At 25.4% G+C, this 72,089-nt stretch overlaps 2 protein-coding genes and 1 long non-coding RNA gene across 6 annotated transcripts in view; 1 reads left to right on the forward strand and 2 right to left on the reverse strand.

The window, feature by feature from the left end:
• The window catches only part of LOC149057723 (uncharacterized), a 3,500-nt gene extending 159 nt beyond the window's left edge, over positions 1-3,341 (reverse strand). Inside the window, exons 1-4 of the long non-coding RNA XR_016191056.1 lie at positions 3,195-3,341; positions 2,960-3,111; positions 2,335-2,414; positions 1-316 (exon numbers count right to left, since the gene is read on the reverse strand). The exon at positions 1-316 is cut by the window's left edge and continues 159 nt beyond it. This is a non-coding gene — a long non-coding RNA (uncharacterized LOC149057723). The remainder of the gene's footprint in view (positions 317-2,334; positions 2,415-2,959; positions 3,112-3,194) is intronic.
• An 18,178-nt stretch (positions 3,342-21,519) lies between these two features.
• Positions 21,520-53,458, reverse strand: LOC107164783 (uncharacterized). Of its 4 annotated transcripts, none has more exons than XM_015512750.2 (10): positions 53,268-53,458; positions 44,520-44,609; positions 40,268-40,370; positions 34,791-34,923; positions 34,522-34,652; positions 32,311-32,420; positions 31,900-32,045; positions 26,809-27,025; positions 21,803-21,919; positions 21,520-21,720 (listed from the first exon to the last, which is right to left on the reverse strand). In XM_015512750.2, the coding sequence occupies exons 3-10, from the start codon at positions 40,331-40,333 to the stop codon at positions 21,603-21,605; spliced, it is 1,038 nt and encodes a 345-aa protein (XP_015368236.1). In that variant the 5' UTR covers positions 40,334-40,370; positions 44,520-44,609; positions 53,268-53,458; the 3' UTR covers positions 21,520-21,602. The 4 variants fall into 4 exon arrangements, with proteins under 4 accessions (XP_015368236.1, XP_015368218.1, XP_089080241.1 ...); XM_015512732.2 differs by having other exon boundaries at positions 44,505-44,609; XM_089224115.1 differs by lacking the exon at positions 44,520-44,609.
• On the forward strand, positions 43,012-44,604 carry LOC149057724 (uncharacterized). Its single transcript, XM_089224118.1, has 2 exons — positions 43,012-43,453; positions 43,656-44,604. Exon 2 carries the CDS (start codon positions 43,977-43,979, stop codon positions 44,481-44,483), a length of 507 nt encoding a protein of 168 aa, XP_089080244.1. The 5' UTR covers positions 43,012-43,453; positions 43,656-43,976; the 3' UTR covers positions 44,484-44,604.
• Positions 53,459-72,089: the final 18,631 nt, after the last annotated feature.

Genomic DNA, 72,089 nt, shown 5'->3' on the forward strand with positions numbered 1-72,089 from the left:
CATGTTTTTTATTGTCTTAGCTCATACTCTTATTGTGCCGATTGTGTACAGATTGTGTATTACAAATAAAGAAAAAAAAAAAATTGAAAAATTGACAGAAAAATTCGTATCAGTCGTAATAAAAGCGGTACCAGTCATTTGGGGACACAGATATTGTTGTCATGTTGTCGCCCAAGTTTGTGTTAGATGTAGCCTGGATCCACTTCATCAAAAACAATACAAAGGTTGCTTGAGCTACCAGAAAATTTGCTCTAGTTCCAATGTGCAGCCATACCAACTATAAAAGCTGACAATCTTATAAAAAGTTACAGCTAATCTACAATAAAAAACATAATTTTCATTCAAAACAGATCTAATAAAAAAATTAAAGTTTCCTAAGATCCCAAAAACTTAGGTTGAATGAGCTCATACCCAGCCCAGAGAATGAGAATTTACCAAAAATAATGTCAAACGAAAATTCACAGTAAAAAATGTCTCTACCATATTATCACAATTAATTTCAAACTTAAATTCAATCATAGTCTACTAATTTCCCTCCTCTCTTGTGTTCTAAATGTATTTATCGCTAAAGGTATAATTTCTCACTATAGTCTATCCATGTGCATTATTTCCACTCCCATAATTATCTCAACTATCATCTCTATTCTCTATAATTCCTTCGTTAGTTCAATATTTGTTTTTAATCATTCATTTCAACCACTGCCTACTGCCTATTCATAATACACTTAACTACTATTAATTAAACTCACAATTTATTATATTAGATATAAGCATACAATGCATGGCAAATGCACACACATAAAAGTATAACTTTTAATTTATGACAATTCATCATCTTGTAATTAATTAATTGGTATCGAACAGCTGTTAGAAAAAACACAAGAAAATACAAAACACAATGTCTAAAGCTGTAAACATTACTTATATTAAATATTTTAGAGAAAAAAATAAGTCATTAATAGACAACTTTGAGAGGAAAGCGGCGATCGAGAAAGGTACACAAAAAACACTAGGTAGTGTATTTTACACATGAATTTTAAACTTATAAGTGCAGCAAATAAAGAGGGGTTGATTTGACATCTATATGATAAAGGACAATATAGTTTCTCAATAAACGTAACTCAAATAAAATCTGGCCACGATTAGCCTGATCGTTCAAGTGAAAATGGTGCCGGAAATGGGATCATAGTTATTGTTATGAAGAGGGTAGGTGCACATAATTAGTTAGGTAAATATCGCGTATATTATAATAAGTGAAACTTTCGTTTGACAAGCTTAATTGTGATGAACAATGATATACATTATTTCAGCTTAAAATTAATTTATTACTATAGTTTTAATTTTTTTTTTTTTTTATTGATCTTAAAAAAAACAACTCGGCAGCAAAGGCCATTAGTTCACAATTCTTAATAACAATTTAGATAATATACATAGGGTTCATAGACACAATTATATTTTAATAATTTATTTTATTTAAACTCATAACATGTAATTATGTGACTGAACTATACCAACAACAAATTATTTTAAATAATATGCATTAAAATTTTGATTATTTGTAATCACATTAATATTTTAAGAAATTAAAAGGTTGAAAACACTGAGAATTGGTGTTCTATTGAGATATATATAGATGATAAATTCTGAAAGTTATGAAGAATTAAAGTGTCCGATGTCATAATATTGAAATGAAATGAAAGTGAAATATTAAATTTGAAGAATCATGGTATGAATTAAATAACCGGCCTGAATATAATAGATTTTCAAATAATTCAATTATTATAAAAATTAAAATAAACCATTGTAAAAAACTAAATAATACTAGATCTAAAAGTGGTAGATCTGATAATATTTCTTGTTTTTTCAAAAATCTTGTTCGTGGAAACCTATGCCGTAGAAGTTGGCTTAGTTACACAAAAGTCATAATCAAATATTGCATGATGTTCGTACAACACATCCAAAGTTCATAAAAGTTGTATTATAAGTCTCTTGTAGTTTGATAATTCGTAATCAATTATATTCTAACCAAAAATATTTAATATTTAGCGTAATTCAACACCGGCATGCGCGTATTATGAATGATGAAAAGAAATTGTAATGCAGGTTTTCCCGAAGATCCAATCAATGCTTCTTGGATTTTTCTGCTCACAATAGAACACTGCCAAGATTCGATTCTCACACACATACGCTTTTACTTAAAACAATTACTAATTACTATATCATTATGCACGTGCGGGGTTTTCATGGAAAGTGTCACTTTTTATTTTGAAATCGAATCGAAACGCATATTAACTTACCTAACGTAGTACACTCATATACAAGTACAATACTGACCTGTATGACCGTGTTAAATAACGTTTTCTTTTTCCACCATCACACTGGTTTAACCAGCCACACACCGTATCAGTGAAATGCTAAAAATTAAAAGATTAATATATTAAATACAGGATGTAACAGGAAGACTTGAAAAATGAAAAAATGTTGCTACTTAAACGCATGACAAAAATCGTGAAAATTGTATGGTTAATCAATAATTTAAGAAATATACTTATGTCAGGAAATTCCTAAAAATAATATTTTGAAAAAAGTTATTATGTTTTAAATTAATTTCATAAAAAAATATTGATATTTAAAAAAAACTCTAAGAAATAAACTACTTGACTTAGAAAAATATTTTTCCAATCAAAATCGTTCTTATAGTCTGAATTGTAAATTAGCTGTTTTTAATTTAAAAAAAAAAAAATTAATCAATTTCTAAACTTTTTATTTTTAGTGTTAAGAAATAAAAATATTTGCCGTTGTATTATATGGGTACCGCAAGTGACAACGCAAATTTTGAAATATTTTTGCTTAGAACAAAAGTTATTTCATCTGTCGGTTCTTCTTGTTACACCCTGTATATAGACACTTTTGCGGTCTCGTTTTATATGTTAAGAAGGCGCATTGTTTAAAATCTCACCGTTGACAATTGATTTGCACGCAAAACCCATGACACTTTACGGATCACCGTGATATCCAAATCAAAACGATCGACCGTTGCGACTGTTACCAATTGTTGTCAAACACAGCACTATATGTACAGCGTGTGTGACTTACGAAACGACTTCGTTACTACAGAGTCAATATGAACAATATATTTATAACAATATAGATCAATAGACATAATAGACAAACATTATATAGTAAGCAGGTACCTGCTATGTTTATTCGATGAAATGTGATCAAATTGCCGTATTTCCTGTATAAATGATATTTCTTGATTTTAATGTAGAGATTTTTCTGTGATTGTAAATCTAACAACTATAAAAAATTTTGCGAACAAACCGTCCGAAATGAACGGTTACACATTATAACATTATAATATGTAAATATTATAACATTTAGATATCTGATGTATTATATATTTATGTAATTACTCGAGTTATGATACACTACCTACCTAATATGTATTAAAGTTATTTAATAATATGTATACTAGAATGAATAATACAATTATTAGCATAAAATGCTTTGTATTTATTACTCTGTTACAATATTTAAAACAATTATGTTCTGAACATTATGATATTTGTATTGTTTATCCAACAAGCGGTGTTTCTTTTTTATGTATAATATTTATACCAATGGAATTATGTTTGAATGAAATAAATGAAATTTAATGAAAGAATTTCTTTGTTTGAAAAATTAACTATTGTTTTCGTAATACATTGTCGCCGTATGCACGTGATGTATTCGCTAAATCAAACAAAAAAGTATGACTATAAATATTTCAACAAAACATTATTTTGCGTGCGTTAATTTAAAATTTAATAGTAAATACTTGTAATAGACCGACTTTCCCCCCCCCCATTTTTTTAATCGTAAACTGTGATAGCGGAATTCATAATAACACATCGAGTCTTCTCAGTATGTACATGTTTCGCATCATTAACAAGGTGTCTACCCGGGTCTCGATATGTGTATTGACTGCCAATATTGTCAATATGGCGTTTGTACTGTTTGCTGTCTCACCGGAAGGCGCTTAAAATAAAAAATAAAATCATTTCAAATGTATTGATCCTCTGGAGCTGTATTTGTTAGATAAAAAATTAAAAAGCTAAGTATAAAATATACCAAACACTTAATTCGTGTAAAATCTAATCGATGCTAGACCAATGATGACAAATGAATCATTGATTGAGATCCCGGAGTGAGTGCATAATATAACCAATTCTAAAATAATACAAATATTCAAATTGTATGATTGTATAATATTATATTGTACATTACATTTTGTTTATTATTTGTTGAGAGTAGTATTATCAGACTATATTATCATATTTTCGCATAGTTATTTTACGGTGTATTGTTTTGTGTAGCCATTTAAAATTTTAAAACGTCAATAGGTAATAATAAAATATTTCATTCAAAACGTATTTAGGTAATATTATATTATTACACTGAATAGTCAATCTTAAATAAACACAACAATTACAACATTTTTTTCTTTTATGTAACTTGATCGATTTATTTATTTTTCCTCCGAAAATAGTCGTTCCTTAAATAACAACTTGTAAGTATATATAGAATGTCCCATGAAGATATACCCATTAGCCCTAGAGTGGGACTAAAAACCAGTTTTTCGCCGTTTCGTCTATAAACTAAATAAAATATTAAAAATCATAAGTTTAATGAAAATAAAATGTTGAAAGATCAAAATTTTCAACAAAATTAACTCTATAAAATAGATATCTTTATTTTTTTCAAAAATAAAAAAATATAATATAATATGCAACCTTTGTATGTGTGAGTCTAATAAAAAAACAGATTTATGATATATTTATTATCTTAGGTGATATCACAATGGGTAAATCCTCACGGGACACCATGTTTACGAACGTAACTCATTGAAAATATAGAAAGCCCTCAAATATATTAAACATCATTCAAATTTGTGTTCAAGGTTAGTAGTAGACCATATGATTTAGGCTGTTAGAATTTAAGAACTATCTTTCAACAGCTTTTCCTGAAAATTTAAAGGAAGTGAGATATTGCCTAATTCGTTGCACATTCATCGTATTTTAGGTATATCGTATCTATATATTGTATCCCTAAAATATAATTTTATGCTTTATTAAAATATTATTTGCGCTATCGATAATCTCCGTATGGATATTTCTACATCAGTAAGATTACAATATATACTGCAATTCCAATTTCTAAATAACTATAATAATTTTTTTTTTTTTGGTTAATTACCATGAAAATATTATATTATATTGTATATAACTGATTAAACGGGTATAATTATAATAATGAAGTACATAGTAGCATAGTACCTATACCTATATTTAATTACTCTATTTTATTAAATGCTTTTAGGGCACAATTAATATCTAACTAAGAATTACAGTATCACAAACAAATCACTAATGAAACACAAAACAAACATCTTGGAGGGAGATTTAAGTAATATTTGAACAAAGTTGTATGTTTGAGTATAAATTGAAATCATACATTCAAAATATCACGAACGATGTACAAGCATTATTCAAATATGTTTTTAGCAGTAGTATTGTATATTTATGTAAAATATCCATAGTTCTCTCATTAATGGCTTTTCTTTTTTTAAATGTATTTATTTTAATTCACAATATTATTATTAATACAAATAAAATGAAAAATCATATCAATAGGTATTAAAAATTATTGTAAATAGAATTTGAATAAAATTATTTATAACATCGCATGTATAATTTATACAATGTTCAACTAAACCTATCAAAGTTTTAGCTCTTGTAATTATTAAAGAGCTCACTGTACATATTTTAGGAACTTTAGAATTATTAAATATGATTGACTAACATTTTTCTAAAAACAACAATATTATTTATTGGTATACTCTCATTCTTATTAAAAAAAAAAATGTATTCAAATACTAGAGCCATTGAAGTGAAACATTTTATTCATAGAAAGTTTTTAAATTGCTTTTCTTTGTTTATTTGAATTAAAATTGAACTTTACTCATAATAACTGTCAATAAAATTTCATTTTAACTTTAAAATAACTTTAAATTAAAATTACTTTAAAAAAACTGACTATCCTTTAATACTGAAATATTTCAAAGATTGAAAAACTTTAAGCTATAATAAAAAAATGAAGTAAAGTACTGTAAAATTTTTTCAAAAGCTCTGGTCAAAATAATAATAAAATTATTTACTTTACAAGAGGTATTAAATTAAATAAATTTATGACTAGAAAATATAAGTGTCTGCAATATCGCATGTACGATGAATGGTTGAGGATTTATAGTTACCTATTTCTGAAATTATAATTAGTCCGCAGGACGAAGGGATTAAAAATAAACGTAATATGAATGAATTGGCCCTCTGGTATGCGTACGTTGGTAGTTAATCAAAATGAATGTACGTAGTTACCTACATCTTTTTCCTTAAAATACATAACTGATTTATTTTAAGACATAAAGTGCAATTTCCGTACGATATTAATAAGTAATAATTCCGAACGTATTTATCATTCAAGGCTTTAATCGGATCAGAATAAGGACATTAATGTACAAACTTCCTGTTATGGTTTGATCCATTGATGACCTTAATTACTATTGATGATATCCTTGAATTTAAATCTTCAGTACGATCAAATCCACCGAATCAAAAATTAATACCAATATTATGTATTTGTGGTTTTCCGTTATACCTACGGTTTTTGTTTGTTATATTTAGTTTTATCTATACTATGATAAGAAGTAAGAACCATCAATATTTATATTTTTTTCTATCAAAAATTATAGAATCTGTCGATTTTGAGACATGCAAAGAATGTATTGGGTTTACAATGATAATATTTTTATTTTTTTGGAAAGACTGTTTCGTTTTTATAAAAAAAAAAACCCCGAAAGTTTGAAGTAATTCAATCTATAGATTGAAAATTGCATTTTATTACTGTACTCATTTTTCGAATTCTTCAATACTTTCTTATACCGAAAAATATTGAAGAAATGTAAGTACATTATCTACTCAATATGACAATATATATAAAACACTATTAATCCGAGTTTTGTTCCGAATCATTTTTTACTGCAACAATTCAATATTGATTTCAAATTTAATACAATACGAATGAAAAACAATTGGGATGGTCAATTTTGCTCCACCTAACTCCTTTGTTACACATGTTACTGTTGTATATTACAATATCAAGTTATAAACACAACATTATATAACTTAATTGTATATACCTAATATATATAATACGCATGGATTGTACACTTATTTATTTAAACAAAATATTTAAGTAATTTTTAGTTTGTAAATCTAACTAAATCTTACTTAAAACAATTCCTTTTTAAACCAGGAGCGTTATTTCAGTTTGTCTTATGGCGGGGCAAAATTTTTATCAGTCAATTTTAAGTTGGTAAAATAATTAGTAATTTACGAAGACAACTGCTAGGCTCGAAAAACGAATGGCAAAACAAATATTTTTAACACTCGGATACAAAACAGTAAAAATTCCCCACTCCTAAATTACAACAGTCAATTTCACTCATTAGTACAACGTTGGATATTATTTTACATTTTTATAAATAAAAATATAATAAATGAAACACAACACAATTATATCAGATTTTATTAGAACAGCAAACTTTGGTAATTATTTTCATGTGAAATCCATGACGTGTGGTTATGTTGATATCAGATGTATTATAATTTTTTTTTTTTATACAATTATAATGATATTAAGTTTATTTAATGTTAACAATTTATTTTTGTATATCTATCTAATTGTATTAACTGAAAATTATTTATTTTACGACTACCTAATATATTTTTTTATATACATGACTAGGTACTTAAATTCAACTTACACAAGTAAAGCTATTTAATTAAAAATATGATAATATTCATAACATAAACATCAATATTCTAATAATATTAAAAAGTAGAAAATTACGGTTATTCCTTAAATTTTATATGGAAAAATATCAAAATCGACTTTTATCTCTATGATCATTTTATAATAATATAAGATTATTAAAAAAAGTCTTTAATTTAATTTTTAAAAAAAATTATAACATTTTTAATAGATTTTTCTCTTCGAATAATTGTATGTATATTAAATGATTTATTTAACAATTTCAAGATAGACTACTCACGATAACAATGTTTGTGATTAGTATTAAATATGAAAATAAGATTTATAGTACATAAATATAACGTAAGATACTTACTACTATCTTCTAAAACGTAGTTGACCTTTTTAGATAGTCGTTCCAACACCAAGACATAAATTTAAATTAAATATATACAGAAATAAATTAACTACCTAGATTATGTATAACTTTTAAAGAAAATTCCATTTTCAGCGTTATGAGTGTATTTATAAAGTCTACAATCAGTACAATCACGCATCATAATCATACAAAATCGTTCAAAATTACATGAAAATTAAATATGATTATTAAATTTTATCATAACTCAAAAATAAAAATGTTTATACAATGTTATAGTATAACAATAATGTAACATTACCTAACAATAATGTGCTAATGGCACAGTTATAAATAGTCTTAAATATATGATGATTTATATAATATAGCTAATAACTATTTAACTTCAGTAATGATGAATGATGATAATCATGGTGTGATAATAATAATTTACAGTTAAATTAAATTAATTCTAAGTATTTTGTTTTATTAAGACTATAGTATTTATAATATTAGGAATGGTTCATATTATATGAGTCCTGTATTATCTTCACGTATACATTCTTTTAAAATTATATATTTAAATCATCTATGTGTATCTTCGAAAATAGTTGACTATTTTAAATATTTTGGTGTACATTTTAATAATAAGTTAAAATTTATTGACCCCATATATTTTCAAATAATTAAATTATATGCTACAGATTCTGGTTACTTCAAAATATATTGGATATTAAAATGATCAGTTATATTTTACTAAGCATTAGAACGATTGATTTTTACATTATATGGTGTCTTCGTGTAGGAATTTTCATACTTCCCGCAAGTCAGTGTTTTATCCATAACTATTAATTCGTTAATTAAAATTATTCTTGATAAATCGAAATTGCATTCAACTAATTAAATTTATTCTGATTCAAGAGTTCGATCTTTTAATCTATTTCATCCGAGTTTATACATGCAGATTCTATTAAATATGTTTAGTGTTAATATAAGTCAATACCAATTTTATGATTATACAAGAATAAAAGATAATTTCTCATTTAAGCGTAACATTTAATCAACTAACTTTGGAACTTAAAATCCAATAATTAAAGTCAAATAATTTATTAATTACATTAATGCAATATTATTTGGCAATTTTTATAATTTCAATGAGTATAAAAAAATGCTAATAGTATTTTCTCCTATTTTTAATTTATTTCGTAAATTGTATATTTTGTCATTTCAATAAAAATTGCTATCATAATTATGTTTAATGCGAGTTTTTCATAAACATAAGAGCATTTTGTGAAGATTGAAGAAACATAAAATCCTATACTTCAGGGAATAATGTAGGTAATGCCCTTTAATCTCTTTACCTTGATTAGTTAATTATTTTTAATTCAGGATTGCATATTATTTTATGTCATCCCTATATAAGGTTATTATTCAATAATACAATAATACAATAATACAATTTTTGTAATATAATTAAAAAGAGTTTTATTCTGTTGATCATTCAGTATTAATCTTACTAATCAGAGACATTACTAATTATTTATAATATAATATGATTATATATCAACATAATGTCTTAAAAAATCTTAATTGATAAGTATCAGTAAAAAGTACTTTAAGCAAATATCTTATTTAAATCATGGGATATACCACAGGATATTGTATTGGAGCATCTTATATTTATTGCTTATTAATGATACTTATGTAAAAAAGAAACTGCCATGGATATATTTTTATTTTACTAAAGACACAATAAGTAATTATTGATTAAAAAATATTAAAATTATTGATTAAAATAAAATCATTCAAAACATTTAAAGCCGAGCTAAATCTCACATACACTTCTTTGTTCAATCCTGTTTATAAGATAGTGACTGGGAGTATATGTCAAGTGTAAGAGCACCACACACTTTTAAATTTTTCATCAGTACATTTTTCATCATTTTTTTTAATGTTTTTTTAGAAGTGTGTTTTAAAAAAAATTAATTTTTTTAGTTTTTACTTTTTAGTTAAAAGTAAATTTTTTTATTAAAAGTTTAAAAAATATTTATGAAACAAATTTCTTATATTTAATAAAAAGAATTTTTTAATTTTTAATTTTTAATTTTTTAATCGACGATCAGCGGCGGTAATACAAGCGCGTGATACTTCCTCGGAGATGACTTTGCGCACCCATCATCGCCTACCTGAAGGTCTGTGTACCAAAATTATAACGGATTATTGTATTGTCATCCAAGACCAAGGTCTATACCAATTTTCAGAATTTTTCATCGTCAAAAAGTGCCTCAAATCGAGCGCGCAAGACTTGATTACAGACAAACAGACAAACAGACGTGAAAGTGACCTTAAGAAAAGTGTGTAATAAAAGCTATTTTATTTGTCAAATCTTTATGTTACACCCCGTATATAATCGAATGTGTCCTGACATACTGACAGATCAAAGTAGAGCCTAAGCTATGATAGATAGGAACTTAAACATTTTTATAGTACCTACGTGTCACTATACAGTGGTGAACCAAGAAAGCATTTTCAAAACTTTTTATTTGATAGGTACACAAAAGATAAAATTTCAATTTTCAAGATCGAAATCGATTTATTTTAATAAATGATTTCCATTTGTCACAAATTATAATAGTTATAGTAGAAATTAGTATTTTTTATAAGTTTCCATCGACTACATAGAAGCAAATTTTTGCTACGATTGTGATCGGATTTAATTTATTTAAACCTGTGTTACGTATTTGACACTGGTCATTATATTTTTACTCACATGAATTAAAAACATTACCGTATATTTATTTATTTCTCTAAACAATGAATACTTAAAAAAAAAAGTTATTCATTACTATCCAATAATTTAAAATTAAACAGGTATTTTTTTTTAAATGTTTGAACACCATTACACTTAACATTAAACAACGAATAGAACAAAGTTCGAATAATATGTGTCTGAATTTTTATTACGGCTAATGAAGTGTTCGGAATCAGTTAGTTATACTATATTCTCTATTCTAGCCTGCAACTATGTATATGAAAACAACTTTTATGGCTCGTTCTATATAGTTTTTGGTACTTGGTGCGGTACTATAATAATACAACCTTTATTTAATTTAAATCACAATAAATTCTATAGTAAAAATCTAATTTGGAAAGCAAGTACAATTAATACTATTTTGCTATATATTAATTGTACATTCAAACAATTACATGCAAGATAAGTATTTTAAAATATGTTTTTTAGGTATAGGTACATAGTTAAAATTTAAACACAAGTTTTTTACTGTTACGGCGAAACGAAGTGATATAATCCATGTACCTAATTCCTGAATGTAAACAGAATTAGAAAAACCAAACCCTAAAAATTCTGGCTCTAAATTTGCAATGGTATTAGAATATTAGAAACTGATATTAGTTTATTCACAAACTTTGTATTTTATAAAAAAAAAATTTATTTATTATAAAGTTTGAATTTATTTGAATTTTATTTTGGAATGTACCATTCATAAAGCATTACTCGCCATTTTTTTTATGATTGTTCGATTATTTTAAAATCATTATCTCAAATTAATAAATAGGTATAGTATAATAAGTAGGCAGTTATTAAAAAAACATGTCTCCACAACCAGCATATAGCTATCGAAGACCAACATTATATATTGTTAGTAAATTTTTTATGATATACATTATAATTGTAATATTGATAGTGTTAATGTGATAATATGTAATATTGATATCAATTTATATTGTAATATTTATACATTTGTATATTATTTAATTCATAAAAATAAATTTAATTTAGTTCATAAATAGGTATAGATCACATAACAAAAATAAAAAATAGATATTTAAAATTATCTCCTTATTAAAAATCAATATATATATAAAGACTATTTTGAATATTTTACTGAAATACACACAGTACTTAAAGAGCAAAGGTAGCAAAGACATTTTTCTCTAGCAACTGAATAATTTTTTTCTAATTATAGAGGTTATGATATTTCTGTATTATCGTTATTCCTCCCTATAATTTTTTTTATTGAACAACTTCCTTATTCTAGAAATCATAAAAACATAATCCATAGTAGACTATTATAAATAAATTTCCTTATTATTATATAGTTTAATTAGATAGATATCTTCTAAATAATTATATTGTACACTAGTGGTGCAACCAGAGTTTATTCAAGAAGAAGGGGAAGAAAGGTTAAAAAATATTAATCTGATCAAAATTTTTCCGTTTCTTTCCTGTATATAAATTTTATTGTTTAATATTTGAATTTTTTTTATTAGTTTTCTGTATATACAAATTATAGCTCAATAGTTATAGATAATAACAATCAGACAATAAAAATTACAAAATATTCGGAATTATTCAACACATATATAAGATACGAATAAGTTTTGATTACAATATCAGAGAATCTTTAGAGATAAAAAAAAATTCTAACTGACATTAAGCAAGGGGTATACCTACCTACGGTCCGAAACCAAGTGTGTACCACTATTGTATAACTACGACGTTTAAAATATATTATTCATTTATTTCTAATTACATTTTGCATTTTTTATAACTTAATCCGTCCAATCATTAGCAAGGTCTTCCTTTAAATTTGATTAAAATCTTTTTGGTAAGTAACTTAAAGGTTCATCTATAAATCACAATTTTCTTATCGTGCACTAACCATACACTATTAAAGAAGCAATATATTAGAGTATTGTATTTTGCCATTGGACTAGAAAAATCAGAACTATCAAACGTACATGAACGAAAACCATCGCCATACTATAGCTATACGAGGACAACATTTCTGGCCGACACATAACGGCCCATTTACAAATTAGAATATTATAATTAATTAACTAATTTCACCTACGTGGCTATTGGTGGATTCAAAAGTGGTGACTTAACTAGTCTGGCCATTAAAAAAGATTTATATATTTTAACATATTTTACAACGTTTGAGATAAATTAAAATGTTTTCATATTTCATGGAAATATAAAATCCAGATGGCACCAGCAATGGTTATCTTACTCCACCAAACTTAATCAAATAAAACACAACACAGACAATTGGACATTTCCCATCGAAACACCCAGAAAATTCGAAGTCATCATAACGAGACTGAGAATCGGCCACTCTCAAATTTCGCACAGTTTTTTAATGGCTAAAGAAGATCCTCCAACATGCGCAACATGTGGCGTCCAAATTACCATTAAACACTTACTCACCGAATGCCGCACATACCACAACATCCGATCAAGCCTCAACCTTTCCGAATCACTCTCCGAAATACTTCAAAATCATCCCAAGGCCATAACAGACATCATCCAATTCATCACAACAGCAAACCTTCAATCCAAAATCTAGAATTAAGTTCTCTCATTTATGTTTCTTACTGTGAATATTTAATTTAAGCTATTCATATTTTGTAAGCCCAATGGCCTATGCTGCCGAGGGCTCTTTCCTAATAAAAAAAAAAAAAAAAAATCCAGATGGCCTAACAAATGTTTTAAACAATCGATATACAAAAGAATTTTAATATAACCTTCTGCTTTTTGTCCTCTATAGTTGTTTATAATAATGAATAATTATAAACTTTATTATTATAGACATAATTGTGTTTAGGAGGTTAATTATGTGTATTATTATTTTATACAACTTTAACATCATTCTCTACACATTAATATGACAGCGAAAATATTTTTAATCAATGGTATGCATAAAGTAAACCATTATATTAAAATAATATGTCTATATGAATTGAATTTATAGTATGAATAAAAAAGTAAAAGTGATTTATTTTAAATGATCAATAATAATGTCTATAGAATACAACATATTATTAAAATATTAAAATTATAAATTAACAGATACAATATATTTTATTTATTTTTTACGTTATATAATGACATGGAAATTAACAACTCAATTTAGTTGTAGGTATTTGAATCAATAAAACACATTATTTTGTTTTCAAGAAATAATTAATAATTGTACCTACATAGGTTAGGTTACATTTTCATAATAAATGATGATTTAATTTTTAAATATTTATTACTTGCATTTTATTGTGGATTTACACTACAAAATAATGAAATAAACGTTTTATTTTCTACCAAAAATAGAAGCAGCTTAACTATCAGTTAAAAAATCATATTCGAAGTTAAATATTTTACAAATATTTTATGAAATTCAGGTTTGTAAATATAAAACTAAATTGTTCTCAAACTATGTTATTTAATTGAACATTGTATACTTTAAATTATATTATTTGTTTTCTAAATTAAATTTTGCCCAAGTTATTTTATTTGCTTATATTACTTCATTAAAAATGTATTCAATATTTAGAAATTTATGAGGATATGCAATTTACGTATATTTTTAATTAAAAAATGTTGTGTAATTAATTTTAAAGTTTTTATTAAATAGTTTCCTCTTAAAAACTTTCATTGAATATTTCCTAAAAAATAATTTATTCGTTTGAAGAATTTAATCAATGATTAAATGATTAATATTGCATTCAACATTATCAAAAAATATAAGTCACATAAAATTTTTATTTCATTGAATCAAGATAAATATAGAACATTTTTTACGTTTTAAATTTACAGTTAATAGGAATAAATAATGTATCTATCTCATAATTATAAACAATGCTTGTGTGGTAAATTAAATAAAAGTAACAAATCTTTAAAATAAGTTTTTACGTGAGTACAAATTAAAATACCTATAAAACGTAATAATAACGAATTAATTAACATTAATAATAAGAATAATAATCATAAATTTAAATTAAATATTATAATATCATATACAATAAGGAAGGTAAAATATTATATATTAAATAAACAGAAAAATAGAAACGCAGAACTATTTTATTTACAGTTAATGCGTATAGTATTAATTATTATAATTATAATTAGTAGAAGTTTTATTATATCCGTTTAAGTTTAATTTTAAACTTCAAAATTTTTCCGCATATTTATATATACAGCCAATTATTAACGACTTTATACTCATAATAATTAGGTACATATAATTGTGAATATTAACATTATTAACAAATATTTCATTAAATATGAGTTACAAAAATTGAATAATATCTAGTATCATTGTTAACTATATTGAATAAATGAACAGTCATCTTTCAGTAAGCAGTAATATCGACTAATTAATTTTCAATCCATTGATAAATTGTATTATATTTAGTAGGTTATGAGTTTATGACAATTATATGTCTATAATAGTCATGTTAAGAAAATGAAAGCATATTTTATTTCTTAAATTTAAAATTGGTTAATGTAAGTACAACGTACTTTTATTTTATGCTGCCATATTACGCAGGAAACGTTATTATACTTTTTATATTGTTGAACAACCAAAAATTATAAAATTAATAATACATTTGGCAATTGAAAGAAAAGTTGGTTAATATTTGCAGTTGACGTTTCATTGATTGATGATAAAACCTAACGTATAATGGTAAACTTAATTAATGAAGTTGCCAGTTGGTATACGAAAATAATGGTTTAAAGTTTAATGAAGAAAATAAACTACCATCACAAAATAATTTAGATTTTGGTAAAATAAATTGAGAATTTTTAAAATTGATATGATTTTGTGTACCTAATTAGTTTAACAATGTAAATAATAATTTTGAAATGGAACGAAAAGTCACTGAATACATTTTTTATATTGATTTGCTTTAAATTAATACAATGATTAATTTACCAGGGAGTATAAAATTGATTGGTACTTTCTAATTTCTATATAGCATAAGATATTAGAATATAATATAATCAAAAATTTTTGAAATATTTATCATAATATAAATCAAGAAAGTATTTACATTTTTTTAAAACAAATATCTACAAAAATATTTGATGAAAATAACTAATTTAACATTTACATACTATAGAAAAAGAGTAATTTTTAAAATTGTCAAATAAACGAAAACTCAAAATTAATCTAAGAATAATTACAAAAATAATATTTAAAAAAAACCAGAGTAATAATATTAGTGACATTGATGGATGTGCATTAGGTAAACAAACATTAATTTCATTTATTATTTTTAAAAATATTATTAAAATAAATGTATGACACTTTGTCGGGACAACTCAACGAATTCAATGTTATTTATTAAGAAGTTGTATTATACAATTTATTATGCTCCTTAGTACGTCACTCATACCATAAATAATATAGACAGAAACTATTTTCAGTTTTAATTTTACTAAAAGCTGTTTGCGATTTTCTTGTTAAAGTTATTGACATAACCAAAAGCATATAATAAACGAGTGCTAAATATTGTACAACTCTAATCCAATTATATGTTATATATATTCAAATTAAGAATAAAGAACTTAAAAAAGTCATAAAATAGTTTTATTATTAATACGATGTAAACAATATTTTATATTTAATCTTTTATTATCATGACAAATACAAAATAATACTTCAATCAATATCCCTATATAACTATTTATATTTCATATTTTTCATTTTTATAAAAACTATTTTATAGTTATTGGGTTGGATGGTAAGATTTATTGCATTTATTTTTCAGATTATTTTTATGTAACAAATATGATTAAATTTAAGCTGTGTTAGCTAACAAATAAATCACTTGATTAATGAAATAATTTCTTATCCGATTGTAACCTTGATTATATCAATTTAATGCAATAATTTTTCAATATTTTTTTGGTTCGTTATTTTAACTGAGTTCATTATGATGACATCAAATTTTCAAATTCAATCTGTTATAAATGTTTTAAAACAAATTTAATTATAAAAACTAGTAAAAACTGTAAAAATATTTTCACAACTTTTACTGCTAAGTGAAATAAGTACTAATGAAAAGAAGAATGAATTAATACTATCATAATACATGAACGTGGGAAATTAAAAAAAGAACTAAATCATATCCTCTGTATTTGATTTGATTATTTAAATAAATACTCCTTTTAACACTTTTTTTAACATGTTTAACATTTTCACAATGTTTGTAGGTAATAAAATAAAATAGAAACAACTAGAGTCTACAATTATGAGTTTTATTTCAGGAATCCATTTGAAAAAATTCTTAAGAGATACAATAATGATAGTAAATAAGCCCTTCTGAGAAATAAACTGTTTTCACAAGATGGTTGAAATTTACAAATTATGAAACTTAATTTGCAATAATAACGCTATTGTAGACTTAGCAGATGAGCTATAGCTCCACCATCATGATAAAGTTACATTATATTGTCGTTTGAGCTGTAACATATTATGGCTAATTATAAATTTTAATAAAAATATTTTGACAAATATGAACAAACAACAATACATGCTAATTTCATCTACATAGTGCATTTATATATTTTTATTCAACAAATGGATTTTATTGTAGCAGCTTATAGCATAATAAATGAATACATAATATTGTAACAATTGAAACACAAAAAAATATGAAACGAAAACTATTTCGTTTCATACAATTTCATTATAGTATACCAACAGTCCTAATATATAAATAGCTACGCTTCACTGTGTAAAGTTTTATTTTCATTATAATAAAAAAAGTAAAACCATAAAATGCGTAAATAACGCAAGGAGATAATGGATCAATAAAAAAAAACAAAACATCAACTTAAGTTTTTTAGTTTTTAGACTAACTAATTTTTTAGTATTAAATTGAATCAATAAATTATACTAATACATTTTTGATTAATATTTCCAAACATATTTTTTAAATAAAAAAAAATCAAGAATTAATTACTCGCACAATAAATAATCATATATGCAATCACCATTCTATATCGTCACATTTACGTTTACATCCGTCCTACTATTTTGGCAATCCGTATCAAATCAACAACAGAGTCTATATATAAATCCAAGAAATAAAAAGTAATTAAAACCTAATTAAAACTCGTAAAACAAAATAATATTACAGTTATTATTTTTCAATTTTAATAATATATTCATCAATTTATTCATAGAATGTACGCATTTAATTAGGTTAGGTTGATAACCTAACCTAAGTATACTGCTTTGAAGTAGGTACCAATCACTCAAAAAAATATAAAACAAAATAAGTAATAAAAATCGATTTTTGTATGACAACTGAACTCTACAAGCTCTTTATATTATCTATAAAACTATTTTTAATAAATCATAAAAATGTAATGATAAAGTAAGTTTAATTTGTCATCTAAAATTATCGAAGATACAAAGTTTCAATCAATTTAAATAGATTTTTATGGACACGAATACTTACAGAAACCCCTAGTGCCTAAGTATTTTTAAACTCGAGTTAGATAAAGAGTTTTAATTAATGTGTTATGAAAGATCATTGATCATAAACATGATTTCTTTCTATGTACAATACCTAATAAAACAACATTATTGTAAGTCAAACCACGAATAATATCTTAATTAATAATTTAATTTTGTGTTACTCCAACAATGATCTATTTATTGAAGTTTTTCCTATACTTATGTTTTATTTATGTACAGGTGTTTTGTATTAATAAACACTACATGCTTTACCATAATATCATTAATACAATAAAGAAGTAAGTACCTATAGCATTTATGATTTTTGAAGATATTTAAACTAAATTAAAATTTTTTCATTATATCCATAACAAAAAAAGGTGGTTAAGTCGTGGATGTCGCTCTGCTGTACAGTAGGTTTACAAGTTATTAAATTTTCAAATCTTAGAATTAAAAAGAAAAACTTTTATGAATTTCTATCTAAGATAATTTGAACATTGCCGTAATTTTTAAGTCTTTAGTCAAAATTTGAACTTTAAATACTTATGAAAAAAAATCGTGCTATGTATTTTTAATATTTTTTAACTGCTATTGTTAAAATGTGTTAGAAGCCTTGTATTTTATCGATATTTATAGAAAAAAAAAACTAAAAAAGTTGAAAAATTAAAATGTCAGTAAACAGCTCAAAACAAATTTAAATATTTTGAAAATTTTATCAAATATAGAAAATGCCTATATAAACATTAAGTGAAAACTTCAAGTATCTGCAATCATTTGTTTTAGAGTTACACCAAAATAAAGAAATCGCTAAAAGTGAAAATCCACTGTTGTAAAAATTTAAATTTCAAATGCTCATAAAAATTTAATTTGAATTTCCGGTGGACTTTTTATTTGTGATAAAGATTGAAAAACTTTGAAGGAATCTTGTATTAAATTTTCAAATCTTAGATTTAAAAAGAAAATTTTTTATGAATTTCTAGCTTAAAATATTTTGTGATTTTTTGTGATTTTTATGTATTTTGTCAAAATTCAAACTTTGAATGCTTATAAAAAAAAATTGTGACTTTGAATTTATTTTATTTTTCAACTGCTATTGTAACAATATGTTAAGAGCTTTGTATTAAATTTTCAAGCTTTTCTGCCTAACAAATACATTTTTATCGATATTAATTTTAAAAAAACTAATAATGATCGAAAATTTCAAATGCCTATGAATAGTTAAACTTAAGTCGAAAATTTTTGGAAATTGCATAATGGATAGAATATACTTATATAAACATTCGGTGAAAATTTCATGTATCTATGTTCATGTGTTTTAAAGTTACATCAAAAATCAAAAACCAAAATCGATTTTGTCGAAAAATGAGTGTGCGTAAAATTTCCCGTTTTTCCCTTAATTTTTAGTTTGTTTTTCTCGATTATTTAGAAAAGTATTAAGAATTTTTCACTTTTGACCCCTAAAGTATCAACTAGATTCACTTTCTGATCGAACGAGCTACTGAAGTCAAAAATCGAAGCATTTTTACTGTCCCAAAACGTGATGATAGAAACAAAAAAAAAATAAACAAAAAACACGCATCATGGTAAAATCAATACATTCATCACTCCGCTCAGAATCTAAAATACAAAAAACCAATTATACAGGTACAAATTATAAAACTAATAACATTTAAAACCTAACTTTTTCTTTTACTTAAAAGATTCGTTACAGTTAAGATTATAATAATTTTTAAAGTTTCGTTGTATTATGATTCTGTCCAACTGTTAAAAATAATTAATAATTATAGAAATGCATTGTTTCAAATGAATTGACAAATTGTTCAAAAAATAAACTTTTAAAGATTTATTGAATATAAAACTGTTAGACTAAAAGGGGATTTAAAATGGAAACTTCGTCCAGTAACTTTAATTTCATCGATAAATCACAGAATAATTAATCGCAACTCAGTAAATTCTAAATTAGTAGTAGCTAGAATCTCCGATTTAATATATGAAAGTAAAAATATATGTTACAAAGCTAAAGTACATAATACATCATTAACTAATTTTGACAGTTGTTACTGACAAGTAAATAAATGATTTTCCGTTAGACATAATGTACTCTATAAACATCACGCTGATAAATGAAACAACAAGCATACTTGGTAGGTAAAAAGGGAAAAAATAATTAAAAAGAATAAAAAACTTTGTGATGCGAAAGTTTAACGAAATATGTGCTTGAAAAACAGAGCTATTAATATCGGTTCACAAGTATATGACATAGTTATCTATTATTTGGAATAGGTACCAAGATAAAAATAAATCCTACGTATTAAAGTTTAATAAAAATATAAATAGATAATAAAATATAAATAATATTCATTATTCGTCAAATTTAATAGTTATATAATATTTTTTACTTTAATAATATTTGCAGTCATGAGTTGAGAGTCTTTATTTAAATTTAAAACACTGTTTATTTTAGAATTTCAATGATGCTTTAATATTTAAACTTTGTATATACTTAAATATGTATGACTGGGGATGCATTCGCCTTTCTGCAATACGCTGTAGGTACCTACTGATGGTTCTTTATATATATTTTCAAGATACCTACAATGTACATATTATTAACATTATTTTGCAAGTTGACATTAATACAAAGTTCGAGGTATATACGTTACAGTGGTGGTCAACCAGTGGGGAGCATAGACCCCCCCCCCCATTGACCTTTTTTCAATACTTATAGCAACTTATACTACGGTAACCATAAATTATATTTTTAATTATCAAAATATAGTGTATGTCAAAAAATAAGTCCACACCATGAAAAAATAATTTAACCACCAATGGTAGTTGTCAATAACGGTCAACAATTCCTGATGTATACATTATTCGTTTTTTAATTTACGACAAATATAAAGTAAAAAAGTATTGTTGAAGATCTTTAAATCTACTGAACAGCTTAAACCCTTTAGCGCACTGTACAATAAATTATTGTTATTTTGGGTGTAAGCTTGACATTTATCACTCGGTTAACGGAAATAAAAAATAAAAAAACACGTGTTATTGGCAAATAGAGCAAAAACGCTAATTATTTTATGTATATTTTTTGTTCAAGAACTGTACAAATCAGAAACCTAATCAGGTTAATAGCAGACACACCGCTTTTTAGGGCACTTTGCTCCATAGACAATACATTGGTCCTGGCAATATTCATCAGCTCCGGGTAGTCCTTTTATTTCACCGATTCCAGTGCATTGTTCCCTGAAAATATAACGAACCGATATTTAATTGGCTCGATTATTTTAAAAACAAATGACTATAAGGGTGCCATAATGAAACTCACGGACAAGTGCAGAATTCTTCAGGGCAGTTTGACGGAAAATTTACACAATTGTTTTCACACCATTTGTCCATGCCGGGAACAATACGATACTTCTGCGTTGCAACACATACTTGAGCCCTAAATTAAAAGTAAACATTTATATTATAATTTACAATGAATAAACTTATCTACGCTGTTTATTTACAAACATAAAATTTGTTTGAATAAAATCAAAATAATTCTTTGTTATCTTACAAGTCGGTTATAATAAAAGAAAAAAATAATAATAAATTTGGAGTGTATCCTTAATGTACAATGGATATGGTTTAAAATAGGTTAATCCGTGCAAAATGAGAAGTATAAAATATGTAAAAAGATTTTTCACTGTCAATGATAAAATATTAAAATTTTAAATAATATTTTGAATGAATACAAAACAATTCTATGAATAGTATGACTAATAAAAACTGAGTAATACTATCAACTACTATATATTTCTACTTTATTTAATTAAAAAATAAGCACAGTAATAAATATTGTATAATATTATTTAATTTGGTGTTTTTCTGATTTGTTTTAATAACTATACTATATAAACTATGAACATCACTAACACTATATTATAATTTATACTCGTATATTTAAGTGTAATATAAGTTAAATAAAATGAAATTAATATTGTACCTCTACATTTTTATCCTCATATAAAATGGATCAAGGGATATTATCGTCAATATTTTCAAGTTGTATAAAGACACAGTTCTCAATAGCATCATGTTTCGTGATCAAAAATAAATAATAATAATATGTTGTCTTTACTCGGTAACCACTTAAAATGCCTTGGTGTATAATATCTATAATAAGTCAGGTTGTCTTAACTTTATATTTTTAAATTTCATGGGGTTTAACTGCTTAAGTTCACGTAAAATTGGTGTGAATTGTAAAAAATCCCATATTTAACAAATAAAATATGTTGAAATCCTGTTTAGTTCTTTTCGGGGATAAAAAAACTATATTGTAAATGTTATTGTTTTTGTTGTTATTACTATAATAGTTTTTAATGTTAAAATATAAAAAATATATACTTATATATTAATTTGTTTTCTTGTTGGTTTAATTCAAATTTATAAAATATGTATTATATGAAAATCTATTTATTCGTTCAACTCTCATAAAATATATAAAAGTATGAAAACATTTTTTATCAATAGTATTCAAACAATTGTATATAAATATCAAATCAAAAAGTTGATTATTATTATTTGATAGAAATAAAAAATAAAAAACGATGGATTTAAATTGGAATATAAATTAAAATTCTCTAATGTTGAACCAAATTCTAAAATACATTAAATAATCTGGTTTTCATCGGAGATATTTTTTAAGAAAATAATTATGTTATAAAATACGGGAAACTACTACATTGACATTTTAGCAAGTGTGTTAATATTGGCGTAATGCTTCACCACGAAAATAAAATTGAATGAACACGAATAATGTGATTACGTATATGAATTTTGTAATGTAATTGTTCTCGGTTGTATATTTTATTTCATTATGATAACAGAAATCTTTAGAAAAATCCAAGAACATTACATACTTTATTATACTTGATTAAGGTAAATTGATATCCATTAATAATTAAAAATATTATTGTTTTTATTATGACATGGAAATATGGAATTGTATTTTTCAGAAACTTGTTCTGAAAATATAACCAATAAATCACCAGAAGGCCATATTAGTTAATACTGACTTTATTATAAGTTTAAAAAACTTTTGAATAGCATTCATTTCCATAGTATTAAAAAAGTTTCCGGCATTAACAATTTACCTGAGTCTCGAGTCACTAACAAAAATGAATTATTATACGTTAAAATATGATTTTATTTATTTATGCATATTTTTATGTATTGTAAACTTTATTAAGACCAACAAAAGTGGAGAAACTCTGAATATATTAAAATACAGTCATGTATTCTTAGCATTTGTAAGTTGACATTTTGAATTATCTTTGCGTACTTTTAAAACATTTTACTCTGAATTATTACTAAAACTTTTTACCTACTAAATAAATATTTCTAAGCTGATTATTTAGAAATGATGTATGTATATTGTTAGTTTTTCATTTTAACTGATTCATAATTAATTTGTATAGTCAAAGAAAGCTTATAAAAATGTGTAACATTAGTAAAATACATTAATAATAATGAAACATATAATACATTTAAGTAAGTCGACGAAGGCTTACAAAGAATATGATCGTAAAAAACAATTTAAAAAAATTAATAATTTTAAAAATAGTTAATTGTAAAAAATGAAATAATTATTCATCATAAATGGTTTTAAATCTTTATTTTGTACTTATTTTCACATAACAAAATATTTATCATATATAACAACGATCAGTCAACTTATTTTTATTTTATTAAGTGCATTGTCACATTATGTAAATTATATGAATGTAATATTTTGTATGGCTGAGTAAGTGGATAAGTAAAATATTTTTTTTTAAATTTAAATAAAAAGAAACATAATAAATATTTTATTTTAGTACACCTACAATATTAATTTGAAAATATGTTTGAATAATAAATCAAACAATCAATTTAAATTTAATATTTTATGAAGAATTGTTAACGGCTTTTAATAATAGTATAAAAAGAAAACCCAACTCTATATTAAAATGTTTGATTAATTATTCTATTAAAATAAATATTTTCAAACTGCTACTTAGTGAAAATGTATAGCTGCTACTGAAAGCTGGTAAGTGACAAATATATTAATGTATATAATATATAACCACAAAAAGCTTTTGAAGAGTGGAAACTTATAACTTGACTCTCGAGCCACTGTTTTCACTCGTACATGAAATTAATTAAATATAAAGTAATTTCCTACTTAAATTTTGAAACTTTCCTTTGAAAATGTTTGTAAATGTAGAATTTAAATGAGTTTTATTAAATTTTAATAATTTGTAAGACATGTTTAAGTATTTTATACCTAATTAATATTGATGAAATTAAATGCGTATTTAAAAATTAAAATGAAGAATTAATTGTATGTAGAATAAATTATCTCTATCAGTTTCAATCATATAATAAGGTCATTTCTATCAGCTATGAATCCCATTTAATATTTCATTGGAATATAAATAATTAATCAAAATAAACAGATATACCATGGATTATTATATGAATGTAGTTTGTTCTATTTTGATTATCAAAAAAGAGTACTTTAAACACAATTTGTTTATTCTCAATTTGCAGTACAAAACGAATAACGATAAAATGAAATTCATTGTTATATTTAAGAAAATTAATAATACCATAAAAAATATCAACGCTTGTCATCATCCGTAGATAATCACCACTGCACACTGGAAGAGTGGGACGCGTGAACTAAATTAACGATTTCGAAAAAAAAAACAAGTAACATACGCCTATAAATTGCATCGGCATGACGAAAAACACACATATTATTATTACACATAATTGTATGGTATAAAACGTATAAGGTAGGGAAAAAGATCCACAAATCGATACACGATCGTTCTTAGGCATACTCATCCAATATTTACAGGTCGTGTTTTGACGAGTCAGACAATATCAACAAAATATCGGGAACGACCCACCCACCGGTATACTACGATAAAAATCTGTAACAAAAGTCGATAAATTTTTGGCCAACATTGTTCTACCTATTTACCACGTAGTATTGATATACTTTGTAGTATCTGTTATTATATGAAGGGATAACTCTACGTTCAAATAAATTAGGTAAAAATGTTATTACAGTTTTGATTTGTTTTTACAGAAAAATTAAATATTTAAAATTGAAATTCAATTTATTTTTCCATTAAACTAGGTTAACAAAGTGTAATATTTCACTTACTTACACAATTTCACAGACTAACTTTAGTTATTACAATTATTTTTCTTTTATCTGGACAAACTTCCACGCTTAGTGCACATTTTCACAAATTACATCTTCTAGATTATTTTAACAACATACCTAACTTTATTGTGACTGAATTTTACGTGTACAATTTTAAATATGAAAGGTTTTATTTTATGTATATTCATGTAAATTAGTTGCAAGTACTTACCTCCTATTAAAATATAATACATTAAGTTATACTAACCTACCTAATAAAATGATATATATTTAATATTTATTATCCATTATTTTGTATAACCATACAATAAACGCAATAAAAAGAGAAAACTAAATACGTTTTATTCTAGCAATCGAAATCCCCCCAACTTCTCGCAAACTGTATTTTCTATAAACCCATGCATATGACGTGTTCTTAAAAATTGTTCAGTTGGTAGATTTTGTATTTTTATGATTTAAACCTTCCCTCGCAATCAATTCTATACTACACCTATCCCCTGAATTTGGTGGGTCACAATAATATTATTGGTCGTATTTTCTGCATATTATAATAAACACCTTTGTGTGTGTCAGTGTTGAAAAAACTCATCCTACAAAGAACGGATTCCTGGAACGAGTTACTTTTGTAGCTGTAGCAAGGCTGAATAAACAATTGTTTTTTATGAGGAACGTGAATGAAAATCTAAATTCCTTTCAATATTGAAACCCTTTTTTAAATTGTTATATATTTTTCTTTGTTACTACCTTTTAATAATAAATAATAATAAAAAATTAATAAATATTTAAAAAATATTCTTAATAGCTAAGAAGGTATTATTATGTTTAATTCATTGATCGTTATTCTTGCCTAACATTATAAATAAAAAAGTATTATTCTAAAATGGTAATTTTTTCCATTCTAGTTAAAAAGGGAGGAAATTGGAACGAGTTTTATTTTTAGAGGAACTGGATTTGTAGCGATTCCCTTCAAGACACATAGATTTGGATCTAATTCATATGTAAAGAAATGAACAGGGAATGGAATGAGATCCTTTTAAAAAAAGGTGTGCGTGCTTGTGTGTGTATGTGTGTGTGTGTGTAGCGTGAAAAAAAGCAGTCGACTAATCGACGGCGGCACGCGCCCAACGTACTTGACCACAAGTGGGTAATAAATTTGCGGCGCTATCCTTAAGTCGTCGCCTCGGAGAGCCGAACTGTAGTAGTGTTGTTGTGGCCTGTTGTGTATGAACTGCGGTGGTAGACCCGACGTACTGGTCACAATTTTGACGTCCGCACAGTTTCGGAACGTTTCCGGTAGCCCACAGCCCAGTCCTTCCGTCCCGTTGTCGCATTTACCCCACATGTTGCCTATGAACAAACGCATCACGATTACGACATCACAAACTTACATGCACTATATTATTAAATTTAACGTACAACTATCATTTTTAATACAATAACATACAGTGGATTCTTAAATTTTAATGTCACTATATACTATATATAGTAATGTTAAATAATAGTTATGTCATTATTCTACAGTGGCAAACTTCCCAGAGAGTTTAAGGGAATCTAAACATAAATTTTTGAAACGTTGAATGATAGTGCGTATTAAGTAGAGAGTTTGAGATTTTCATTTTTGAGGGGTAGGTATCACAATATTTTCATAATGAGCCTTCTGGTATAAATATTGCATGCACCACTACCCACTGGTCATAACTTTTAGTTAAATTCTATCGTCAACACGCCGGTAAATTCTGATCAGAGTAGATAGATACAAAAGATATATTATATGTTCACGTGAAATCAATTAACTAGATTCAGATTTGAAATTAAATAAAATATGCATCGTGTCAAACTCAAATATTTACTTTCCATTGAATATAACTGTATAAATATGCAATTAATAATTATATAAATTCTTTAAATCTACAATTTACAATCTCCAGTCCTCGAAATTGTAAATAAACCGTTTTCTGTGCATAGAATATTATTTTACTGCCATCTAATGACAATTTTAATCCTGTAAAATTCATATTTTTATGAATATGGTATTATATAATATTTAGTACGCTTTAACGGACTTAAACGCTGACTATATTACTACACAAAAGATATTACAAAATCAAATAGTTAACTCAACTTTGTAATTTATTTAATTATTATGATTTAAATACATATAAATCATATAGAATATCAATGTGAAATTATTATTAGTTAATAGTTACCTACCAATTACCACATTATGGGCATAACGATTTTGTGCTTCAATTATTTTATGATCATATTATTAGGTTTATTATAATGTAAATTTTCAATATTCTAACTAGTAGGTAACTAGGTAAGTATGATTTCAGTATACCTAATGTAGCAAAATAAACTTGTGACAATTTTGTGAAAAATTGTCATATTATAGAAACACACTTAACCATCAAAACGTAATATAATTTACTTACAGTAGTTATTCAATACTGTTTGAAATAAATTAAATTAACTAAATAACAAAATATCGAACTGCACTATAAAATTGTGAATTATTACAGTATATTTAGTACAAAGTCGTATGGACGTGTACCATGTTTGCTTGAGCGCTATGACCACACTTGTATTAGAATAAGTTTACAAAGCACTTCGTTGTTAATGATATAATTATATCGAAAAACACTATATAATAACATAAAAACATAACAATAGTGACTAATACCTATTGTTAATTTATTCTATCACACAACGTACAGTGCTCGAATAAATCTCTCTATAGGAACAACACTGTCTCTTCCGCTCAGCCTAAAAAATGATAGCCATTCATGCCGTTCTGACACAACTTTCAATATTACATAAAATTGTGTTCTATTAACTATGAACTTTAATATTATTATTAGATTTGTGAAAAAGGAATTATGGTAATAATAAGTAGGTATTACCATGGTTAGTAATCTATATAATTATGTAACATTTATGATTTAGAAACCATTACACACATGTAGTTTATTCAAGTAGGTATATAAATACAATGATACACATAATGATGTAGACATGTAGTCTCTTGTCTGGTTTTTTTTTTTAGAGTCTGAAGGTTTAGTGATTGGATTTAGATATCAAGGTGGGTCTCTGGCTGGTATATTCGGAAAAATATACCAAATAAATACGAACACAAGCATTCAATTTATTCACAGCTCAGCTGGTCAAGTAAAATAAAATTATGAATCCTACTCGTATTATATTGTATTAATACAATTTATAGTAATGAGGATTTCAATATTCTGCTCAAATCAAAAAAACTAACAAGATACTACGTAATATGTATTATTACACTGTTATTTTTAAAGAAAAATACAATTTTGGCTTCCGAATAATATTATAATGATCACTAAAAGGGACAGATAGTTCTTTATTTTTAATTTTAACTTAAATTAAAATTAAAAAAACTTTGCTTATTATTTCATTGAAAAACACCCACGGCATAAGTGTTGCTAAATTGTCTACCCAATACCCCGTGTTACCTTAATTATTCCGTTATTATTTTTGTATTATTACCTAGTAAATTATTAATATTATATTGCAATATTATCTTTATAATATTATGTTTATAACGTTTTGACAAAATATTATTAAATATAATTTACAGTGTTTTAATCACACATCGCCATAATTGGAAAATATGTGGAACATAAAAACACATACAGATTTTTACGACGATGGTGTACCTAGATTTCCAATCCTCAATGTTGTAATGATATTTATTTTATTGAATTAGATACATTAAAGTCTAAAATTTTAATAAATTATTGAATTCACTTTAGTATTACTTTAACGGTGTATAGATCTTTTTTTATAAATAAAAATGATTTATATGCATAATAAGCTTTCCACTTATTCACGCAACAGAATAATTCCTATAAGACAAAATATTCGTATTACCTAAATCGTTTCGAATTGTATTTGAATTTAAAAAAGTCAATTACACTTCAATTATAAAAAAAAAAATTAATTTACAATTCAATAAAAAATCATTATTTTAATATTATAGTCGAGTATTTTTCGAGGATAAATTTAATTTCACAGGAATAAATTACCAAGAAATAATTTTATGTGAGCTAAATATTTAGTATATTCAATATTTTAATATTTAAAAAATATTTTTATTTTCTTTCAGTGAATTGATTTATTACAACAATTTCAAGTTTTCTTTATACAAAAATAAAAGATTTATTTTAAGTTAATTTGAAAATAACAATACATCTGCAAAAACTTAGAGAACGTAAACTTTTAAGTATCAAACAAGACATTTTATATTTTATATTCATTAACAAAATTGTTTTTTGTTTAAAGTGTTATAAATATTTTTTTATAAAAATGTATTGAATAATTTTGTGTACTTAGTCATAATAGATAAAACAATTTATGTAGATACATAATTTATTAATTCAAAAAATAAGTTCATGAACGTGCTATAAATATTTGTATAGGAAATAAGTTTGATGTATATACCAAAGTTGTGACCCGGAATTAAGTACACAGTTGTAATAATCAAGAAAGAATAAATTTCTTTATAAACTTGAGATAGTAACTCGAAAACTGTTTACTTTTATTTTTAAATATATAGAATATGTATTGAATAATTTAAATTGTCTGGTTATCAAGATTATTTACTTAAAACCATGTGCAGCACATACTAATACAATATTATTATTATTACTTTATTTGAAAAGCTATCAAACGTGAACATATTTTTATAATATAAAATTGGAATTTTTTCCAAATTGGAAATTGGAATGATTGATAAAAAATAAATATTTAAAATATATCAAAATATGTTGTAAAAATTTAAATTATATACATTTATATAAAAAAACTTATGGTTTGTTTTGTAGTTTTAATAATTTTTAATTATTGTAGCATGTAAGCACAATTATTTAAGTGAAACTTAGTATTAAATTTCAAAGCATATTGAACAAACATAACAACTAACCATTAAAAATGAACTTTGAAAATTTTAAAAATTCGAATGCCTATAAATAGTTTAAAATTATTCACATATTTTGAATGATAAAATATAATAATTCAAGTAACGGTTTGTTTATGTTCCTAAAGAATAAATAATAATTTTTGAATTTCAACTAAATTATAAAAATTGTTTTAGGAGAAAACGTTACTTTTAACTTTCCAATTTCGTTAAAATATAATCTTAAAATGTTTACAAAAAATGAACTCTCAAATTGTATTTTAATTCCAATAATAATAATTATTATTATTATTAATATAATTTTTTTCTAATATTTTGGGATTTTGACAAGACAATTTTTCATTATAAATTACTGTGAAAAGTTCTTATACTTTTAAATGTATTGATCAAAAAGAGGCAAAATATTTTTTAAATTATGTTTGGAAAATACAAATGTTTTGTGGAAATTCCGAATGTCTGTGATTATTAAATTTTTTTTCGTCGAAAGTCTGTGTTTGTATTAGTACTGTTTTCCATGTTTTTGTCAATTATTTTGAAAAATACTTGGGTTTTTCACTATATATCTAACAAAGTATAAACATAATTGCAATCTAAAACAACCATAGTATCGAAAATTGAAACCTTATTTTATGACATAAAAAGTGTCTTTAGGACACAAAAATATAATATCAAAACATTTATTGTTCTTTCCAGAATCTGAAATAGTAACTATTTAATTTTTACTGCATGCAAACAAGTAGAAATATTTCCTACAGAATATACCAAAGTAGAAATTGTTATTGTTTTTTGTTCAAAATAACAATCTTGCCAATATACTAAATCCATGTATAATAAACATATGAATAGGTCAGGACTATGATAAATATATTTTCGGCCGCATTCCCGGGGGAGGGGGGGGGGAATTCAATTGAGGCCTTTCTATCAATGTTTTTATATTGACGGTCGACACTCAATATACATATTGGCCTCAATTGTACCCCTTAATTACCACTGATAAGATCGTTATGTCCGATCCATATCTTTAATATCTGTGAATATTGAATAGACTTCAGACGTGTGTGTGCCCCCCTCATAAAAGTAATATTAATGGCGATTATTGTAACACAAATTTAACAAATCTTTTTCTGTCCAACCAATACAATGTTGATTTTTTTAAATTGTCTTGTACCTCCGCCCACCTATAGAGCTTTCACTGCCCCCCGGAGGGCCACGCACCCCACACTTTGAAAACCTTTAGACTAGGATAATAAAAATATTATTCTTATTTCTCACTCACCCGTATAATAAGTCCATTGAAGAACACACTGGGAGCAAGTGAGATAAGGTGGTAACCTCACCTTATACTTGAAAGTTTCTTTCTTCTTTGAATTCTCTGGGATATGATATCGGACCTGCCGTGTGCCAGATATGTACAACGGATACCTTAAGAAAATAGGAAAATATTAAGCTACAACATCATAAATAATTTACAATATTATTTTTTTATTATTCTATTTCGAATGTTATCGAGTGAGTTTATTTATAAAACATACAATGAAATATAAATCGTGATTTGCTGGTCATCAATAAAAAAATAAATATTAAATGGTATTAAATCAAATTAATAAATTTGTGCCCGATTTATCAACGCCTTATAGAATTATGCTTAGATGATTCGTATGACCCTAATGCACGCTTATTTGCTTACCTTTCTATACAAGACTGTGTCGCTTCGTACTTAGGATTATTATTTGGACAGAGGTGCATTTCGAATCTTCCTTTATGGTTGGCAGTTAACTCAATTTCAACATCAATCGTCTGAAATCCAATGAAGCATTTATTTTTTTTACTATAATATGAAAATGAAAAGTACTTTAATTTTATATTAGTTTTTTTTCTGTCGTAACATCAAACATTAATTTATTATTTTCAAACTAAGTTTCGCAAAACTTTTTTACATTACTGCAAGTAAAAATAATTTTTTTATAGTGTTTTTACAAGAGTTTATTTTATAAAATAATACATAAATTATAGACAATTTTTTTAAGTTTAGTCATTTGATGAGCATAATATATGAACATGATTCCATATTTTTATTATCGGATAAGAATTTTCGATGAATACAACCAATTTATTGAATTTAAAAACAAGATGATAATAAAAATTTTAAGAGTGATGATTCTTAAAGTTTTGTTCTAAATTATATAGTTAAATCATCAATAATAATAATAATGTATATAGCTTTTGTTTTAACTAAAATTTGTAATTTATTAAATACTTATTCCATATACAAGTAACTCATTTTATGATAATTGATCATATATAATAATTTATGATTAATTATTATGCTATCTATACCATAGTTAAAATGATAAGAAACGAATAAAAAAAACTACTAAAATCAAAATAAATATAAATTACAAGTTTTGTACTTATTGTGTACCTACTATCTACTCAAGTATTCACTAAGACAATTTAAAAACATATTGAGTTACATGACGCGTTGTGATAGGTAATTAAATAAATCCGCTGTGTTTTAATTTATAATGCCAATATTAATAAATTTAATTATTTTCATATTATTATATACATAAAAATTTAATGTACGATAAATAAGAAATACTATTGATTTTTGTAGTAATTAAAATCAAACACTAAATTTAATGATACAAAAGCCATTGTTTCATAAAAAAAATTAATTATGTAAAAAAATCAATGTCTTCCAACGGCTATAAGTAACTTTCAAATAACAGTTTTTTTTAGTAACTAATAAAATTTTTTACTGATACTAAAATTTGAAAAAAACTGATGCGTTACATATTAATTTAATATTATTTTCTCGAAAAACTCAATAATTATGTAACTTATCATTTTTTAGGTTATCAATTTTTTTCTTTTTTATTTAAAGAAAATACTGAATCATAATAATATTCATTGATATTTTTTATAGATAACACATAATTGTCTGAATGGATTTATACTTAAAATTAATTTATATTTTACAGTGAAAAATTTTAAAAATAATAATAATATGAACGGTCATAACCTATAAATAAGGTTTTAACAATTCTATGGAATTAAACAAGAAAAGTTTATTCTACTTATAGAAATGTTAAAACTTTGTAACCTACTTTATATAATATGGTACGTTTATTATCAGTTTAAAAATTGTAATATTTTAAGTTTATTAGTAAACCAATGTAATTAAAAATAAACGTATTATTTATTTAAGCTGCATAAAGAGCTAAATTTATGAACAGCTAAAACAAACTTAAATTACTTTTTAGAAGCAAATCCAATTTTCGTTTTAATTAAAGTATACTGTGTGCATTAACATTAGTACCAACATTTCAGCATTTTATGATCATCGAATTTCTCTAAAAGTTAAATTTACTGTATACCTATTCATTGGTTTCATTATCGTAAATTTTAAAAATTGTTTGTTGCTTCATAACTAATAATTATTATTGTATGTATGCAAATTTCGATGATTCTAATTCATATTCAGGTAACTCAGAATTTTGATGATTTAAAAAGCTTTAGCTCCTTAGAGGATTTCAGTTCTAAACGACATGCAAAACTTTCGTTAAAACTTTTTCCCACATTGTGTTTTATTAATATTTCACAAGACTATAAAAGTTCTGAAGAAAAGTGTGTAAGTGGTAATTACATCTATGGATTTTGTAAAAGAAGTTTTTTTTTTACTCTGTAACCAAACTTTATCCGACGATTCATCGAACGCAACATAGCAATAATATTTAGGAGAATCGTCAGGTAATAATAATTAATTTATGATTGAAGAATAATAATCACTACAAACGTGATCGAAACTATAACAATAATGACACAGCGTTATATTATGCGCATCATTTATTCGAATATAATGACAAACGCTCATAATTGTTTCAATTGACCTTACCTGACCTGCAAAATAATGCCTGCTGATTATCCCTCTGCCGTATTCACCCCCCGCTTCATGTCGTCTAGGTTGAGGTTGATCGTACGCGTCCCCGCACACTCCGCATTTCCCGTCGTTTACGCTCCATTGAACTAAAAACATACATTATTACCTTCTTACTTGTTTTCCCTTGCTCAACGTTTGAATATTAACGATTCGAGCTCATAAAATAAAAATAATAAATAGTATAAATAATCGACGGATTTTCTCGATCAAGATTTACATCATACCGGAATGGCCTCCGCAGAACAATTCGTTATCGTTATAATCGACCGGATTAGGATATCCAAACCGCCACATACTGTTTCTTGACGGTGGCTCCATAAGTCTTCCATGCCCAACCACTGAATGGAATAAATGTATCTTTTAAAAAAGAACAAAAAATCACTAAATTTTATATGAATTAGGATAAGTAGAATATATTATGTTAATACATTTCCATCAAATACCAACATATAAATATTGATGACTTAAATTTATTATACTCATACGACAATAACGATAGAGTAGACTCTGGGTTGTAAAACAATTTCGAATATCGATGATTCGATACAATATCAATAACAATTCACAATCGAATAAAATATCGAAATTCATAAAAAAAAATATGGGAAATACGACCAAGGTATCTATACTGGTGTCCAGATTTACTTAATGTGAAACACCAACTCATTATTATTTATTCACCTCCTCATATTATAACATGCATTTACTTACTGTACTGCAGTATATCTATTTATATTGTAAATTTTCATTAAATAAACGAATTTAAATAAAAATAACATAGTTTCACTAAAGAAAAATACTTATGCTTCGTTTAGATTTGTATTTAAATCTCAAAAAAGTACCTAAGTACCTATTGTAGTTATTAGCCACTAGTTTTCTTTGTGAATGCTTATTTAGTGAAATTGTAACAGTCATATAAAAACTAAGAAATATACTATTATACAAAATACTACACTACCCTTAATTATTTCTAAATTAATTTTTTTTAATTAAACACAAATCCTGAAATTTTGATGGTGGATACTTTAATTTTTATAGAAATATCCCTATACTATATACAGTTAAAATTATTAATACTAATGTTTTTATAATTACATTTAATCGAACAATAAAAAGTATTTGATAAATGGAACTTATAAAGGGTATAATGAATATTATGAATTAAAGAATTAATCATAATTTCAATAAAAAAAACTAACATTTATAGATAAAAATAAATAAAAAAATATCAAATATATATACATAGGTAGTTAGATATTTATAAAGACATATCTAACTCTAAAACTTTCATCATATTTTGAGAATTGTATTATGTATAGACAATACAGATATAAATATTTCATAAACGTTTCAATTAACTACGAATGTTGGTTATTAATTTAAACTAAAAAAATTTAAAAAAATAAATAAATAGATTTGATCAAAAACTGATTTCCTCATTTTACCTGGTTATTTTGAAAAAAATCTATGAATTTTCAACTTTTAACTCCAACTAAGTACAATTTTCTATTATAAATCACCCTCAAAGTTAAATATTGAATCATTTCAAAGTCCAAAAAGTGATGATTGACAGGAAAAATAAAACATACAATACCATTATAAAATTAATTCATTCATCTGTCAGAGTTTAAAATGCAAGAAAGAAATAATACACAAATAACAAAAGATAATAATCATTTAATTATTGCATAATGATTATTAGTTATTATTATTTTAATTTGTAACAAAACTTGATCTCAGTATTTTCAGATACTTTATCTAATCATTTAAACTTTAATTAATACAATTTTTGAATTACTCACTAATTGTCATGATAATAATTGTATACATTTTAAATTGATTAAAAAATAAATACATATACATTTAGTTTTATATCCTGAAGTAGATGGTTTTGGATATTTAATTATTTTTTAAGAAATCGAAGTTTAATTTACAAGTGATGAGATGCAGCAGGGGATACTCCGTAAAATGCTTTACTCATCTTAAAATGAAATAATTATAAATAGGACTGAGATATAAATGTTAATACGTCATATTTTTTTACTGAAACATGATAAATTCACTTATGTTTCTAATAAATTTGTATCTTAAGATGTTCAATAAAATGAATACCTAGGTATAATAAATGTTATACTTTATTCTATATATTTCATTTTAATAGTTTATACTAACTCTGCATTTTTTTTTCATGCTTTAAACATATTTTTGTTTACAATACTCAAAACAATAAAAATAATTTATTTTTATAATTTAAATTGGAACAAACACAATTCATGATCAGCCATCAGCGGTGGACATTGATGGTTGGGTCGTATTAATATTGCAAGTGTTTAATGCATTTATTTATAATTAAAAATGCTATCTAGTATCCAATTATTTTACTTTGAAATGATAAAAACATAAAAACAATTGTATTTCATTAAATTGTTATCAAAATGTTATTAAAAAAAAGTTGATTTAGTAAATACCTATCAATTTAAAAATTCAATAACATATACGATATTTTTTATTACTTTTAATTTTAAATTCTTATACAGTATTCATAGATATACCTAGTTTGGTTATTCTAATTGCCTAGGTATATATATATTTTACATACTTTTGCTTTGATATTACATTAACTTAAATAACAGCCCTACAGTAATAAATATTGGTTCATTTATAGTTGCTAGGCTAATTTATTTTGCTTTAGAATATTATACAGCCAATATTGATCTTTTTTTCCAGTTTTTAACCGACGACGCCGCGGGAACTGCTTTCGCAGTGCTTCCGCAGCGACAGCCAATATTGATCTACATAAAAAAAATAAAAACCTAATAAGTCATTCTGATATTAAGTAAATAATATACTAATATTTCTATTTTCTATATTTTCTAAGCAAACGTTCATTAGCACTAAACGCTGAAACCAAATTTATTTAGATAATATGAATGCTGCCAATTAATAACATTATCATTCTAAATCTAAAGTAAAACGAAAATGTAATTAATTCTTTCAATTTACGTACGTCATTACTCTCAACAAATTATTGTATCGAACAGTGTTATACCTACTAAACAAAACTTTATACGTATAATAGAAACACAATAAGTTCGTTAAAAGCAATTTGAAAGCAATATAATTTTCAGCTTCTATTTAAAACCTACATTTTAGATGTTTTTGAACATTGATGGACATTTTAGGAACATAAATTGGTACATTTTACACATATTAATATAAATTAAATTTATATTGCAAATATTCAATTAACTAAATAACTCATATCAATTTCGAAAAAAATAATGAATATAATAAATTGAAATGTTGTAGATATTAGATAGAAATTCTATACAAAGCTTTTGTATATTTATTTCTCATCAAAATAAAACATACTTGGTATAAAATCAATAGTTTCTCCCTATGCTCGGAATATAAATAAAATATAACTTAATTACACGAAATCATCTACAACACGGCATGAGTCATAAACTGTTAAATTATGTACTTTTAAGTTACATTCATGTTAGACTACAACCATTTTATTAAATTATCTTATAAATTGCAAATGAATTATTAACATTTACATAATAATTACTTTATTATTATTACTTAGATTAAAAATATTAGTTCGGAGTTCGGAAAACGAAATGAAAATGAAAATAAATGCAAAAAATTAAACATTTTGTAAAATTGATTATTTTAAATATTTCCTAATTTGTATTCTATTTTTAATTAAATAAAATGACTTTTTTTAAATGTATTATAAGGTCATCAAAGTATAGTAAATCCTGCCAACGAAAATTGTTTAAATGTACATAATTCACAAACCTACATTCGTTATTCGTATATTGTATATACTATATAGTAATAATAGTGTTATAAATTATAAGTATATTTTTTCAATGAACATAAATATGATTTATTTTTAAACGAAAATATATAGCTTATCATACAATTTAATAAATTCTTTAAATCTTAAATCATAATTTTTATTTGAACACACAACTGAATACTTTTGTTGTTGTAAGTTATTCAATTTGTATATTTATTAGTACAAAAAGGGCGTTGCGATGGAAACGGATTTTAAATATATGAGTTCACTGAAGGCGAAGTTCTACGATCTGATAATGTTATTTATGTCATTTTAACAATGGTCTACGTAGGTGCCAAAAACGATATTATTAAAGTTCGTTAGTGTTGCATAAATTCCATTATATATTGTAGATGTGATGAAATTAAATATTCCAAAAAGGTGACAATATTCGACCAACCTAATTTTTATCTGAACCGGTTTTGTACGACACATTAAAATCACATCGCATAAACATTTTTTTTTTTAATGGTATTACTAACAACTAATATTAGTTAAGTTCATACACTCAGTATAAGCTGCTGATTGCAAGTATACCTACATATTTTTACCTAAACAACTTATTTTAATATAAATCGAACCGAAATAGATTTTAAAGTGATGTATTATAATTTGCTCATATTATTTTAGTAGGTAGTAGTATTTTTTAATTTAAATGAGAAATAAAAACGCTTATAACAAAATGTATACCTATCTAAAAATAATATAATACATTATTTTGTATGGTAGTATTTCTTTCTATTATTATTATACTTATATAATAAACTATAGTTTATAATACAATTTGTCTTCGAAAACTATAATCAAAAATCAATAACTAAATTAATAACATGTTTTAAATAAATTGATTTATTATTTAGCCACACATTTAATGTTATGCACTACAACATAATTACCAGTCATCTATATTAGTATGTTATAGTTTTATAGATCATTTAATTATGAATGTAAAATTCATAAATTATGTTCGCTAAAAACCTGTTTTATAATACCTCAATAAAGTATTATGCTTCAGTCATTTTTAATTTTAAAATGTGTACATATTGTACATATTATGTACCTAACATCGAAATATGTACATTGAAAATCTTTTGTTATCATCTTTAAAAGCTATATTATGTTTATATAATAGACGTAGGTACCTATACTCTGTATATATAATAAAATATAATACTTCTTGTATAACAAACAATTTATTAACACCCTACAATTAGTATGAAATAAATCGTAATTACATATTTTTTTTAACTTTTAACATTTTTTCGTTATTTGATAATTTACGACCTGGTTTTCTGTTCTATTTATTTTTTACAAAATATAAAGCTCGGCTAAAGGAACATACTATACCATGTATATTTTAAATTATGTGAAATGTTAAAATAAATACTTTAAGCATATTATTCAAAAACTACACTTGACTTCTATGAATGAGCTTTTGTTTCCAATAATTATAATTTAAAAAGAATTCATGTGAAATAATAATACTATATCATTATAAATGGAAACAAACTTGCGTACAAAGTAAAAACTGTATTTATTTCACAATTATTTGTTGCTTTAATTACATATTTTATTTTAGTATGATTATAATTTTCTTTGTGCTCTTCATAAGTGAACAAAGCATAATTTATTACGCCTTAATGCTTATAATTAATATGATATAATATAAGTATATGCATACAATCCGTTTATAATATAATAATTGAACATTCTTATCTATTCTTTGCTTAAAAGAGTAGCTAGCCAAAACAATTTTGCGTTGCTGTCACATAATACCTATCTATTGTTACTATAATTTATACCTAACAATGAAATAATAATACGTTTTTATTTATTATTTTGTGTACTCACCCAAAGTAAACATATAGGAATGAAGATTTGCATAGTCCATTGAATAGATGTCAAACATTTTTTCATTTTTGTACTATTAAACTTCAAAACGACTGCATTCAAACTAAAACAAAAAAAAACTATAAAATATACTGAATACTGTGTTATACCGAATAGTCTTTAAAAATAATTTGAATCGTTTCATGGGTCCTCCAAACACATAATGAGTATTGGACAATTGGATACCATGTTTTGCACTTCTTAACCTTCGATCGCAACAAATCTATTGGGGAATCAAATTATATTCTTTGTTAGTTACGTTGTGATTAAAGCGGTACGAAATCTTCAACACATTTAGATCAGGAATAGTAGTACTAAATTATCGTATTACTTTGCAAAGTGGAGTAAGCTAGTCGTTAATTGACCCTCGAGGGGCTGTATGCTTATGTTTTTATGAGTATGAAAAAACATGGAAATCTGTCGTTGGACAAGGCCAAACCCTCGGGAAAAAACGAAGAGAGGGAAACGACTAAAATACAATAATCCAAAACAAAAATATTACGACGGTAAAAAAAAAAAAATAATAAAAGATGGTAAAAAAACGCATACAGATCAAACACAATGTGAATATGATCGGAATTTGCGCGCTTCAATTGTACAATATCGACGACGACCACCACAAGAACGTCGACCACGTCGAAAAGGTCATGTACCACGTTTGTTTATGGTATAGGTATTAGGTACTCGTTCTCAAAACTTTGTCGACTACGGCAAGGGGAAAATATAATGTATGGAATCGTACGTTTGTTTTATATATTATTATACATTATTTGCAGTGTTTAATGTCTTCTTCCTCTTCGTCTACTCCCCATCCTGATGACCATCCCCACCACCAGCCATAACTCTAACCATCCAGACAATCGGCAGTATAGGCAGGTCATAATATATATACCTACATTGTATAACTATTTGCTACAGGTCATAATAAACAGGGAACGACGACCTTCGATTGTGGCTTGTGGCGGCGGTCCACGAAGCGATCGCGACACGCAAAATATGTGTAATAATGTTTATAGTTTGAATATATTATTATTATTATTATTATTATAATTCGATTGTGTACACCCTTTAGTAAAAAAAAAATTAATATATATATATATATATTATGTATCTATGCGTTGTGCAGACTGTCAATACGTGTATACACTATAGGTACCGCGGATCCCGACCGTGAAATTTATTAGTTTCGTATATTATTATAATTTCAAAATCCGTGTAGGTAGGCACTTTTAAGATGTCTCAATAATGAGTTATACCTAGTGAAGCAATTAGGAATATCTTCCTTGATTTCAAGTTCGGTCAAACCTCGTATGGATTGAATGTTTCAGTGCAAAAATTATTAAATATCATTATTATGTTATATCAAGAGATGTTTGTTATTTTTTCAGCAATGTTATCTTATATTAATTTTTATATGTACGGGTTCTAAAATCATAAGCTATTTTATGAATTCGTATTTAATAGCTTAAATGAATAAAATTAATTTGTTTTAAGCACACACAATATTCAAACAAATTATTTGTTTGATAAATATAGCAGTGGATATGCTCAGATATAGTCTAAAAAATAAATAAGATTCTCGATTTATATAATTTTAATAAAAATAAATATGAATTTCTAGAAAAATCGTAGATTCTAACAGAATGTATTATCTGTTTTTTTTTTTTATAATAAACCTATCAAGAATGTTTAATATGCTGTTGATGACTGATGTATTCATTGATTTTCGACTTTTTTAGATTCTCCAGGATTTTTTTAAACTATTACATAATAACGCATCAGCCACTTAATAAATGCGCTTAAAAACCGTCACGTTAGAGTCGTAGAGAATATTCTGGTTCTAAATTCTTAAATAGTATATTTTCCTAGGCAAATGAATGCATCAATGCTACTATCTAGGGTGGGATACCGAATACCGAGTACTTAAGAGCATTTCAAATAACGACGATAAATACAAATCATGGGTACCTAGAAGCTACCTAAGATCCTAACTAATAATTAGGGTACATAGCTATAAGATCATTTATAAAGAAAGCCACGATCAAGTAAAATGAAGATCAATTTATTGTACAATCAGATTTTTACGTGTATTAAAATACTTGTGTATTTTGATCATAATATTATGTTCTTATATTTACTGAAAACAAAAGCCAAATGACGTTTGTTATTTAAAACAGATAATTAAATATTTAAATATTGTTTAAACGTATTATACGATTAAACACAGCGAGATAAATAATATGAATTACATGTTATATTAAGACAACATATAGCTTTACTACATATCCTACAGAAAGTATTTTGAATTACACATCAATATTGTTGACAAATATGAATACGATAACAGTTAAAGTGTTTACTTAATAATATCGAGTACATTTTATCTTAAGGTCGTGGTCGTATCTACAACCTAAAGAGTATTAAAAAACCGAAATTGTTGACTGTGCTATTGTTGTCGAATGTCGAACATCTTAGTTAGTTAACAGAAAAATAATAATAAATCCTTAAATATTTGTCAAAATGTGAAATAAATGTATTATCTGGGAAGTAAAAGTGTAGTGGATACTAACACAAAAAAAGTACCTATGTATTAAAGATATAATTTTAATATTTTGATTTCCATTAATATTTTATCGTAGTTATGATAATTTAAATAATAAAATTACATTTTTTACATTTTTTTATTTTCAAATTTGTTAAAAAAACAATTGAAAATTTTAAATCTATTAACTTTCATGCATTTCATTAGAAGATTCCTCGATGTATTTAGTCTATAAATAAGGATTGTAAATACAAATCTTATTAAAGTTCTAAAAACTACGATGAATCATGATCGTATAAAATACCAAACCAATTACCCACTGATTGGCATTCATTTGTCGCAATATTTTAACTGCTGACTCACAGTACGCACGGATTTACGGATTTGTCTTCATTATTCTTGTTCAACTAAGTATACGGAAGTATGAAAATTTATGAAATGTTGTGTAATATATAATATGTAGTGCAAGAGATACTAATATTATTATTTAACTATGAAAAAAAAAATATTTAATTTTCAAAAATGTTCGTAACAATTTATAATAGACATACTGCAAGTATACAAAATGCTTTGTGTTTCAATATACACCACTGGATTTGTCCCTTGTAAGTAATCTTTATGAATATTTATGAAATATCAGTTTAAAATTATAATTATAATATTAAAGAGCTCCGTTTATTATGATTTTAAACATTTTAAGCTTAGTAAACTCAAATTTAAAATAAATGTACCTATGTTTCAACATGACTTAAAAATCTCTGATAATTATTTTTAATCATTTGTACTTATGTAAGCCCTAAATCTTAGACAGGATAAATATGATCAAGAATATATGAGTATGATATAATCAATAAGTGGTGGTGAACTAAAATGTACAAGGGCAGTGGTACAAACTGATATATATTTGAAATTTTAATTTCAACTGTGAAAAATCAAAATTGATAATTTATCTTAAAATTGGCCAAGTACTAATAAAATATGACATTAAAAATAATATAATATCAACTACTATAAGTTCTATTCTTGTGAGTCATCTTTCAAAAATACAATACTTAATTATTTGAATATGTTATCTATTTATCATTTTACCCTGACCTACCCCGTATCTACCCCCGTTCGGTGACCTTCATGTGGATTCCTGCCCACAAGAACATAACAGGAAATGAAAAAGCTGATATAGCAGCTAAAGAAGCCTCCACCGACATCAATATTCCCAAAATAGACCTTTCGTCTCTCAAGAACACCGCCCGAATCGCCTTAAAAAGTAGCAAAAGGATCCACCAACGACTCTGGGACCAGGAACTGAACAACAAACTATACCAAATAAAACCTTTTCTGTCACCTAACCCAAATCCCTCCTCAAGTACGAGAAGACAGCAAGTGATATGGACATGGATGAAAATTGGACACACTAACATCACTCACGCACACTTAATGAGAAGAGAGCCGAGACCAAACTGCGAACTCTGCAACAACGCCCCGATTTCCACAGCACACCTACTCCTAGAGTGCCCTAATCTAACAGAACAAAGAAAAATGTTTCCACACCTAACATTAAGAGATATTTTAAGTATAGACAATTTTAGCTATTTAATAACATTCCTTAAAATAACCAATCTATATAATAGAATCTAAATAATTATATATTATTGTTACTTATATCATTATCACCATATGCTTGTAATATTCTTGTATTTCCTTTATTTAAATATTAAGATGACTGTAAATAACTTGTAAACATGTTTTGTTCCCGGCTAATGACTTTAATGTTGAAGCCGCATCAATAAAAAAAAAAAAAAAAAAAAAAATGTTAAAATATCTAACGCAAATATATTTTATTTTTGACTACCTATGTATGTACCTGATATATTACATTTGGGTATAATACATTAATATTATATTTTAACTATCAGAGGAAAAGAGTAACGCAGTTACTCTATAACAAGCAAAACATTTAAAAAACTATTGAAAAACGACTGTTAAAGTATTTAAAAAAAATATATACCTATAAATATTTATAAATTAAAAAAAGGTATGTATTTGTGTGTGATCGATTTCTGTAAGATAAAAGGTAAAAACTTACAATCGTATAATATAAATAATACATTGAAATGTAATAAAATGTAAACGTGATAAATTGAACTTCAAATGTAAAATATCGCGCGCGTATACGGACGTCTACTGTACTATATTATATTTGACGTATTCGTTTACAATGTGCATTCGCGTTTATACCGAACTTGTTTTACCACCGCTCTATGAGCATTAATATTTTAACGAAATGAATGAGACGCTAATATTTTATGCGGCAGATAAATCTATTTCGTATGCATAGTATAATTTTATATTATTAATAATAAGCATATTATGTTGCGTGATATTCTAGCAACTTTGCAAGACGTATTCGCTCATAATAATAATAATAATAATACCTTACAATACAACAACATACATGAAGTCATGAACGATGTGATGTGTGTGTATGTTGTTTTTTTCACTACACAATAGCCAGACTAGTATTTTCAATTAGGGTAACCCAAGAAGGTTTTTCAAAAGTCGGTAAACAGCACAGATGCCCGTTATCCGTTCTGTTTGCACATCTCTCAGGATATTCGTTTTTATCTATCTGTCCGCACAACGTGTATGCACACACACACACACACACACACACACACACTTACTTACTCACTTATTTACTCACACCCACATTATATACTTCCCAGCCAGCGTACACGCGCGTGCGCGTGTGAGTGTGTATGCACGAGTAAGTGCCGCATGCATTTGTGCCTATTTCGAAATCACGCCAGAGGTCAGTAACCATTTTCAATAAGTGGATTAGTCACCGGTCTATTCGGCTGACAGGGCATATTATAATATAGTGGTTACACATACGTCGTACAAGACAAACTTGACCTATCCGGAGAACATGGTTTACGTACCTATCACTACGGTTGGCACGTAAGTATATAATATAATATCGTCGCGGACAGTGCGCAAGCAATATTATGAGCCATTGGGTCGTAATCAAATTTAGTTAGCGGGGAACTGCGAGTGACGAGGAATAAAAATAACCATTAATCCAAATCGCAGTGGAACCGTATCGTGTGACTCTTAATCCTCTTGTGTCGTGTGGTCGTTCTCTAGGTCAAACGAGTCCTGCTGCTGCTATGTTGACATTTCGCAATGATTTTCCACGTGGTTAATGTTTTATTTTTCATTATTTTTTCATGTTTCAAGTCTTATAAATGTCAACATAAGCCGTTCAAACTCTGCGTACGTGATACGTCTACACTTCAAACGACACTTACACTTTATCTCCAAAAGGTTTTAACTTGTATTATGCATATTTTTACATACATACATACATACATACATACATACATACATACATACATACATACATACATACATACATACATACATACATACATACATACATACATACATACATACATACATACATACATACATGCATATATATATATATATATATACACACACACACACACGATCAGACAACCTGTAAATTGATTGTAATACGTGGTTGAAACTTCTTAGCGTTTTTGTATAGGTACATTAAAAATATATGTAAATAGATTCATTATAATAAGTATATTATGCCGCAGGACTGCAGGAAAGACTAAGTGATAAAAATTGTGTAAATAATCTGTTAATTCACAAATACTAAACTACCACTTACTAGGTAGGTACTTAATACGTATGTCATGTATAGATATACCTATGTATTATATAATATACTAGTATTTTCTAAAGAATATTACTTAATAATAAGGATAGTTTGTTTTGAATAATATAAACAATAGCTATTTAAAAGTGTTGTTGTTATTGATGTTAATTATATTTTATTTTTCCAGCTTTCCCAGCTTATAAAAAAATAACGTAATTAAATTACTGATTAAAACAAACAATAACATGTTACTGTAGTAGACTGCCTGATGTTTGTCCATAAAAATAAACTAATATTCTAGAGAGAAGGACACACTCTGTTCTTTGTGGGTTATTTTTATGAATAGTATCTTAAACTGCCTTTGTACTTATGATAAAAATAAAATACGTTTTAAGAAATGTATGTTTTATAAATATACACATTGCGCACATAATATTTGTAAAATATTATAATCAAAAACAAATAATAATTAATTATATCCTGATTTGAAATTAATACTGAACGAAATATTTAAATGTAACTGCTTTAAAATCAATAATTGATATTATGCATTATTTCAAAATTACAAATATATATTTTTTTGATTTTATAACTATAAAAATTGTATTAATACGTCTGTAAAATTCATAAGAAACCAATATTTTTTTTTAGATGTTCTTAATTCTTATAATACAACTTTAACAAATTTTTCTTTTTTTTTTTAATAAAAACTCAAAAACGTCAAATATTTCTTGTAGCTCTATCTATTGACTAAATATTGCGTCAAATTGGTCTTTGAAAGGTCGTTTTCAATGTCCTCACTGTTCTCAGTAATTTTCTTACATACAGAATTCAATCATTAATTCCTAACAATCCAAAAAATGTATTGAAGAAGTTTTAGTCAACACAGTATTTTAAATTTAAGTATGATAATAAGGGATCACTAAGAATATCCTATATCAAAGAGAACGAACTGATACACGTGGCGAGTGCCAAGTATTTGGTTACTGTGTTTTTGTCTGGCTATTAAATGTAATTGTCACAAATTATAATTTATTTAGTTCCAATGAAAATAATATTGTTTATTTGTGATTATAATTCACGTATTAGTCATAAAGAAAAGTAAATAAGTATATTTTCGTTCGCTTTATATCTTATTTTCAATTTTTATATATTAGTAAAGGTAATGTATACTTTCAGTACTTAGGTAAAATATATGCATAAGATGTAATGTATAAATTTATCAAATGTGAATTACTCGTATATATAAGTATATTTTCTGTGTTCGGTATTATATAGATAGAAAAACGTTATAAAAATTACTTGTTAAATTTAAAAAATAAAATATTCTATAATATTAGTATTGTAAGTACTTAAAAAGTTATATTTTAATAGCATCATACTTAAAAAGAAACAATAAATGTAAGTATGCCTTAAGCTTTAATAACAATTTTTCCCCATACATTTTAGACTTAACTTAAATTAATATACGGAAAATAAATACATAAGACTTAATTAAGTGCCTTGAACATCATGCTGACATTATATAATCATAACGTTGTATAAGTATTAAGATATAAATGTATAATATAATTAATATAATAGATACTTATAGATTGTATGTATAATGTTAACAATTTTGTTGTAAAACAAAATATATTTGACATTTCACAAAAATGCATTGCTTTACTTATATTAAAGTATTATCTGATTATAAGCATATTACGTGATTTGTGACTTTATTTCATTAACATTATTAAAAAGTATATCATGTTTATAACTATAAGTAGTTCCCTACCTATAACTATCTTATTGAAAATAATTTTAAATTGAATTAATTAATTAATGTTAATTTCATAAACTATACTGACAACATATTTTTTAAATAATATTTCATGTGTATCATTATATCTCTTACAGTCTTACTAAAGTCTTAAATACCTATATACATAAACATAATAACGTGAATATTTCATATACCTGCCTACTGGCTACTATTAATCACGTTTACATAATCAGGTTAAATATTATTAGATTATTAAATATATCAGGTCTTGTATTTTTAAGCCAAGTATAAAATATGTATATTGAAAAAATGACATGGATTTTTTTAGGCTTGGCAGTGTCATTCATGTAGTTTTAGCACCTCTGTTTCTTTATCCAGTTGGCTAGCGGTTCAAGCCATTGTTGATGTTAGATATATTAATATAATTATTATTGTTATTTTTATTTTTATAGAAAATCTTCATGTCCCACCGAAGAATGTTTTAAATAATTGTAAATACGACGAGGTTAAGCCTACACGGGAAACGAAAACCTATGGTTCGGAACCCGGAGGAATCAAGCCGAATTATGTATGGCCACATGGAAAATGGTTCATTGGTTTCGTCTCCAATGATCTCCCCGAAACAAATCGGTTTGATTAATAGATATACACTTTGACCTCACTTGTACAGTTCGTTGTGATGGCAAAATTGTATCACGTGCCTTGTCTATTTTATAAAAAAAAAAATCACCCTACTATTTATCAATATACCAACAAAACTACGGTAACCGTTAAAACGCAATGGTCTATCAATAAGACCATGTTTTCGAGGTCAAGATCGAGGTCTATAGTTTATATCATATTATAATCGCATGATAAATATATTATATTTACATAATATGATCTTAATAGATTCGATGAGTAATAACCCATAATTATATTTTATAATAACATTTAAACTTTAAAGTACCTAAACAGTTATTCAATATATAATATGCACTAAGATGTATGAGACAAACTGAACTTGTTTTAAAACGATTTATTTTCTTTTATTTAAAAATATAAACGCATAATCACTCTGCGATTTTATTAATATCAGTAGTACCTATCATTTAACGCATTAAAAACTTTTTGCAGTCATTTCTAACTTTAAAAGCCACAATACACAAAATATGTTATTTTGGTATTCACGAAAAATGCAACTCTGGTATTATAGGAATAAATGTGTCTAGTCCATGATATAGGTACGTCTGTACGATCGCAGAGCAATATGGTACGATGTAGGCAATGTTCCTTGAACGTTGTAATGACGTTTCTATATTATTGTATTCGTTCAGCTATAAAATATTGTATAGAGTTATCCAAAATTGTTTATATAATACTATATTTCCGGGCGGTAAACTACCTCCACTCGTTTTGAAATAGGTATACCCCGTGTTGCAATTTTGTGCAGATTCTACATTTTATACAATATAGAATATCCAATCGTCGTTTAGCCAATTTTCTTTAATCCACAAAGCTCAGAAATAACTTACAAGGATTATTTAGCTTGCAAAACGTTTTGAGTCGAATAAACTTGATACAATACCTGAACACGTACGTGCGAGTATAGGATGAATGTATTTAGATCATCAAAAGGATTGTGTGTTATGTAACGGCCAATACATTATTGTTTGTAAGTTAATTTTTATTTTCTTTCGGCAAACAATATAATTATTATTATAGGGAATATGTAGGTACACTATAGGTAGTGTATCAGTTTTTATTATACAGATTTATAAATGTTGTGTAATTCGTGATTAGCATATTGACAAATGCAGATAATGCAATTGTGGAATATTATATGGGTACAGCATTTAAGCATACGCACTGTATAAATAGACACACACAGTTGCAAAAATAACGTTAAATATTATATTTTATTTTTATTGGCGCGAGGTATATTTATTGTCTGAACTAAAATATGTGTCGTTTTGCTAATGGAAATTAATGTTAATGGAAAATAATAACAGCAAAAAATTAACTTTTGACATTAGAACGCAAAATCAGCAACTCGTAAAACTAACTTTGACAGTACCTTCACTGTAATTACGTGAATAATTTTAAAAGGTTGTAAATTATGAATATTTTTTGAATAATTTATTGTGTATTATAATTTATTAAATTGAGACAAATGATAAAGCTGCTGTACGTTTTGTAATTTAATCGATTTAAATATTATAAGTTCATTTTTATTTTATTGCAGAGTTGATCGAATATGAACGTGATTTCAATTATAATTAACTTAGTTCAGAATTTAAAATGCCAACAAAACTGACCTTGAATGTGTATTTTGAAGCATAGTCAAATCCAAAATAGCCTTCGTGCACAAGATACGTGCAAAACAACCTTTATGATCCAATAAAAATAATACATTTTTTTTAATTACCAACTACAACCAGTCTCGTCAAACAAAAAAATGATTTAAATACCTAAGCTACAGATTAAATTATTCATGTTGAATAAAAATCAAATTAAGAATATAATATGATAGTTCTTTATACACTCGTCCATTAAATTGTTAGTTACACGAATTTGATAAAACAAAGCAAGTTAGTGGTAGACATTTAATATTTTACATAATATATGTTAACATTTCCTTTATAATATTATAGTGTATATAAATTACGTGCTGTATATTTACTTATAATTAATTAAATTTTATGAGTAATTTCTATCTTTGTGTATAAAGAAAACATTATGTTTGGTTTTATTCATTTAATCACACCGTAAAAAATTGAAAATGTTATTAAAACACTATTACTTATTTTAACAAATTTAAGATCAATACTTGTTATGAGGCATATTATAAATGAGTATAAATGTAAAAAATATCCATGGGTCCATTATTTTTTTGAAATTATATTGATAATGATAATTTTGTTCAACAATTAATTGAAATTGATAACATTTTTATATAAGGGTAACTGAAAATTGTGAATTAAGCTTTTGATTGTATTTTAGGTTCACCATACATTCACTAACTTTGATAAACTAATCAAAATGTTATTTCTAAATAAAAAGTATTTTATGCTAATAGCATGGAAATGTAATTCATTTAAATATTAATCATTGTATGATTAGTATAGCCACATTATAAATTATGATCAAATTGTAATATTGTATAACGATTATAATAAGATTTCAGATGTCGGTCAAAATGAACGCATCAACTTATGGGTAACGCGTTATAATGAAATATATATATAACAGTTGAGTAGTTGACATAGAAAGTTATAAGACATTGAGAATATCAATTGTCATTTATTCTATCTTATTCAAACAGTGAAATTAAAACAAAATCACAAAAACCATTTAATATTCTAGTTCACACTCCGACCTTGACCAAAAAAAAAACTCGCAACTTGGAATTTATAAAATCCTTAAATACGTTATGCGTAAATAAATGTACGTTACCATCATGTGCGCGTATACCTAATATATTATACTACCATGACGCATACAATACCCCATCGTCCTGTCATCCCTTCAATATTTATACGAAATTCCGAATAACAATCGTAAACAATACAACATTGTTACAATGCAATCCGATCGGTTTTACTGTATTTAATGGCAATATATTATTATTTGAATATTTCGATAAAATAACGTTACGAGGATAACAAGGAATCGAAAAGATGCGATGTGACATATTATACAAATAAATGATAAACACCTACCGATTAAACTTCAGTTATTATTGTGAAATCGTTCAACGGCTCTTTCAATATTTCAACGAGCTCAATGCTTATTTTCAAATTTATTATTACTCGATACTTAAGATTTTCATTATATTTATAAATGCCCTTAATGATGTCATCGCGTGTGATTTGAATTTCGTCTCACGCATTCAATAGACGTGTCAGTAGCACTCACGATTATCAAACCGGCAGTTAATGAACCGGCAACTAGCTGCTACAATAAAACGAAAAATACCGCTCGAGGTCGTGCGCCTCGCGCAAGTTTATGTGACAAGAATATCGGCGCTTCTAAAATCTGCTGCCATATTATTATCTATTATTGTTTTTTTTTTTTTTTTTTTTTTTTTTTGGGTCACAATCCCAACCGTTCATGTTAGGCTAGCTTAGAAAAACGATTTTTTACAGGGTCAGTTTGTGTTTTAATGACATTTATATTATACAAACAAACATTCGACACGGAAATGAACAACACTGTACCCTTATACGTATTTCTAAAAATCACATTTTGGTCTAGTTGTAAATAGTTATCGGCACGTAACTCGGATATCAGTTTTATCGTAAAATATGTGTTTACAGCCACTATCTATATAGATTAAAACTGATGGAAACAATTTAAAATATATATATCTACGGATTTATCTTACAGAAATAAAAATACTAAGGTATTAATGTAAGTTGCTTTATATATTGTATGCTATAAATTAACGCAATTATTAGGTAGTGATTATTATATCCATTAAAATTGATTATTTATACTTAAAGCAAATATTTCAATAATTTTTAGTGGCTAATCGTGATAAAAAAAAAAAAAATTTAAAAAAAAACAATTCGAATGACGATGGAAAAGCATTATTTTTTTGTTTTATTTGTAATTTAATAAATGGAGATAAGCAGTTCATTCAAACCATTAAAGTTACATGAATACAATTTGCTTATATTGAAAAATTAAAAATAAATGTGCAACTTTATCTCAAATTATAAAAAACTTTTGAAATTCTAATAAAATAAATCCACTTAATAAGCCTTATGATAAAATTCCAGTAAATAAACAAATCCAATATGACTATATAACAATATTAATGTATTCATAATTTAAATTGATGTAGAGCTTGGTAAAAAAAATTATAAAAATAATCTCGTATTTGATTAAGGAGAGTACACAGATTAATCAAATACTAAATTAATAATTATTTTCTAAAACCATTTTACAATAAATAAATTGACTGTTGTGAAATTTCTCTTACCTTTTCAACAGTGATGAAAATCGAAAACAGCAATGTTATGTCTATTTTACAACAATATTCAACGAACAAATAATATACAAAATACAATTAAAATATAAATTTCACCCGTGTTGAACTATAAGATATAACAATGCGTAATGGATACCGAAGGCGACAATAACATCATAAAGTTAACGTATCCACTATACTGACCCAGCTCGTTGAGGTCTCCAACGTATTTATATTGTGGTTCACTAGTCACATTCATCTCTTCTTCTATAGGTAGAAATAGCCGGTACCCCCCGTGCGTCTCTGTAATTCTCCAGCTGTAAAATGTATGAATATTTAGCGAATACATTTTGTATGCATACAGAATTTATGTTGTTTATTATACACATGAGTAAATATAAGTTAGTCGATTTTTAATTTGTTTAAACAGTAACAAATATAGCGATTCAAATTCATAATAAATAGGTACACATCACATTATTATAATCTTGATTGTATATTATTAATATAGAAGTTGTTTACTAATAAACTGTTTGAAAATAAAATTTCGCACGCAAATAAATACCGACTAAATGACGAATCAAGTAAATATCACATTTTTATCATCAAATTAAAAATATGCATATATAGACATTTAATAATATTATAAAATAATATACATATGTATATAATATTGGTTTTAAAAATATTTAAATACAATTAATCTAATTCGCATGTATATAGGTAATATAAGTAAATTTAATGACTGTAAATATTGGAGAATCGACTATTTAGTTATTTACAAAATATTCTTACTCCTTTAAAAACTAAAATAGAATATTTCAATATAATAATATATTTTAAATTATTTAATCAACGATATATTCATTATTATATTGTAGTGATCCATAAACGTGTCATAAATATTATTTAAGAAAATTACTACTAACTAATTAAAATATTCAAAAACCATATATTATATTAAAACAATTATTATATAAATCAAAAATTATTTTTGTAGGTAGTTTTATATTTTGTTTTTTTATTATTTATTTTATAAATTAGTCATTTCTTTTTGAGTTTTTAATAAATCAATATATAGAATAATTATCCATCAAACTATATGTAAAATGTAACTAATTTATGTTATAAGTTTAAACATAATATTTTTATAGAGTTTGTATTTATATATTTGTTTATACATTGCAACAAATTTTTGTAGATACATTAATAAATAATTACACTTATAAAGATATTTTAAATTTTCAATAACTAATAATAATTAAACCAGCCACTCAGTTATATGCCTTAAAATATTATAAATCTTAAAATTAAAAATTATATTGCATGTGATTTTATTCAAAACTAAATTACAAAAAGTTTTAAAAGTCTTCCTTGGTGAATAATATAGAATGTATATTTTCATTTTTAATTAAAATTTATTGAACGTAAGTACTGTAGTTTTAACTTTAAAATCTCTTGAGATTAAATTCGGGATCAGAATTAATATATATTAGAAGCAATAAATTAAAAGTTAATCGGTGCAATTTTAACATGAATTATTATTAAATTAATTATTATAGTCAAACAATTATTAACGATGAAAAGTTTTTCATAGACTCGCGTTTAGTTTAGATCATTCATCGTCCTCGTGTTCAACATCAAAATTGATAATACAGTGTACAAAACTAAAAGACGAATTTTAAGATAGACCATAAAGAAAGACCATTGACCTCATACCTATTTACGAATAAGGATAATTTTTATACCTAAAGGCTAATATCATCCATACGAAATTATGCAAACAATAGTAGTCTTTCAAGTCATCGGCACACAACAAACACGGTCACGTTAAAAGATTAATAAATTAAAATATCAATAACAAAAATTAATAAAGGACGTTAGAGATTTATGAGAAAATTAAAACAACTATTAAAGTGCATTTAAGATTACGCGCAAACTTAATATGAAATAAATACACAATTTTTATTTTTTATTAATATATATTAGATGAAAAATATACATGATAATTAATACATCATTATTAATAATATTATTAACATGGTGATCATATTATAGAGTCATTATAAAATAAGGATATTATCCTGTTTAGTTTTAATGCTGCATGTAAAGTCTATACAATCGTTTAGTCTTAAAGTATTCTTACAACGTATATAGTTCACTTTTATTTAAAAAAAACCATTTTAGATTATGAATTTTCAACTTGAAAATATTTCACAGTAGATAACAGAAACTTTTACGCAAAACAAATAGCCGCCAATTCGATTTTGTTTTTTTTTTATCATAATACAAAAATGCTTAACTATAATAACCTGAATTAGATAAATGTTTAGCTAATTTACTTGTTTATCCCGGGAAGTACGAAACCATTAATCACATCCTTCAACTTGACTAATAACTTACTCATTTCCCAGTAATATTACATGAAATAATATATAATATTATATTATTGTATAATATATGCGATTGATTTTTCACAAAAAATAGTTCAATTTACTTTATAAAAAATAGAAAAATAAATTAGGTACTTATAACGAATTAAATATATAATAAAATATCTTTTGAAATATCTGCTGCTCCGCTGTCTCCGCCATCACTGCTCAAATACTTTTTCATCATGCACAATGATCTAGCATTGAATTTAAATTTAATACATCTCTACTATAATAGCGTTGATTAAATAAAAAAATTTTCACCCAAAAAAAAGGTCTCCAAGAAGAAGAATAAAATATCATTATTCCAATTCGTTATTTTCTTTGCTCATATTCTAAAACTTTTCATCATTGAATAAATTTGTATAAGTTGTATATTTTTCTATTTTTTTTTAAATTTACACAAAAAGTTTAATCGATTGTTTTAACTTGAAATATTGATATTATATGTATTAATATTAAGTACTAATAATTTATGCCATAACTTTATTGCATATTTTTTCTTATAATGCCAAACTATTATGTGCACATAAATTTAGGCGGTGATGCTAATGGATTTGTTAATGGGAAATTACGACAAGTATATATTGCAAATTTATAATTCATGTACATCTAAAACAAAAATACAAGTTTTTAGCATGAAAAGCTTTTTAAATATATATTTTATGGTATACAATTATAATTAACTATATTGATTATTACCGTGTTAACACAAATAATAAAACGACCACTGTGTTCATCTATATCAACTACATACCTATAGGTACGGTATATCGATATCCAAGACTGGTCCCATTAGTTTAACTATGGTACTTTCAAAAAAAAAAAAAATGTCAACAAATCATAATATGGGGAAATACTAGATAGTTTCATTATTATTATATAGTATAATTAATGTTCAACGAATTGGTAATTTTTTATGTATTATTATATAATCTTAAACTGTCTAAAAAGAAAAAGCTATCATTTAACTAACCATACGAATAATATTATAATAGGTATAGGAAATTGTAGGTATTATTCCTATATTTCTTAAATAAAATAGTACTTATAAGCTTTATTCAAATACACTTATATACTTATATAAAAACTAAAAGTTACATAATAATTTCAATTTTAAATAACATAAAAGTTATCTTGTTTTTGTATTAGCCTATAATTATTGTATTCTTTAAAATTTCCATTTGGCGTATATTATTAAATATCATAAAGAAGAACATTGCAATATAAGGGAGTTTAATAAGAAAAGACAGATAAATATAAATAATAAAGATGAAATTGCGATTTCGTATTATAACATTTAAAGGGCATTTAATGTGGAAGGTAATTTAAAATAAATAACTAGACATGGATTAGTTTCTTACAGATAAAATCCACTTTATTACAAATGTTTAAGGCCTCTAATCTATTCACCATTATTTAACCCTTCTAGTTAATTTCGAGCGTGAAATCTTAAGTTCAGAAAAACAACGGGTTTTAAATCAAAAATTCAAAACGCACCTATACCTATAAATTTTAAATGCAAGTAATATTAATTGATTATACTGTAAAGTATATAGTTGCCTGCTGTGTAATATGGATGATTAGTAAGTATTAACATATTTAATATTTCTTTGTTTTTTTATGTAACTAGATATAACTTTAACCTGAAATTAAAATATAGGTACCTATATGATAATAATTCACCAGCTAAATATTTTAAATTTTGAACCTTATAATAACGTTTGAGTTACATAAGAATGATTTCTAACTACACGATCTCAATGATTACAAATATTTCTATAGTGGCATTTTAATGGAATTTATTCGAATGCATTAATTCTACCTAATTGCTACCATTAAAATTATTTTTTTTATAAAGTTAATATTCTTTTTGATTTAGTTATGTAAAATGAGTTATTTTCATTATAGACTTATTTTATTGTAGACCAAATAGTCTGTAAACTGCCATGTGTTTCCACCGTATGGTACCACAAGATTGATTATTATAAAATAAAATACACTTAAAATATTTTAAAGTTAATAATGGAGAAAAAGATAATACACATAGCAGACATAATAGTAAAAATATAATACTTATCATCTTTTTAAACCTTAAAAAATGCATAAATTCTATTAAATATTTTATGTACGTCATTAAGTAAAAACAATATACCTATAGGTATACTGTATAGGTACAGTTAAAAATTAATGTCCACATAAATGTTTTGATTAGTTCTTTGTCAGTTATAAATGTATTTCAATTGTTTTAACGATAATATTTATATGTACCTTCTTAATCATTATTTAAGTGAAGTTGAATTGGCATTTTTTATATCTTTTTAGTTGTACAACTAATAACTGAAATATGCCTATCTTTATTTTTTTAGATTCTGACCGGAGCGAGGAATGCATTGGTTTTACAATGATGTTTATTTATTTTTATTTTTTATTCTGTAAACTCTTTTTCTTCCTCTAAACTTGCTCAAAAATATCAAATGTAGCATCTTTTCTAAAAGGTAATGTTATTGAGCTGGTAATTTAAAGAGGTCGTTTTTCGATTTTCGAAACGGTACTTGAAATAAAAGCGGTTAAAAGTACGATTTCACGATTTTATAATATTAAATAATTACGAACGACATTTTCTACTAGAAATATTGCTTCAAATGAAAAATGACCATATATATTTTTGTTGTATTTTGGATTTTTTTCCTTACGGTTTAAGGTTCGGAAAATTTTAACCATTTTTGAGCTATTTATAGACATTTTAATTTTGGGAGTTTTTTTGTTGTAATTCTGTTAAAAACATTCGTAAAAACTTGAAATTTGGGTTGCTTACTTATATTAGCTTTACCTAGACATGGTAAAATTTTCAAAACATTTGAGCGACTTTATTCTTTTTAAATCTAAGATTTACAAATTTTTAATAATCTATAATATATCCTAGACAGATGAACCGTCACTACTCAGAATCGTTTTTCGTATACAATGATATAATATCATCGGATTCAAATTTAATTCCATCCATTACAGTAACCCACTTGTAACCTACTGTACAGCAGAGCGACATCCACGACTTACCCGCTTTTTCAACATATACTTTTAAAAGTATATTAGATATTTTAATATTCAATATTCTTCCTGTTACTTCAAAAGATACATTGCAGTACCTTTATTTAAAACAAGAAATAAGCTGCGTTGTAGTAATAATAAAAACCTATTTCTTTATCAATTAGCCAATCCAATGTTTTTGAGAAATATATCAAAGTGAAAACAATAAATTTTCTAAATGACAACAATTTTTTCTCCAAAAATTAATTTGGTTTTTCCCAAAGAAAAATTTACAAACAATGCACACTTTTTTGTCGATGATTTTATTCACGAAAACTTGGATTTAACTCGTAAAGTGATGGGTATCTTCCTGAATGTTAAAAAAGATTTAGATAATGTGAAATGTAAATCATGATGTTTTATTAAAAAATCTAAAAAAAGATTGAATTCGTGAAACAACAAATAAACTATAAAAACTTATTTTACGGTTAGATCACAAAAAATTAAAATTAATAATAAGTCCAGCCAGCCCTTAAATATAAGCCATGCGTAACTCAGGGAACAGTCCTTGATCCTATATTATTTACTAGGTATATCCATATGAATATACTTAATGCAAATATTGATGCCAAATTATTTTGTTTTGATGATGATACCGTCATGTTAATTAAAAATAATATTGAATGTTAATACAACAAAGCTAACCAGGTTTTTAAAATGGTAAAAATATTGTGTAAAAATAAGTCACTTATAAGAAACTTGAAAAAACTGAATACATTGTTTTCTGCATAAAAAATTATTATGAAATAATTATTCATTTAGTGATGTGTGTACCTAAACTATTTTTAAATGGTTCCTGTAAAAAATATAGGCAAAGTTGATAGTGTAAAATACTTAAGTTTACCCTTGGGTGGTCAATTTCAACGGAAAATACATGGATATCGATTATTTAATTAATCAATTAAAAGAAAACATTTATACATATATACATATATATTAAGAAACATCGGGGATTTATTTGACATACGATACTTATACGAATAACATATTTCCCCTTTGAACGGTCAACTATTATTTTTGACATTGAAATATAAGGAGGGACTTTAAATTCCCATCTCACTAAGTTAAACAACTATGAAAATATTAAATGCATACTAACACTGCCAAATCTTTTCAATATAGGCCTAACTTGTAATGACTTTTTTTTAAAAGAAAGCTTTAGCAAAATTAATATAATATGCTAGTAAGTTAATTTATTTTTAATAGAGTTGATTAACTTGTAAAATGTAAATTTTGTTTTATATATTTGCATGTTTTCTTTTTTAAATACGATTTTAATTTCACTCTAACTCTGTATATTTCTTCCAAAATATCTACTCCTCAACTCCATAAATCTTCAAAACTCACAAGCAATAAACATGAATTAAAGAAAGTGAGAACGCACATCTTAAAAATTTAACTATACATATATTATGTACCTTTGTTTTGTTTACAAAAAGAAATTTCAGTAAATTTGAATCTAAATCGGAAATGTTTATGAAGTATTAACACATTTTTTTGTTTGTTTATAAGAAAATAATCGTTCATTACACCATTCATAATTTTCTCCGTTATTATAATAAATAATTAAATTATACTCTACATTTTTAGTTTGGGAAATATTATAATAATATAAATTAGAAATATGATAGACTCTTAACTACAAATTAATATATTGGTTATTATAAAACTATAAAAGTTTATTACGTTCAACTAATAACATTTCAATTTTCAATGTTAAGTTATTAATTTTATAAGTACATAAGTAATTATTATTTACTAAGCACTCATTTATAATATAATAAATTATAACTATCATAATTATTATACATAACATATTAACATCTAAATTAATTAAGTTCAAAATGTGTATGCTAAGATTTACGATTTAGTTAATAATCGTTTTAATTATAAATATTTATAGATACCACTATAGTTAGGTACCTAAATAATCTTAAGTAAAATTCTAATTAAATCAATCAAACATTATCAATGTTGAGTATTACTATTGTATACATCATATTAAATGGATTCATATATCGAAAAATGTAACGAAAGTAACGTAAAATTGTTAAAAAAAATTGGAAATAACGAAAATTTAATAAACATTTTTTTTTTATTATTAATTTCTAAAAAACACGTTGCCGTTTCGAATATCGAAGATGAGTAAAAAAAATCATTTTTATATATCTATAATATCCAGTGGATTTATATATTTTTAGTACAATTTATTTTTCAATAATTTAGACAAAATATTTACATAAGACTGAAAATACATTATTAAATTTATTTCTCTCTAGATACACGACCAATAGATACCGTAGAAAGAAATCAAAATGAGTCCAGAAGAAAATGTATCATACTACTTACACAAATTAAATAGGACCGAAATGATGAATACAACTGATACAAGCTTACTGCTTAGGTTTCAATTTAACACTAGCATCATTAAACAAAACGAAGTAATTTCAATATAATAAATATTTTATAAGATAAAATAAGGCTTACTATCAGATATAACGTGTATTAAAAAATGCAGCTTTTTCAAATGGAAAATCACGTTTGACTTAAATAATGATACCCTTAATCAAATGCTTTGTAGAATCTCTATTCTCTATATACCTACATCCTATATACATTATACATGTTTCTATAGACTTTTCCCATTGCGAGTCTATACACAAATATACATGAAGCGTTAACAATAATATATTTTTGAATTAAGTGGCATACATCATCATAAAAATAAATCATAACTCTTATGCATCAGTAAAAAAAAAAAATAGATAATTTATAGAACTAACATTTTACAGTGATTCTGAGAACATAACGGGGATAAACGGTTCTTAATAACTTATACAAAAATACCTTATAATTATACTCAAAGCGCGTAACCATGAAGACATGAACTCTAACTATAATATGCATATGATCAGATATAATATATAATGACACACATGACAATAATGGATGTTCTGAAAGTTATATTTAAACAATTTTGATAATAATAAACATAAACCACAAATCTACTTTATCAAAAGATTTTCGAAGGTCATATATCATTACATATTCAAATAATTTACATACTATATAAGTAGGTAACCACATGGCTTGTTTCGATTGTGCTTAACATACATTTAACAAGAGAATATTACTAAAATAAAAAATAAAAAATCAGAATCTAAAACTCAGATTTTTCCTACTTAACAATAATTAAGTGCAATAAAAATTTCTATATTTTATAAGTATTTAATAAAATAGCACTTGATTAGTTAGAAATGATTTTAATCATATACTCGACAACCGGATAACCCTATTCATTCAACCAGATTAAATTCCACAGCCACAGCACTGAAGAACAGAACAGATAATATACTAATTAAGACATCTAGGTTTTACACACATCATAATTCAATACCTTGTAATCCATAATTGGACTTTTGTATTTCAATTCTCAATGTATTCCTATACAGATATATGCCACTGCTTGGTTTCTATATCTTTGACCAATGGTCATTGCAGCAAACTACCGGCCGTAGGCATTCGATTTGAAGATTTTATCAAAATCACAATACATTATATCATTATGTTTTCGATATCAATTTAATGTAAAGGTATATAAAAGAAACAATAAAAATTAACTATTAAGTATCGGTTTTAATTAACTAACTGGAAATTAGTCCAATAGTCCGAACAACATAATTTTTTTGTTTTGGCATGATTATAATAAATCAATGAAAATAAATTGAATCTAATTATATCTAATTTATAATGATAAATATATACATATATTATACATTAAATGCACCACTGGGTGATGTTTAGATTCTGAAGAAAGTGAGGAATGTATTGATTTTACATTGATGTGCCTATTTGTTAGTTCAATAAATTTTTGATTTCAGTCTCTATTTGAAAAAGAAAATTCATCTAGTTGGTACTTTGGGGAGTCAAAAGTAAAAAATGTCCAATAGTTTTCAAAAGCGTCAGGAAAAACCATAAAAAAGTAACAAAAAAACAGTCATTTTTAGGTACGCATAATATGTTTTCGACAAAAATTGAATTTTTATTTTGCTGTAACTCAAAAACTAATCATTTTAAAAACTTGAAATTTTCACAAAATATTTATATTAGCGTTATTTATTTACGATTAAATTTTTAAAATATTTTGACTTTTTAAACTATTTATAGATTATTTTTAAGTTTTTGATAAAATAATCACCCTGTATTATGCTGGAGATTTTTCGGAGGAAGATCTAGAGACACATAGAAAACGATAATTAATGTTTTGGAGAACTTATCAACAATAATGATTAAAAATAAAAAAGATAAAATAAAATTGTTACGGTAAAAAAATTGTAGTCTTAAATCACAAATAAATAATCTTAATAGTTTAATTAATGATTTACAGTCTCGAAGCAAGTTAAATGACACTGGGTCATATAATATGTTAAGAGGACGCCACACCCGCATGTGTTGTCTCCGTCATACAAGTGCGTAGCATAGCAAATTTTACGCTCAGCAGATCACGTTTATCTCCGTCAATTTAAAATTTAGAGTGATGAATTGACCTATTATAAATATTAAAGGCAAGATTATTTTACCGAGGGCATCTCATAGGCTTTTTATTATATTTTAATTTTAAACCGAGTTATGAGTATTTTTAGATATAAAAATAATTTTAAATTTTAAAATACTCATTATTCGCTTTAAAATTAAAATATAATAAAAAGCCTATGAGATGACCTCGGTAATAATCTTGCCTTTAATTTTTATAATAGGTCAATTTACTCTAAATTTTAAATTGAAGTAGATAAACGAGATTTGCTGAGCGTAAAATTTGCTATGCTACGCACTTAAAAGTAAATTTAATTTAAGTTATTTTCAAAATTCAAAAGATGCCACCCATATAATTCAACTGAAAAAAAACAGTTTATTAACTCATCAATAAAAAACCTTTTTAGAGTCTTTCTCTCTCGCACATATTATGTTGGCTTCTACATTTTTACATGAAATATGCATTATTCGCGGTCTATTATTTTATATGTCTATGCTATTTTAAGTTAGGAATTCAAAAACAATTTTCTTTTTATGCCTACAATTATAAATTTAAATACATGATTCCTAATAAGTTTTTCTACCTTCGACGAAAAAAACAATTTACCGAAAAATCACATACATTTTTATGAGCTATTAAAGTTACGACATTAGATATTCAACTATAAATTAAAAATTTCTCATCAAAAGATATTATTTTTAATTGTAATTTAAAACCGAATAAATGCTGTAGATGCTTGAAATTTTCACCATATTATGTTTATGTTAGCATTATTTCTACATGATATAATTAAAAAATATTTTTACTTTTTTTGAGCTATTTATAGGCATTTGAAATTTTTATTTTTTATTTTTCTAAAAATATCAAGAGCTTTTTTTACTTTTAAGAATATATTTTATACACACAATGATATTTTTAAATGTAATGTTTTTGGTAAAATTGAATTCAACCTACTATATTATACTACAGTATTGGTAAAATAAATTACTTTAATAACTCATAACATTTACCTAGGTATAATAATAGGCTGACTTTAATAAGTCTTCTCTTCATATTATACTCATGTACAATGATTTTATATGATTTAATTCACATTTAACAAACCTAATGTCCTTATGTATATAGTTAAATGATACACACTTGCAAACCTTTTTTTTTAAATATGAATCTAATTTATTCTAATCGGTATTGTTTAATATCGTTACTAATTAATATAGTTTTCAGTTAATCAATGATACTACATGATGTATGAATTATTATGTACCTATTAGTTTAATATTATCTAACCATGTTTACACCACTTAAGTAATTGCAAATAGTGTTTACATTTAAAATTTAAAGGACAGTAATATATTACTGTAACTTAGTAGATAATCATTAAAATACTGTTTACTTTTTCACGACCTACAGGTATTTAAATACATTTCGTATACGATTAGAACCGTATACTTTATAGATATAGTTAGATTTATAATTGTACCTATGAGTCATTAAAAACGTAAAAATACTTACTAATTAGTTATGTATATATATATTTAATTTAATTCATAATATTTCATAAATAGTGTAGTAAATAACTATTAACTATTGGATATTGTTAAGTATTTAACACATGATTAAATTTATTGAGACAAAGGTAGGTAATCTAAATTAATATTAAAAAAAAAATAAACACCTTTACATAACACACGTATTTGGAATCAATATTTACAAATGAAAAGCATCAAATAACAACAAATAAATAAAAACTTTTTTAGTGCAACTTAATAGCAGAGTTAGAACTTTATAAAGGACACAAAAGATATAATAAATTGTTTTCCTTGATTCACACGAGTTACCGGTTTTATAATTCCACTTTATATTTCCATTTTAGTCACTGAAACAAATTAGTAAGTTCTATCCTGTTATAGGTACTTTCGGTTCTACAATTATTAAAACAAAAAACTTCAAGTACTACTTTATCTTTCTATGTATTATATCGGGCGATTGTAAACTCTCCCGAATTTTAATGGCATGTAAACTCTCCCGGGTTTAGTCCAATACTATCTGACGGGAACATGTAAACTCTCCCGGGTCTAGTTCAGTACTACTAAGCTAGCTGGGGAGCATGGGCTATTATTCGTTTTACACAGTTAGAATTGGTTGAACCATTATAGTCGATATCGTTTTAAATATTTAAATTAAAAATACTCTAACGGTAATTAAATATTTAAATGACAAATACAGGTTAACACAAGATAAATACAGTAATACAATTCATAATAAAAATTATAATCACAATCTCTGCAGTGTAGCCAATTCATAGAGTAGCAATAACATTTAAAATAACTCGGGAGAGTTTGCACATTTCTTTCAGGTAAACATAATATTTACCCGGGAGAGTTTACCATCGGGAGAGTTTACTATAAAAAAAAATAGTTTTAAAAATCAGGAGACTTTACTATACAATCGGGAGACTTTACTATACAATCGGGAGACTTTACTATACAATTGAGAGAGTTTACCGCCGCCCTAATTAAGATGCACCGGATGATGGGGACGCTACTTTGGGCGTCCCCCTTTTCGGCCAAAATGTACCCTTCCGTTTTCGGCCAGTGTCACTTTTCGGCCAACACTTGCCCTACTCTTGTCGGCCACTGTCACTTTTCGGCCAAAACTTAACGTTTACTTTTCGGCCAGCACAGTTTTCTTTAAAATTTACAATTTTAACAATTGAACAAATTATTACATTTGTTAAATAAAAATTAATTTTTGTTTGATAAATTTTACTATTTTTATAGTCCTCACTCTTCAATGTAAGTTTAATTTCGTTTATAGTTGGTTTTTTGGAAATAAAGATAAACCAGCGTTATTTCTTGTTTGATATAATACAATGTAAAACGCTATCCAATCAGTTATAACTTATAATGATGTGTCTAAAGTATATAGGCAATGTATAGTAATGCCAAAATGTTGTACCTTATCGTTTCCATCTTATCTAATATATATAATATTAAATTACATTATGGAAAACTAATTATATGTTATCGTTAAAAAAATTACATTTTTTGATACAATCATAACTCATAAATTGTAAATTTTAAAGAAAACTGTGCTGGCCGAAAAGTAAACGTTAAGTTTTGGCCGAAAAGTGACAGTGGCCGAAAAGAGTAGGGTAAGTGTTGGCCGAAAAGTGACACTGACCGAAAACGGAAGGGTACATTTTGGCCGAAAACGATGACGCCCGCTACTTTCCCTACGCCTCGAAATGCCTTGTATATTTAGTATTTACATAATATAATATATATATTTTTTAGCATATAAAATGTTTATTGTAAAAACCATTACAGATTGTGTATAGTCAAATAAATATATATTATATTATTATTATTATTGTTAATAACTTTAGTCGTACAACTTACCGTAGAACAGCGTAAATAAGTTTATGTTATAAATAGAAAATATCTTAAAAATAATCTAAATATTTTGAGAGTATCATTGTGTATACTAAAATACCTACATAAAAATTAAAAGTTTTAAGACCCGTGAACAATATTTTCAAACTACTACAATATCACCAGCATCATTATTCTTCGTTTAAAATTTTTAAGTTATTATCGATAGTTAATTCTTTGCTCAGTCAAAAAACTTGAAAATCTAATACAAAGTTTGTTCATAAATGTTATTGATTTAAATTTAAAAAAATAAACATAAATCCATGGAATTTTTTATCAGTGATTGTAGGTAACATTTTTTATTTTTATTAAATTATATTTGTATGTATTTAATTACAATTCATAATATTATACTAATACTGTAATCTGTTATAGTATAGTTTAATATATTAATCAACATACTAAAATATATTAAATTATATATATAATCATTATAATATTAATATATTTATACATTATTAACAGTGAATCACTTAGGTTTGTAGTGTAAAAAAATGTACTGATTGCAACTGTGTTCTCTTAGTGGTGTGAGAATGGATTTTTGAGTATCTTGCGAACTTCAGTGTGTTCTTTTGATAGAGTTTCGTTAAAAACACTCATATTATATTGAAATATAGTTATAAAACAAAATAATACACGTATAATGTTTATACTCTATGGACATATAGGTAATTATAGCATACAATGTTTGTTTTTTATTAAAAACATTTTAGGTGCTCTTTTTAGGACAGTTGGTATTTTTTTAGATTTTTAGTGCTTTTTTTATGATTTTATAGAACTACAAAATTCTTACTCTGTGATGACAGACAAAAAAAGAACTTACATCATTGGTAACTGTATCAATATCCCTCTGCTTCGAATCTAAAATGCATGAAAACTCATTTACAGTACTATATATTAAGTTGCATTTAAAAGCGCCTGATAATGTTTCCAGGAGTTCTTTTATGCTACAAATACAATACTAGTTGATACTACCGGCGTTTACCTGTAAAAAAAAATTAATGCATTTTTTCGGTTTTTTAATTATATTCGTATAATAGAATACCTGTAAAAATTGAGGGTGGCGCCGTTTTCGGCCAAAATAAACCTTTCCCTTTTCGGCCAGTTCACTTTTCAGCCATTCTGAAATGACCGTTTTCGGCCAGCACATTATTTTGGTCACCAATGAAATATTATTTTATAAGAGAGGAGAAATAACACGAATAGAATTTATTAAACGTATGTGTTATAAACTTATAACCATATACTGATACATGATACAATCATACTGGTAACTGGTCTATGGTTATAACTTTAAAAAAAATTAAAAATCCACATAATTTTTTACTTGTTGTGTAAATAAATAATATAATATTACTTTTATTTTGTATACTTTTTAACTTAATTCAATATATTATAAATTAATAACTGACAATTATTGACGCATACTCGTGTACTATAATTTTAGATGTCATTATTATTATTATTATTACTTTTATCTGTATTATAATTTATATTGTATTATAGGTATCTTATTCTTGTCGATATCTGGTCGATCCGTTTCTATCTGTGTACATACATATATTTATCATTGTGTCTGTTGTCGTATTATATGTCAATAAAGTTCTTAGACATGCAAAATAATTGGATCTTAATGTGTAAATAATTAATATATTAATTTTTTTTTATATGTATATATTATTATTATTTTATATAGTCCATTAAAAAAGTAGTGTTTTGGTAGTTTAACAAAAATAAAACGCGAAAAGAATATTTCATTGGTGACCAAAATAGTGTGCTGGCCGAAATGGAAAGGTTCATTTTGGCCGAAAAATGTCTCGCCCAAAATTGGTTCATACTATTTGAATCCTTTCCTTGACAAACAGATAAACAGACAATCATACATCAATTATTAAATAGAGCTTCAGAGGCTCAGAGCTTATTAAATTTATTTCCTAATATTTAATAAAACATATTTTTAATGTCTTCACACCAAAAATTAATTTATAAATTTTAAAACCTACTTAATATATTATCTTAAAACTTTGATTGGTTATTAGTTTTCAATTGTATACATTCCTATGATTATTATATTAAACATTAAATACTTTTTTTAAAGGTATTAAATTACCTGCCTTAATATAAAAAATGTGTATATTAATCTATACGTTCTTATTTTACAACATATTTAATCAAATTTCCTTGTTATTATTACAGTAGTAAAAGTGCATATTATTCAAAACAAGTTTTTATTTGTATTGCTCAAGTGCATATAAACATTTAAAGAGTTCTGCGTCATTAAATTCACAGCACTATATTATAATGTACATTGTTCACTATTTAAGAATTTTAATTTAATTGACCTTACAAAAAATCGCCTGTTCGAATGAAATATCTACTAATTATATATTATTATACTTTCATATATGTATATAAAAAGATCACTCAACTCCAATTATAAAAATAATAATATACCTGCATAATGATATGTTATCTAATTTTAAAAATTAATATAAAGAACATAATTATTTGTATAATTATAATATATATATATTATATTATTTTACCTTTGTAGGATAGAAAAAAAGATGGATAAGAAAAAAATGTACGGATTATTATTGCCATCAAGACAGTACTCAGAATAACATTTGGGAGGGGTCGGAGGATATATTTTAAGCCAGGGGTGCATTAAGGGGGGGCAAAAGGGATATTTGACCCAGGTGAAAGTTTTTTTGGGGTGGTAAATTTTTTGAATTTTTTTTTGTATACCTCACAAAATCAAAATGAAAAAATACAAATTGTATAGAAACTCGGAATAAAATACAAATAATATTAATAATTATTATTATAACAAAATACGTTGTTATTATACTCGTATAGGTATATATAATTATTTCATAGTATATGGACATTTATATAATAATGCATTATACATTTACACAGATATATATTGTGGTAGGTATAGCGTGTACGTGTGGTTGTAATAATATTCGAATAGTACTTAAGTGTTTTGCTTGTTGTCACAGTCATTTTTTAATTACACTTTTTATTGATAATGATAAATAATACGGGAAAGAATTATTTTAAAGTTGATGTGGAAATAAAATTATATTTTTAGTCATACCCGTATGGCCGTATGCTTTGCGTTTATTATTGTAATTTCTTATTGTCCTTCTGATAATATTATGCATTATTAATTATTATACATTTATATATTTTTAGGTTAGGTTAGGATAGCACAGGTCTTCAGTGGATTGGAGTACACTGAATACAGATATAATTATGTAATACAATTTTGTTTGTTCGTTTTTATTTTAAATTGCTTAATAAATTTTCTTAGCTATTTTGGGGGTTGCAACTTTGCAAGACATAAAAGAAAACCAAGTGGCGCAAAGTTCAGAAATTTGACCAAGAACAAGAAACAGAAAATCAACGATTGCGTTTCAAGCTGTTTGAAATTGAATAGTTATTTTGAAGTTAAAGTATGTAACATTTAAATTTAAACTTTGTTTTCAATAGACAATAGTACAATAATTAGTAAAAGTATTTTCTTTATTATATTATAATATAAACCTATTTGTTTTTTGTAAATTGTAACTGTTATTAATTTTCAAGTTTCATGATTGATACATTATGTTAAAATTTAAATTAACGAAAGGCACCTTATCTAAATATAAATAAAAACTTTGGTTTCTTGTTTGACTTGAATCGTTTCGAAACTTTAAGTGTACCTACGTCAAAGACCCAAAGTGCATTGGACATTGTAAGTGTATATACTGACGATTATGAATAGAGATGGCCACAGTTTTCAACTAGGATAATAATATTTAGAATAAATAGATCCTATAATTCACCTATACAAATTGAAGTTACCTTGAACTTTATAGCAATATTATTCAACCTATATACCTCCGTAACCACAATATAAGTAGGTTTAATATTTACACACTTAATACGATATTATTACAATAATAAATGCCAAACGTTTCTAACAATCAAACGTTTGTATAATATGGGTAGTATACCTATAATAGCTACACGTATAATATGTTTAACATCCGTCATCGGCACATCTAGGTCAGAGTAGCGAAAATACGATTTTGCGAAAGTGGAATAACACTAACAATAGTAAATAGAAAATTTGCGTGGTTTTCTCGAGTTATGTTAGGAATCACACTGTTATTGCTTTCCTCGTACGATCATTTGCCTATAAGACAATCGGAAAATTTCCGATTGGCCGTAGGCTGACGACTGTTGAATGTCAACTGGCGAGTCAATGAGGATGCGGTTGGCACGTCCGCACTTCACTGTATCATATTACACAACTGCAACTAGTTCTAGATCGTTTTCTTTATTGTTGTTTCGTATTTCTCAAATAACCGTATTCTTTATAACGAGTAAAAAATTAAGTTAGAACGTTAGGTAGATAATGCATTTTTTTAATATTATAAGTTATTTAGTAATTTCGAGTAGATAAGAGATATATTTAAATATTTTATTTTAAATTAATTTTAATTACAGACTAGTTTTATGATATATGTCATATAAATTTTGTCTATTATATTATGCCTAGAACCTGCATTGTTTTTTATGTCTTTATATAGTATTTGCCACATCACTTACAGACTAATGGGTTGCTAAATTTTAATATTTCCGGACCCGTATGTGTAAAATCCCATTCCATCCCTACGTATGGCGTTCATCCTTGAAAAATAAATTGTTTAGATTTGTTTAGGCGATAGCTATTGATTCAACGGTCAGTTTCATATACTTTAAGAGTACGTAACAGTGGGATTTGTTGTCTCCGTCTTACCAGTGCGTAATATAGCAAATTTACGCTCAGCAGAACACTTTGGAAATTACTATCATTGGAATAAGTTGACTAGAAACAAAAAATTGTGGAACAAAAGGTAGTGATCCGAATCAACCTATTAAGAAACTTGATGGTAAGAACATTATCTGTGTTTGTACGTTGGTTTTTTACGATAATTCAATTTTTAAGTGAGTTATGAGCATTTTTAATATACTGTATAATATATGCTCATAACTCATTTAAAAATTGAATTATCGTAAAAAACCAACGTACAAACACAGATAATGTTCTTACCATCAAGTTTCATAATAGGTCGATTCGCTGTAATTTTTAAACTAAAGGAGCTACAAGTGTTCTGCTGAGCATACATTTGCTATATTACACACTGGTAAGACGGAGACAACAAATTCCACTGTTACGTACTCTTAAGTGAGTCTTTTAGTGTTCTGTATCTACTTAGATACAAGTGATATGACTAATTACTATTAATAGTATTACAACAGCCGAGTTAGATTGGATTATAGGTTATACGTTTATTAGAATTTGTTCGTC

The sequence above is a fragment of the Diuraphis noxia genome, unplaced genomic scaffold (genome assembly GCF_037042655.1).
Source record: "Diuraphis noxia isolate RWA-SAM2 unplaced genomic scaffold, SU_Dnox_SAM2 contig0003, whole genome shotgun sequence".
In the NCBI taxonomy this organism is placed as follows: Eukaryota; Metazoa; Arthropoda; class Insecta; order Hemiptera; family Aphididae; genus Diuraphis; species Diuraphis noxia.

What these genes read in the sequence shown, in the direction of transcription:
- LOC107164783 (XM_089224115.1), bottom strand. Translation starts at nt 40,333, where the DNA reads ATGAAAAAATGTTTGACATCTATTCAATGGACTATGCAAATCTTCATT. An exon ending in TCAATGGACTTATTATACGG is followed by an intron (nt 27,026 to 31,899) that starts GTGAGTGAGAAA and finishes GTTTGTTCATAG; the next exon opens with GCAACATGTGGGGTAAATGC. An exon ending in TATTACCCACTTGTGGTCAA is followed by an intron (nt 21,920 to 26,808) that starts GTACGTTGGGCG and finishes CTTTTAATTTAG; the next exon opens with GGCTCAAGTATGTGTTGCAA.
- LOC149057724 (XM_089224118.1), top strand. Translation starts at nt 43,977, where the DNA reads ATGTGGATTCCTGCCCACAAGAACATAACAGGAAATGAAAAAGCTGAT.